Consider the following 70,818-nt stretch of genomic DNA (forward strand, 5'->3'; position numbering starts at 1 on the left):
TGTGGTGAGTGAGGTGTGTGTGAGATGTGTGAGGTGAGTGAGGTGTGTGTGTGGTGAGTGAGGGGTGAGTGAGGTGTGTGGTGAGTGAGGTGTGTGTGAGGTGAGTGAGGTGTGTGTGTGGTGAGGTGAGTTAGGTGTTTGAGGGGTGTGTGGTGAGTGAGGTGTGTGTGGTGTGTGTGGTGAGTGAGGTGTGTGAGGTGTGTGTGGTGTGTGAGGTGTGTGTGTGTGGTGAGTGAGGTGTGTATGAGGTGTGAGTGTGGTGAGTGAGGTGTGTGTGTGTGGTGAGGTCAGTGGTGAGTGAGATGTTGCTGTGTTGAGGCAGGGTGTGGTAGTGAAGTCTGGGATGGGGCAATGCATGGGGGGGTGGGGTGGGCTAGAGGCTGTGTGGGGGGGGGGGTCCGGTGGGATTGAATTGGCGGGAAACCCAGTCGCGTTGCCATGACGCCCGACCGAGGCGGCGGTCGCGAGACGAAGGGGGTGGGGGTTGGAAAGGGCGGGAAAGGAGCGGCGCGAGACGAAGGGGGGGGGGATGGGCGGCGCGAGACGAAAGGGCGGGGGGGGGATGGCGGCGCGCTGTTTTATGGCGGGAAACCGACGCCATGAGGGGATGGAGAAGAGGGAATGGTGATGAGGTGGTTAACGGATGATAACATATTATAAATAAAATATGTAGTTAATGATGATAATAATGTAATGAGGAACTTTTAATCACTATTATTGACAATAGGTTTAGTTATATTCTTGTTTCTTTCGGTAAAGTCACGCAGAAGGGAAGTGATAAAATAATAAAAATATAAAATAAAAATTATCACGACGTTTCGACTGCAACACAAGCAATCGTCATCAGGTGTGAAATCTGCAACAAGAAAATTTGAAAAAGCTTTAAATCAAAATGTAATAATTTTAGTTGTTAACAATTTACTTACCAAGTAAATAGGACGATTGTGAGGTAAAATAATTAAGTTTTTAGTAAAATTACCTGAGGTGATTTCGTGCGATAGGTACGTGGTGATAATGCAATCACAACAAAGGTCGCCTGTACGTAAATAACAATTGTATGTAGAAAGAAAGGAGCACCTGCGTTACTTTAAGCGGGGATTTTTACTTTATAATTACATTGTTTGGCGATGGCGATGAGGCAACGTCTACGGTGGCCCCCGGTCGCCTCCCACCCCCACTTCGTTCCCTACACTTCCTGGAATTTGGGAGCGTTCCTCTTTCATCTCCCTCCCTCTCCCCTCCCCTCCCTCTCTCTCTTTGTCTAAAGCACATTCTACTTTGTCTGATCAGAGCCGTTCCCGCGCGTTATGGTGCACACATCATCATCACCACCACCGGGTTTAACGCAAAGGGGCCGTCCATTAATGACGTCACGCACCTGGAGGGGGGGGTGTCAGACATTGTGACGAGGGGGGGGGGGTGAGAAATGTGACGTCATAATCAAAATGCACAACTTTAATACGTAAATATATTTTTCGATTTAAAGCTTTCGTGACTGCAGGGATTCATATTATTGGTTCTTTCGGTAAAGTCACGTAGAAGGGAAATAATAAAATAATAAAAATATAAACCAATAATAATAAAACAATTAAAAACACGTTCTACTCAATTAAATAGACTTTTTAATATATGTTTTCTCTTACAACATCAGAGTGCAGCGCCACATTAAATACGCACTACAATGATAATAGTTTAAAGAAATTTGAAGCATGTTTTATTTTTGGGGGCGGGGGGGCAGTGACGTTATATTTGAGGGGGGGGGGTCTGACTTTTTGTGACGCCGTGTGACGAGGGGGGGGTCAGAAATCGTCCAAAATCGCGTGACGTCATTTATGGACGGCCCCATAGTAGTAAAGCTTTCGCGAACAATATCCACAATACAGTTTTTTTTGAAGAGGGGGGGGGAATTAGATCGTGTAAATATAAATGTGTCCATACTCTTTGGTTCTTTCGGTAAAGTCACGTTGGTATACAATAAAAGAAAGTAAAAAAATATTTAATTAAAATAAATTACATTTTTATTTATACCTACGTGACTTTTCCGAAAGAACCAAAGAGTATATGGATTCCTGCAGTCACGAAAGCTTCAAATAAAGATATAAATGTGTCGTTAAAGCCGCCGCGGTCACCACCCGACACAGCCAATTAGTAAGGTTTGTCACGTAAACCAAAAGTGCCAATTAATTACGACTTTAGCATACTGCTGTGTTGGAAAGTACACCCAACCAGCTTCATCAGGCGATATCCAGAATTGTGAAGAAGTCATCCTTGTTTTGATCTGATATTGTTACACACCACGCCAAGTGCTCATTTAAGGCTGAGTTGACCTATAGGCACAGCACACCGGCGCGTTCGGAGAGTAAATCCGCAAACATTTACAAATCTGGCTGTCGCCTGATTTTGCTAGTTGTAATTACTGGCGAAACGTCGTACTCAACCTTACTAATTGGCTGTGTCGGGTGGTGGCGGGTTTAACGACACATTTATATTTCCGCGATCTAAGCTAAAAAAAACTATATTATGAACACATTTATATTTACGCGATATAATCCAAAAACCTCTAATTATCACCATCGATATCAATAGGAATCATCACTATCGTAACCATTGAACGTTACCATCACCGTGATAATTCTTATCATCTCCATTACCATAATTATCATTATACTGGTAGGAAACCACTGGTTCCACCAGCCCACAGGGGATTATTGTGTCCGTCCGTCGTGCAGGGAGGTGCTGGGTGGGGAGGGAGGGGCTGGGTGGGGAGGGTGAGGCTGGGTGGGGAGGGGAGGGTGGGGAGGGGCTGGGTGGGGAAGGTGGGGAGAGTGGGGAGGGGCTGGGTGGGGAGGGTGGGGCTGGGTGAGGAGGGTGGGGCTGGGTGGGAGGGGTGGGGCTGGGTGGGGAGGGGCTGGTCACCCCGTGGTGCCCTTATAAAACTCAACGTTTAACCTACTCACGCCGGCTTGTGCCCACCCTCACAGTCGGGCATATTTGCAGAATACACCACGCCGCCGTTGACCCTGGCCATTGACCGAGCAACCCAACGTTCCTACCAGCTCCCTCCGTAGGAATGTGTTCGCCACCACATTATTACTCATTGTCGCATAGGCTCAGGAGTCATAGACCAAACATAATTATAATTTTATTATCCCTAATTATTTTTCACTGGCTTTATGTAGATTAAAATTCACAGACATTACCGCATTAGTCAACTTATACGAATACCCTATACAATAATATGACTTATTATCTGCGTCATGGACACGTTAATTGTATAAACACATAGAGCATTTTGCGGCACTGAGTTAGGTCATTTATTAAAATAGACATTACTTTTTTAAAATAAACTACAGTACTTAAGATGTTGCCAGATCTATACAAATTCACAGTAAATTGAATGCGGAGGTAACATTTTAACGAGGTAAAAAAGATATCTGTGGAATCTAAAGTCTTTTAATTTGAATAAAACATCACAAGTTGTGTCTCACAATAATGGATTTAATAATCAACTGACACAAACTTAAACAAATTGCAACATCAACCAGGGTGCTGCATACTGATGGGGGTGTAGTGGTAATTATATATTATTCCGTGTGTTTACCCAGGAAAAGCCTCACTGAGCCTCATGACTAATTGTCAAGAGAGTCATGTCGAGTGTTTGCAGTAGGGGGCTATGTTACCGCTGTGTGTGATCCCAGATGAATAATTATTTGCAGGGATTTGTTTGAGAAAATTTGCACCATGACACCGGCACACAATGGCCTACTGTTGCGAATGTCCGTCGCAATATCCTTAAAGTTGGTTGCGTGAAGCATATTTTTTATGATTAGTACAGCCTACGGAATTTGTTAGGGCGTCCTGTCGGATTAAAACCGCGTGAACTTCTGCAACAAGCGGGGAACGCAATATCACTGGACATGTGTCAAAAGGAGCTTCATAGCTCATAGGATTCCTCCAATATAAATAAATATTGTGATTTACTGGGCCGCATCACCGCACTATCTGATGTGGGGAAGTGATGGGGTGGTGGTGTGGGAAAGTGATGGGGGTGCGTGTGGTGCTGTGGGAAGTGTGATGGGGGGGGGGGTGATGGTGGAGGGGGGTGATGAGATTGGTGATGGGGGTGGTGATGGATGCTAATTCGTGGCCATGACAGGTGCGGCGATGTTAACAACTCGTGATGGAAGAACGCAAGATTATGCAAATAAATGTCTGACGTGGCTGGCTGTGATGGATGTTGCGATAATATATGGTGACGGGTGACAGGAAGGGTAAAGCTATGGGGGACTGCGATGGGAGGATGTTTTCTGGTGATGGTAATCAACTCTCCGCCCCACAACCCCACGCCTGTCTCCCATCGTCTCCCACGTCGCTCTTTTCTTACAAAATCGCACGAATCCCCATCTCAGCCTTGATTTTAATTCAGGAGTGGGGGGGGGTCCTCTCTGCTGATTTGACAGCTGCCGTGAGGGGCGGCGCGCGAGGGATTCCTGGAAAGGAGTCAAGGGGAGGGGGGTGGGAAGAGAGAGGGGGGCTGCTTCAATCTCCCGCAGCTTCGAAAGCCTCTCCCGCTCCCTACTTTACTCCATCCCTTCCATCCTCCTCCTCTCTCCCTCCCATCATCCTCCTCTCTCCCTCCCATCATCTTCTCTCCCTCCCACCCTCCTCTCTACCTCCCATCCTCTCTACCTCCCATCCTCATCTCTCCCTCCCATCCATTCTCTTTTTTTTACGATCAGTGGAAACAAGAAGATGCTCGGTGTATTCGGCACTTTGCTTCGTTCATCATTTCGTATTTTTTTTACTTTGCTTTATGTAAACCCCCACCTCTCGCTCACTCTCTCGCTGTCCCTCGTTCTGCACGCAGCCCGCCCATTCTTCCCTTCCTCTCTCCCTCCCTCCCCGTGTCTCCTTTTGTAGAAGGACACGGGGGGGGGGCGGGGGTGTTGGACCCCCATGACCCCCACCGCCTCCTCTCCCCCCTCTCCTCCTCCCCTCTGGACTCGATTGTTAAGTGAATAATCAAGGATTTCGCAGCGGTTAATGATAATGATGATGTTGGTGATATTGAGGATGGTTATGATGAAGATAATAATGTTGGTGATGGTGATGAAGATAATGGTGATTATAATGAAGATGTCGACGATGATGTGTGTGTGTTATTAGTGTCACGATTAGCAGCTGCCGTAATGAGACGGGGAGTCGGGAGGGCAAGGGGGTGAGGGGTGGATTGGGGGTGAGGGATGTGTGTTGGGGGGGGGGTATTGGTAGGGAGGAGGGGTGGGTGGGGGGACGTGGGGGGGGGGGTATCAATCGGAAGCCGCGTTGCGTTAATTATCGAGGCAGAAGCCAATTTGAGAATTAAGACGAGGAGGAGATGGCTGGTTTGGCGTGGACCCTCATCCCACCGTCGCATCGTTGTCATCAGCAGCAGTAGCGGCGTCAGAAGCATCAGCAGCATCAGACGAAGCATCATCATCATCAACAGCAGCAGCAGACAGCCTTTCCCACGCGTGGCGTGCATAATGACGGGGCAATTAGCGCGCGAGAGCCAAACAATTCGAGCCCCCCCCCAGCCCCTTCTCGCCTCCCCCCCTGTGCTAATGACTAATTAACGACTCCATATGACGGCATCAGATTGGCCTTATTGAGTGGTGGTTATGATGGTGGTGGTGATGGTGGTGGTGATGGTGGTGATGATGATGGTGGTGGTGATGGTGGTGGTGGTGATGGTGGTGGTGGTGATGGTGGTGATGGTGGTGGTGATGATGGTGTTGGTGATGATGATGGTGGTGGTGATGGTGGTGGTGATGATTGTGATTATGGTGATGATAGGCATGAAGGTGGTGATGGTGCGGATGATGGTGATGACGATGGTGGGATTATTGTGGTGCTGGTGGTGATGATGGTAGTGCATGAAGGTGGTGATGGTGGGCATGATGGTGATGGTTGTGATATTATGGTCGTGATGGTAGCGATTTATCGAATGTTGCTCATTGTGAGTATAATCGTGTATGTTGCTCCTGCTAACCATGACGATGATTGTGACGGTCAAATAACTGCACCAACCGCCCTTATCCAGCAGTGGATTTGTCGGCAATGAGGGTCGAGGATGGACACCTGCTTGTCACATCTTTGGCGGAGCATCCGGTTTCTACCTCCCTCGCTGCACCTCACAGCATTCAGAGTGAAGCAGCAGTAGTCCAGGTGACTGATGATCCTGCACTTACGGACTCCATTCGCCTCCCTGGCAACTCTTCTATCGCTACTGCCGTGGTTCGTGTTCACGCGAACTTCTCATCGGCTAATTCCTCCACCCGTGTTGAGGACTCGGGCTCACAGACACGCTGCGTCGTCTCAACCACCACCACCACCATCACCACCACCATAACCACTATCACCACCACCATCACCACCATCACCACCATCATCACCATCACCACCATCACCATCACCACCATCACAACCACCATCATCATCACCACCATCACCACAACAACAACAACAAAGACAAAGATGCCCCGTATAGCCTGTAACAGACTGTTGGGGCAAGTGCTGTTAGCGAGCACCTATGAAGGTCGGCACAACACAGAAGGGTTTGGTTGGTCATCACCACGCCCGGCCGCCTTTGTCTCCCTCGAGCCGATGTTTACACATCGCACCAGGTACTCATTTGAGGCTGAGTCGACCTAGGGGAAGCCCAAGACCGGTTCAGATATTCGTCACTGGTGTTGACCGTGAGCGGGAATCGAATTCTGTTTGGCCAGGTTCGTAGCGCAGCGCGTTAACCGCTACGCTACCGCTCCCCTACCACCACCACAACACCACACTCACACACACACTCAGTCACACACTCATTGACCAACTCATTTACTCTCACATCTACTCAACCACACTGCAGGTTACAACACCATCAAGGCAAAGGTAAAAATCCCCCGTCTAGCCTTAACAGACTTTCGGGGCAAGAGCTGTTAGCGAGCATCGATTCCACCCCCCACCCCCGCGCAAGTTATCACAACAATAGCGTCTTCTTGGTTCTTTCGGTAAAGTCACGTAGAATGGAAATAATAAAATAATAAAAATTAAACATAAAATAATTCTCACGACGTTTCGGCCACAACCACAACAACAGACTCTGTCTACTCGACAGACCTGCTCTCCCCCTGAGGACGGCTGCTTGCGTTGTGGCCGAAACGTCGTGAGAATTATTTTATTATGTTTTATTTTTATTACTTTATTATTTCCATTCTACGTGACTTTACCGAAAGAACCACGAAGATGAATCCCTGCAGTCACGAAAGCTTTAAATCGAAACAATAGCGTCGTTCAATTCACGACGCGTGTCAGCAACTCTCATCGATCGCAATCGATATAGTGCTGATTGTTTCTGGCTGAGCAAACTGCGGCGTTAAAATCGCCCACCAACACTGGGTGCCACGCGAGTAGAGGTCAATGCGCATCCACGTGACGTCACGCCGTTGTGCCTCGTGGCCATTAGAGCATGAATATATTTATACGATTCAAGTATATATTATTTATATAAAATAAACACGAATCTATTTTCTCTCCCTGGAACTCGACGGGAGAGGAAGGGGTGGGGTTTTCGTGGTGGTGGTGGGGAGGGAAGGAGATTGGGGGGGCTTTCTAGGAAACGCTGTCTGCAAAAAATCCGTGGAAGTTGCCTACCCCCCCCCTCCTTGCCGTACGAACGCACGGTGCGATTTGACTGCTGACTTCCTCGAATTGGTTCAACGTTTTTTTATTGTTGTTGTTGATCATAATCTTTTATTAAAATATATATATTTTTTAAAAAAACATCGTTTTTGTTTTTAAATTAATGCAACCTTTTAACGGATAAGCGCTGTTATTGGCGAGACGCATCGGTGAAAGGCCTGCACGGCACACGAAAAGGCCGTGGGTTGACCAACACGCTTTCGCCCAGTCGCCTTTGTCTCTCCTCAGTGCTGACGGTCTACGCATCGCATCAGGTTACTCATTTGAGGACTGAGTCGGCCTATGGGAGGCCAGAGGTGCGGTTCAGAATTCGGTATTCGAAAATCCGCTCACCTGCTCCAAAGACAAAGCTCCCTCGTGTAGCCTTACCAGACTGTTGGGGCAAGAGCTGTTAGCGAGCACCTATGAAGGCCGGCACAGTGGCGCACGTGGGGTGTGTGGCCAGCACCACGCCTTAGAGGGGATGTTTATACCTTACAACAGGTACGTACAGTACTCATTTGAGGCTGAGTCGACCTAGGGGAGGCACAGGACCGGTTCAGATACTCGTCGCTGGTGGTGGCCGTGAGCGATAATCGAACTCAGGTCGCCGGGCTCTAAGCGGTGCGCGTTTACCGCTGCACTACCGCAACCCCCGAACAAAGACAAAGATCCCCCATAGAGGCTTGACAGGCTGTTGGGGCAAGTGCTGTTAGCGAGGAGCACCTATGAAGGCCGGCACGGAACACGAGGTGGTGGGTGACCACTGCGCCACCGCTCCCCACTCACTCATCTCACAGGCAGAACAAAATAACAACAGTTAGGATGATTGTTGCTACGTCGTTCAGGACTATTGTTGGTGATATATTGTGCCGGGCACGTGGCTTCCGCAAGATCAGTGGTCGACAATCGGCGGCTCCAAAGCCGCATGTTTACAGGCTGCTTCGTGGCGTTATGTATATGTGGTTACGTATTCACATGCGTGGGGAGGGGGGGGGTCCTTGAAATGTTGGTGTTTTGTACTGAATTCGAAAAAAAATGTCTCGTCTTGTTATCTTGGTTGCAGAGCCATGTGCTGGCTGGTCAAACGGTCCGTGTTGTCGTTGCTGCTGCTGCTGCTATGATTACCATCTGAAAACAATGATTCATAATTTAATTTTACGATTTCAAAAATCCCGCGTAATGGAGGTAGTGTTTATGTATTTATTTAAACCGCGTTGAGGACTCTTAGAGAGACCGGGAGAGTGACCTGGGTTGACCTACACTCGCATGCATTCATATGAACTACATACAATGCACACACAATGCAAAAAGATCCTCCGTGTATCTGGGAAAGCCTCTGAAAGGCCAACGAGCACCTCTTAAAGGTCAACACGGCGCACGAGTGTGTGGGTGGTGTGGCCATCGCGAATCCCGGCCGCCTTTGTCTCCCTAGTGGCGATGTTTCCACACCCGCACCAGATACTCCTTTAAGACTGATTCGACCTTGGGGAAGCCCAGGACCGGTTCAGATAAACGGTGTACTGGTGTTGGCCATGAATGGGAATCGAACTCGGGACGCCGGGATAGGAACAAGCCCGCTTCCCACACGTATGCACGCACGCACACAGTAAGTACACTCAGTCACATATTCACTTTAAGATGGAACAGTGCACGAAGGGTTGTTTTTGTGTTAAATCGCGCAAATGTGTCGTTAAACCCGCCACCACCCGACACAGCCAATTCGTAAGGTTGTCGCGTAAACAAAACACGCCAATTAGTTACTAGTTCAGCACGCCGGTGTGTTGGAGAGTAAACCAACCCACGACTATTACAATTCGAGAACGACGCTGCGCTGGTAATTAGAACCAGCCTCAACAGGCGACAGACATAATTGTGGAGCAATGTTCCTGTTTTGAGTCTTAATTAAATAATTAAAAAACAACAACAACCCTCTATTATGGATCCAATGCAGTGTTGGGTGATAAGTTATCGAGTAAATATCACCGACAGAGTGAAACGGAAGGAAGCCCACGATCGCAGACGTCCTTGAGAAAGGGCATGGCCCAGAGCTCTCTCTCTGTCGAGGCGACAGACAGATAGGAGGTTAGGCAGCCACAGGTGGAACGGGCTTGCGATGGTGGATTGGGGCGGGGGGTCTCTCCATTGGGTGGGGGATGTCTTAGCCTCGAGCGCCACCTTGTGGCCACGAGCAGGGAGCGGTCCTGCTGAGAGCTTTGGATTGGCGGGTGTCAACACACTTTTCTGGCACAAGGTATTCCAACGGTTTTAAGGTAATTTTGGGGTGCTGATTCCAAATCTGGAGATATCAAATATTGAATTTCAATAAAAACTGCAGAATAAAAATATTAAATAAATGTGGATATCTACATAAAATGATATTATAAAACACACTATCCTAAAAATACAGCACCATATTTTAACACTAAAGTAGTCACTGACTCGCAACAACTTGCAATCATAAGTGACAAAGTACATTTCGGGTAAAATCAATGAAAATGGGGTATGCCGATAGCATAAAAATGAGATGTGATAGAGCAAATATGAGATCATATTTGAAATCAGCACCCTGAAATTAGTCTAAAACAGCTGAAAAAGTCCAGGCCAGAAATGTGTTTTTTTACCAGTGTAATTTGCTTTGTTGATCTGCACGGCTGGATGTTGTAGCGCTGAGTGTTTCGAGTTGTTATTGGTGGTGGCTGGCATCGGGCGAGGTAATAATGATCGCGTCAACTTGAAATGCCCCGCAAAGCGCCGCTCGCTGTCGAAGATGGGACGACGCAAAGCCGCGTGGAGGAACCACAGACGAGCGGTCGGGGCAGCAGCAGTAGCAGCTGCCCGACCCGCTCGTCCAAGCTCTGCAATCCTCTCTCTATATATAATAAAATGTCATCGACCAATTCATTAATGTGGGAAGAAATCGCAGCGCACAAAACAAAAACGTACGAGGGGAAAACGCCCAACCGTACAGAAGGAACAGGCGGAGTCCACATTTGTGCTGCATCACCTTCTCCTGGCAAGTCGGGGTAGACAGCTCCACCCTCGACGCTCATTGGACGACAGTTTCACAAACGCGCGTGCGATCCACCAACCATCGCTGCTGCTGCCTCCACAGCAGACGTCGCAACCGGGTACCCGATACCCGTACCCTACCCGATACCCGGCTACCCGTACCCGGCCGGGTACGGGTATCCGTTTGCGAGCCTAGTGCGGCCGGGTACGGGTACGGGTAGACCGTGAGTCCCTGGTGGGTAGACCGTGAGTCACTGGTGAGTAACTGTTTGTCACTCATTTCCCAACGTCTTGTCTCTTCTCACAATTCAAGTTCCTAGAATCAACCCACCCGCGCCTGCAACATGGCTTCATCCCAGAGGTCGCAATCAGGTACCCGATACCCGTACCCTACCCTACGGGTACCCGTTTGCGACCCTGGTGCGGCCGAGTACGGGTAAGGAATCAAAACCCTTTTGCGACCTCTGCTCCACAGCGCCTGACTGAAGACGAAAGCTTGTGTTGCCTCCGAAACGTCGTGATTTTTATTTTATTTTTACTTTACTTTTATTATTATTGCCTCCGAAACGTCGTGATTTTTATTTTATTTTTATTTTACTTTTATTAATTTAAATTTTTTACCTACGTGACTTTACCGAAAAAACCTAAGAATATGACTCCAGCAGCCACGTGCGGCGTCGCCGTCAACTCGTGATGAGGACGAGCGGCAGCTCCGTGGTGGAGTAGGGAGGAGGGGGGGGGAGGTGCCCGTTGGAGGGGAGAGGTGGGCGCGAGAATTCCGCAATGATCTCCAGAACACGAGAACAAAACCCAAGGGCCGGGTCACGTCCCGAGCGTGCGGAATACCCCCCCACCTCCGACCCCCCGAGTAATCCGGATTATTTTGGCGGATAGTGGAGACCCCCCCCCCCCCCCCCCCATGTCCGGAATGCTATCCCAGGTCTGGAGCCCGGGATTGGGAAAAGGGTCGCACTCGATGTCTCTTCCAAGCTAATAGCAATTTCCGTAAGTTATCCTCCAATCCACGCGTTCCTCTTTCTGACTGTGTAAATGTTCTATTCATGCCCCCCCCCAGCACTCCATTCTGCTTCATTAAGAACCCCCCGTTATGAAAAGTAACCCCCCCCTCTCCCACGTGCCTGAGGGGGGGGGACATTTTTCAATTTTCATTCCACGATAAATACGAATTAAAACCACGGGAAATCTATATCCAATTTTTTTAGCGTTCAAAATGCCGAATAAAAAAAAACTTTCAAAAGTAAAACCGGCTCATTTAAATATTCAACTACAGTACAAAGAGTCCAAGTCAGAGCTTAGAAGATCGGATGACACACAGAAGTGAGCGCCCCCTACTGGCGGGAGACGAATGCCCCGCCCGAGGCGACTTGTTGCTGCCGCACAGGGACATCTGCCACCTGGTGGAGACCCTCTGCAAATGTTTGATATGCGATTTGATCAAACGAATATAATAATCGGTCTAACGCTATTGGAACCTCATTTGCCAGTAAAAATTGTCTTTGAGTTGTGCGCCTTTTGGCGTCATCTGGTCCGACCCATGTGAGACTAGGCTCTAAGGAAAGCCGTCTCGGGTGTGGACCAATCAACTTCAAGGACAGTGCATATATTATCAGAGTTATGTTTTTTGTTTGCATTATGGCTGCAGGTAATGTGGTCTATGCAAACAGGACTCCTTGTAAAAAAAGGTGTCGGTTTTGTTGCCAGATAGAAGGGTAAAAAAAACAATAATCAGGTCTAACGCTGTTTGAGACTAGGCTCTAAAAGAAAGCCGTCTCCAGTGTGGACCAAATCCGTTTCAAAGACAATGCATCATCTACGACCAGAGCATGTTTTTTTGTTTGCATGTTCACCACAAGTATCTGTGGTTAATGCAGTGACATGATTCCTTGCAAATGGTTTCAGTTTGGGGTTTTAACATCTTAACACCTGTTTTATTGTCAGAAAGGGGTAAAACCATATTCTTATATAGCGATATACAGTTGCCGAGGCATTTAAGCGAAGCCATATGAATTCAAAGACGATTGTTGTTTGTCTGGGTGGCGAGTGTTGTTGGCGTAGGCTTCTGGTGTATGGAATTGTCCAATGTCCCACCTCTTGGTAGTCCAGCACCTGAACCCCTCAGACCCGTGTACAGCCTTAACAGACTGTCGGGGCAAATGCTGTTAAGCGAGCACCTATGAAGGCCAGCACGGCACACGCGAGGGTGGGTAGGCCAGCACCACGCCTGACCGCTTTGTCTCCCGAGTTTTGATATTCACACAATGCACACCAGGTACTTGAGGCCCATTCGACCTAGGGGAGGGCCAGGAACGGTTCAGATCATCACTGGCATAGGCTGCGATTGGGAATCGAACTCGGCTATCTTGGTTTGCAGCACAGCACCGTAAATGACACCTCATCAACCACACATGCAAAAGCAAACAAGAACAAATACAATCGCCTCCGGTTTTAATCGGTCAAAGCCAAAGATCCCCAATATAGCTCACAGGCTGTTTGAGGCAAGTGCTGCAAGCGAACGGCAGACAAGACAAACACGAACACAGCCCGACGTTCCCGATATATTTTCCCATTAGTACAGGCACACAGCAACAGTCTGATATTCATCAGTTCACAGACATTACACTTTATTACAGTCACAATGCAAGTCTATTTACCTAGGAAAGCCTCATCACCGAGTCTCAAGAATGTATTTCAAGAGGGTCTTGCATTGGAATATTTGGCCAATCCCATGAGTAATCAGGAGTCTGGCTTTGCTGCACAGAAGCAGGAACCCGGAGAGCACAGAAGCATTTCGATTTAAAGCTTTCGTGACTGCAGGGAATCATCTTCTTGGTTCTTTCGGTAAAGTCACGTAGAAGGGAAATAATAAAATAATGAAAACAAAATTTGTATTATGTTTTTTTTAATTAATTATTTAATAAATTCCCTTCAACGTGACTTTACCGAAAGAACCAAGAAGAAGCACAGAAGAAGTAAAAAAAAACAAATCGCCCCTGCACACGAGGGGGAAGACTCAGCAATGCAGTCTCCTGACCACACCCGATAGCCCCACACACACCTACAGCACCTGGCAAGCCTCGGTGGTGGTGGCTGGTCGTAGTCGCCCATACTCGGAGTAACGAGGCTCAACTCCCGCTTAGCTTCCGAGATGGGACTAGATGGTGCATCCAGGGTTTCTTTGGTCACTAGGCGCCGAGTCAGCAGCAGTATCAACATTAACCACTATCATCAATCATCACCACCATTTAAAACACCAATTATATTACTGCGTAGAATTCACTCCTGCTAATTGGCTTATTCCAACTATGGCCGATGAAGCAAATGTGACGTTTTTGTTGACGTCATATTTCTCTTATTCTTGGGTATTTCGGTAAAGTCACGTAGATAGGTTCAAAGAAAATAACAAAAAAATACGACGTTTCGATTGCAACACAAGCGTTCGTCATCAGGAAGAACGCTTGTGTTGCGATCGAAACGTAGTTTTTTGTTATTTCATTTGAACCTATCTCCGTGACTTTACCGAAAGTCCCAAGAATAAGAATTCCTGCAGTCACGAAAGCTTTATGTGGAAAAAATAAATAAATCCCTTCCTTTTCATCGTCACAGCATGGATGTCAAATATCTTGCGTTGTCCACGTACATCCGACACGCCGCAATTTGAGCATTTCTACTTGACAAAAAAATCGATCGAGATGTACCCATTATTTCCCGTCCGAATTACAGTCGTGACCGGTCAATGTACCAAAAACCACAACGGACGAAAAAAAGCCACATCACGATTGTACCAATGGTTACAAAACATCTATTTCAAGTGTCCAGAGAGCGTGCATCCGATGTTGTGGACCTGCCCAGCTCGGCGATGCGGCAGAGACGCATCGTTCCTTAGACTTAGGTTTCTCCTCAATCTTTGAGACTCGAGATATTTGTCAAATTCACTTCCACCCCCCGTCACCTTCCACCCCCCCAAAGTGTTCCTTCAGGTTGCCCCCTTACAAAACATCAGAGTTCGAGTCCCCAGTGCTCGTTGTCCACCACAGTCCAGGCTTGCGGTCGCATTTGACGATGACAAGGACGACGATGACTAACGGTGGCTCGACAAAACCCCCAGACACCAGTTCACCTGGCCACAACGGAACAGGCCAACTCCGCAAAAAATTCCCAGCAACGCAAGAACCAAAAATTTGGTGGCGAGGGCTTGCCCCGACCTCAACACAGCACTGCCAAAGTTCCCAAGTCTCCCCCGTTACACCCGGGCCCTCTCTCGATCTTTCTTCAGGAGTGGCGGTGATCAGGTGGCGCTGGCCAGGGCGAGGTAGCGCACGGGTTCACGCTGCAGGAGTGCCGTCGTTCCCTGCGCCGGGCCCGCGCTGCGGAAGCTGCGCCGCTGCCAGCCGTAAAGCACGCTGTTCAGTAGGCCCTGGAGCGGCAGCGTACAGGCCTGCGCGCACAGCACGTCCGCCGGCAAAATCGATGGCGGGGATTTGCGAACGGTTACGAGGGTTTGGCGAAGATACAAAATAATAATTGGCACAATTTCAAGTGTCATGACATGGACGGGTTGTGCGGGGACCTACCTGCACCACCTGCAGGTAGATCATGGATTTGTGGGGCACATCGGAGTTGAACGAAACCATGCAGATCACCAGCGCTGGAACAGACGATGGTGATTTTTAGGGGTCAGAACAAAAATAAGCGTCAACAATTGGGACGCATGACGAGAGGGGGGCAAGCACCTTGCGCGCTCAGATACGCCCACTTGTGCATGACCACGCCCACCCAGTGGCTAGCCCCTCCCATTGTTGTCCCCACCACCCACGTAGCCCCACCCACTGCCCACATCATGCGAGTCGAGCAGGAGGTTACAATTGAACAAAAAAATGCAAAAGTGCACCAAAGATCATGGGGAGATGCACGCGTGGAGTTACACCGAGAGGCAGCAAGAGGAACACACCGCTCCGAGAACGTGTGCAAGGTTCGCGGCAATCAAAAACGTTAGGATAACACTGGTCACACTTTCTGGCATAAGGTATTCCAACGGTTTTAATGTAATTTGTGGTGCTGATTCTAAATCTGGCATCAGTTTTTGTCTATCACATCAGGTTTTTGAGATATCAAATATTGCATTTTCAATAAAAACTGCAGAAGAAAAATATCAAATAAATGTGGATATCTACATAAAATTATATTATAAACACACTATCCTAAAAATACAGCACCATATTTTAACACTAAAGCAGTCACTGACTCGCAACAACTTGCAATCATAAGTGACAGAGTTAATTTCGGGTAAAATCAATGAAAATGGGGTATGCCGATAGCATAAAAATGAGATGTGATAGAGCAAATCTGAGATCAGATTTGGAATCAGCACCCTGAAATTAGTCTAAAACAGCTGAAAAAGTCCAGGCCAGAATTTTTTTTTTTGTTGACCAGTGAAATAAGTGGGGCTCAGGCAGGGCCCCGCCATTGGCTTGAAGGGGATGACGGCCACAAATAGCGGTCGAGTGGCAGCCACGGAACGGAACGCGTGCGAAAGCACAGCCGCCGAGGAGACGGAGCAGCCGGGATCGGCGCTCGCGCGTGCAGGCGCCGCGTGGACGAGCCGCATCGCTAGAGCAGTGCGAGCAACGGCGGGCCCCACTCGTAGACCCCTGCATGCCATTAGTGGATTGAGCATTGCTGTCGATGGGTAAAAGTGTGGGTCGAGACCAACCTGGCACCCAGCACAGGAAGAGGGACGCCTGGAAGAGCGTGGTGCTCTTGACCACCGTGCGGTAGTAGCGTCCCGTGGGACACGCGCCCATAGCGGCGGCCGCGGTGCTGCTCTGGGGTTCGAACACGTCGCGGTAGCCTCGCCGCACCAGGTAGTACAGCATCTGGGAGGGGGAGGAAAGGTCCGACCATCAGATTTTCACGCGACTAAAAAAATAAAAATAAATTTTAAGTGACATTTTTTATTTTTAATAATCGGCTCGTGAGCTGATGCTGGGTGAACTGTTAAATTGAAGGATCGCACGAGACGATAGCTTGGGGAAGTGTTCATCCAGCAGTGGATTGACCAAGGGTGTCTACTGCTAATGAGAATTTAGAAGGGTAGAAGGGGGGCGGGGCTTAGCAGCCCCTCCCCCGATGTGGCACTGTTGGGTAGGCTTGTAATTGATAAAGGGACATTCACTTTGACCCAGCGTTGTGGAGGCCACGGGAGTTGCTGGAAGGCCTCACGAATGTGGCAAAACTCGAGGAGTAGCCGTAGCCAGTGTGTGGACTCCGCCATTCCCTTGTGTGGGATGGAGCGTTTCCGCCCTCGCCACGCGTGGGTTTTCTGCGGGTGCTTCAATTTCCTCCCACCACTCATGAATTGGTCGATGACATTTTAATATAATGGGAGGACCGCATAGAGCTTGGGCAATTGTTGGTAGCGCCGACTCGGCTACCTTAACACTCGTCCGTGGTTCCTCCGATTTGTCCTCACCCTCTCCCTCTACGAGAGCGAGCGGATACTGCGCGGCGGTGCAACACCGTCATTTACGATCGATCAACGGGTCCCTTGTCACTTACCCCACACGTCATCACGACCACAGACAGGTAAGCCAGGAAGATCAACTTCTCCCTGTTCGCCAGGTCGCTCGTCTCCAGAGGCTAGAGCAAATAAACGAAATAACAGGCGCAGCAACACCGTCAGCGGAGCGTCGTGGAAAGCCGCGAGCCACGTGCCACCTGGGGTGGGTGGGGGAGACAGAATTCGTCCAAACCGTGGAGCCGAGCTCGTTGCTGACGGAATGTACAGAGCTTTCGAATCACCCACGTACTCACCCCCTGGCACTCGCCCGGTTGGTGGATGAGCGGGAGACACCTGGAGGGGGGCAGGGGGTCGGGAAGAGACACAAATCGAAACGTGAGTACACCTGGATATTTGTGCCAGTCACGGAACGGCCGGATTAAGGTTACGAGGGGCTTAAGGCTAAATCGGAGAGAAAGGCCTAATTATGCATTTACATTTGACAAATATTTTTTATTAGGTGGTCAAACATTTACTTACATTCTATTCGACTCGAGGGGAATTCAGACATTTTAAAAAAAACTCGCTTGGCTCATTTCTTCAAAAATATAAACATGTTTTTCCTAGCTTTTAGCTGCTGTGGTAAAGTCATGAATGGTGTCGTCGTAATTTAAAGCCAAAAATGTTCCAATGGCCGTGCGACCGTCACTCAGCTGTTACTTCAAAGTGGAACGGAGGGCCTACAAAATAAGAGGGTCTAAAGCCTTATTAAGCCTAAGGGTTAACACGGCCCTGGACACAGAGGGAGCTGTTGTCTAATGCGCCAGGCTTGGCAGACACGTGTAGACAGCCACAGGTTAGCAGTTGTGGGCCGTGTCACTTTGTGGCTTTGTCCCAATCACTACTACAAATATCTGCTACTGAACGCCAAGCGCTGCGAGGAGATAGTCAAAGGACTACGATGGAGGATGATGATGATAGATATGGTGGTGATGACAAAAGTTGACGGAGACAACGAAGATTTACAAAAAAAAAAAATTTGGGGGGGGGGGGATTAGAGCGTCAAATAGGTGCAATGCAAATGTTTTACGATAACCCTCCACCACCCGACAGAGCCAACCAAATCCAGTTGTCACGTGACGGGCGAATGTGGAAAACTGGACTTTTCTTCAGCAAAACCCAGAGGAAGAGGAGGAGGAACGTTGAAAAACAGATTTTTTTTTTATGATGATGAATGCGACGACGATGACAATGCCGCAATCCACCTCGTGCAGTACTGCGACGAGTCATTGCTGTGACGGTCGTTCTCCCACACGGGCGCGATGAGGGTCTGGTTCTGGTGCCGCTCTACGACGCCCACGTAGATGGAGAAGAGAGACGGTGGCAGCAGCCTGGAGGGGGCAACGGAGAAAGACAAAGATCCCCCGTGTAGCCTCAACAGACTTATTGGGGCAAGTGCCATTAGAGCGCATCATCTACGAGGGCCGGCACGGCACACGACGGGGGATGTGGCCAGCACCACGCCGCCTTTGGTCGTCGTAGTGGCGCCGTTGACACATCGCGCCGGGTACTCATGAGGCCGAGTCGACCTAAAGGAGGTCCAAGAACGGTTCAAATAGTCGGCGAGTGGGAAGGAAACTTAAGTTGTTGGGTTTGCAGGGCAGCGCGCTAACCACCCCATTCCAATGATCTACCATGTGAATGTTATAGAACCATTACGATTTCGCGTTTTGAGAGACGCCGCCCTCATTGACGCCAGTGGCGTCGTCTCGGAGACAAGCTTTACACACGACAAGAAACTTGGTCTAACTTTGGGTTTTTTCGGTAAAGTCACGTAGGTTAAAAAATGTAAACAAATAAATTAAATCACGACGTTTCGGAGGCAACACAAGTTTCCGTCTTCAGGTGAAACCGTCGCAGCAAAATTGCTGTATCTCGATGCAGCAAAATTGCTGTATCTTGATACAGCAAAAAAATTGCTGTATCTTCATACAGCAATTTGTATCTTGATAAAGCAACTTTGCTGTGACGGTTTCACCTGAAGACGGAAGCTTGTCGTGATTTAATTCATTTGTTTTATTTTTTAACCTACGTGACTTTACCGAAAAAACCAAAGAGTATGAATCCTTGCAGTCACGAAAGCTTCAAATCTAAACTTGGTCACGTCTCAGTTTCCCGGAGGGCACCTCGAAAAGACAATTGTCCCCCCGTCCGCGTGTAGCAGAAGGTGACTCAGCACATGGTCTTCGAGCAGGCGGTAGTCTGCCAATAGGCCGTGGGGAGGGGCGGCTGCTGTGCGCGATGATCAATTTCAGGCAAATTTTGACTGTGACACTGGCACACTCAATCGCGGACTGCTCATTTCGAATGACGCGCGGGGGATGTTTGACGTGCACTGTGAAGTGGGCGGTGCGCGTGGTATTTCTACGGCGATCGCGCCTGCGCAGCGACAGCTTCGCGTGCCGTGCCGTGCGGTGGTGCTGGGGCTCACCAGCAGAAGATGTACAGGGGCCACGTGCCGCAGAGAGCCAAGCCTCGGCACATCGCCTGCGCAGACATCGAGAGAGGAGGAGGAGAGGGCGCGCACGACCGTTAAAATCGGCAAGGTCACAGGGCTCGTGAGGTCACTGGGTTACGAACCAACCAAATGGCCTGTCGCAAGCCTGGCGTGTAAAATGTCACGACGCGGGTCAGATGACGCTCCACCCGCGTGTTTCCCCCGTCTCCTGCACGGCTCCCAGATCAGCGCCGCCACTGCCGCAGGCGCTCCCCTTCCACGCTTCTCTTTGAATTCTCGTTACATTTCTTCCGTTCGCGTCCCAGACCAACAATGTCACAGCGGACCTCGCTCGTGCACATTGATCGTGCTTAACCCGGTGAGAGAGCTCAAGTCGACAGACAAGACTAGGAGTCGCATTTGCAATAGCGAGCGACTTACCTAGGGGGAGGTCACAAAAATATGCAAAATAAAATAAATATATCCAGCAATTATGACGCGAATAGAAATTGGCGCACAAAGCAACGGTCACGTACCGGCCACCTTCTGCAACTGACGCCGCTGAAGGTCAGCATGCTGCCATAAACCTCGAGCGCGTACACCAGCACCAGCGCAAGGGAGCAGCTGTAGAAACACTGGGGGGCGGGTGGGGGGGCGGGCGGCGACAGGAGACACACGGGAAAAAATTCACACCCCTTTTCGCTCAAAGTAAAAATACATTAAAACAATTGTAATATCCTAATTCAGTTCGTTGTGCAGGCACTCGGCGAATGAATACATCGCAGGCTCGTGAGATTTTTTATGGTTTTATAGTCAAGATAATTCACCGGAACATTACGCAGAGGAAACACGGGTTCAATCCACTGCTGGATGAATGCCTCCCCCCACACCGTGTCGGTAGTGGGGATTGTTTGACCATGCTTCTCACCCCCGCTGGTTGGTGTGGGTTGGTGGCCTGGGACCGGGTCCGGCTCAGGCGTCATTTCGCCATCGATGTTATAGCCGTGGCCGGGAATTAAATTTGGTCGCCGGCTTTCGTAGCTCGCCGTGCTACGTACGACGTACGGATAGCGAAAAAAAAAATCAGGGTAAAACTAGGGTGGAAGAAGAAAAAAAGAATCCATGCATATCCATGGATTCTGCGACACTTTCCAAAAACGGGTTAAGGCACAAGCAGCGGTTGGGCGAGAATGGTGACGAGCGGCTCCCAGGCCACGCGGCGTCATCGCCGTGACCGCCAACGGCCACCCTCCCGGCACCGCTCGTTATGGGAAACTTTTCGATGGATGCGGCCAGGTTTCTGCTCGGGGCGCATTCCTAACGGCAACAACTTGACGCTTAAAAATGTCGTGTGTATTGTGCATCATTATTTACGGGTACTTGCCACCAACCTTGGAAGTGTTTCACGTTCACAACAACGCTTTACAAGCCGCGCGATGACGTAAACAACAATCCATTTAGCGCTTTTTTTTTAACAAGTGCCCATAACGTGGTGGGCGGGGGGGGGGGGCTGGGGGCGATAGTCACGGACTCACGAGGGCGCCGACTACGGAGTACTTGCAGTACTCGTAGACCCACACGTAGAGCTCCTCGGGCAGCAGCGGCACGGTCGCCGAGTAGAGCAGCAGCGCCGACGCCACCAGGTCGGCAAACATCAGCTGTAGCAGCACCCGCACCTGGGGTCGGCCAGCACACAGAGGCGGGCGGGGGTGGGGGGGGGAAATGTGGACCAGTGTGGGGGTTGACGAACACATGGGGTGGATGATGAACAACGCAAGTTCGGATGCGTGGGTCGGAAGGGCGGATGTCGACGTGGGTGGGATAACCCAATTAAGGATGCAGGTGGGAATGCCGAACAAAAGGTGGAGGGATATGGGGACTGCTTATTAACCCTTTTCTGTTCCGAGACGACTGCAAGTTGCAGGGTGGGACTCTCGTTCACCGCTGAATTTTGGAACGCGCAAGCGGTTCAGCATTTTTTTAGGAGGCATAGCTCCATTGTTGAAAAAAAAAAAGATTGTACAAACTCACCGCAGAGAACTGTAGCGACACGACCGCACTATGATATCTGGCGCCAAACTGTGGCACATGCCGTTCCGATAACGTACATGCACGTCATCGGAATAGAATAGGAAATAAAAAATTGACGTACATGTACGTCATCGGAACGGGAATGGGTTAATGACGTTGGGTGGATGAACGCACGTGGCGGGTGAACAAAGTGAGGATCTCAGAGGAACGAAGGGAGGGTGGGGTCATAGAGGAGCTCACCTCTTTGTCCGCGACGATGCCGCGGTAGACGGAGAAGATGATGACGGACAGGCAGCCAATCACACTGATGAGCGCGGGGGAGAGCGGAGACACAAGAGACACAAGAAGCGCGTCACCACAAAGTCGTGGCCATCGTAACAACCATGGTGGCGATGTAGCCCTGTGATCTGACACCTTGGACCTTGAGGTCAGGTTGCTACGGCAGAGGCAGACTGCAGCAGTGAGTACTGGTGGCTAGACTTCACTGATGAGCCCTAACAAGGACAAACCAGTCTACAGTTGTTCGTCTCGGTCTCCGCTGCTGCTCTTGTTCACGTTCGCTTAAAATGTATTTTGAAGTTGAGCATGGACAAGAGGACCACATTTCGATTTAAAGCTTTCGTGACTGCAGGGATTCATCTTCTTGGTTCTTTCGGTAAAGTCACGTAGAAGGGAAGTAATAAAATAATAAAAATAAAACATAATAAAATAATCCTCACGACGTTTCGGCCACAACGCAAGCAGCCATCCTCAGGTGAAAACCAGGTCTGTCGAGGCGACAGCATCTGAATGACGCTGTGGCCTCGACAGACCTGGTTTTCACCTGAGGATGGCTGCTTGCGTTGTGGCCGAAACGTCGTGAGGATTATTTTATTATTTTATTACTTCCCTTCTACGTGACTTTACCGAAAGAACCAAGAAGAAGAGGACCACATTTGAGTTATTTAGGAACTGCCGATGGCTTGTGCATTATGCGCAAAGCCCGAGTGCTGTCGACACGTCCGTGCGTTGCCGTTAAAAACGCACGGTTTTCTGGCCTGCACTACTATTTTGTTACGATGGTGGCTTATTTTCGTCAGATTTAGGGATTTAATTTGGAGGATTGTTAAACTGGTAACCACTGGGAACCATCTTCTTGGTTCTTTCGGTAAAGTCACGTAGAAGGGAAATAATAACATAATAAAAATAAAACATTATAAAATACAATTCTCACAACGTTTCGGCCACAACGCAAGCAGCCGTCCTCAGGTGAAGAACAGGGCTGTCGGAAAGACAGCGTCTGACGCTGAAGATGAATCCCTGCAGTCACGAAAGCTTTAAATCGAAAAATTCACTGGGAACCGGTTAACGGTTCTGAAAGTCAGGAACCAGGAACAAATTCCAGTGGCACTTTAGGAATGAATGCACCGATTGAAACTAACCCCATTGTTGTTCTGACCGCCACGCCGGGAGATAGAATCAAACTGACGACGTACGGGTGACAACTCCAGTCACGTGTTACTGCTGCTGACCAATTCACCACCGCGACAAATCCCTTCGTTATTCTCAGCTTTTTCAAGGTGAACGTGTCGCCTCTATTGCTCTGTACTTGCCGATATGGTGCGGCATACCGGTATTCTCTTCATAATATAGGTTTTTGGGTCAAATCGCGTCATTTATAAATGTGTCGTAACCCTCCACCACCCGACACAGCCAAATAGTAAAAAATGTGTCACGTTTTTCAAAGGACAAAATAATTCACTTCTTTAGCCCACCGGTGTGTTGAAGAGAGAATCAACAGCATTTTAAATTTTGAGTAGTACGACGTTTCGCTCGTAATTACAATCAGCCTCATCGGGCAAGAATGGTGAAGCTCTCCTGTTGCTTCCGGTCTTAAATAGAGCAACATCAGGGTGACGTCATCATTTAATTCAATCTGGTGCAGTGATTCGAGGCAAAGAGGTGGGGGGGGGGGTATTGTAATTGTATAGATTGGTAATCATTCAATTGTTATTCATTGGTATTTGTTTCCCTTATAAGGAATTGTAATTGTATTTAATCTCTTGTGGTTACACCGCTCACCGCAACAGAAATAATTAGCAACCCACGTGTTTTGGACACCAGATCGGATAAGAGCACCATCCTCTATTCAGAAATTAATAACGCTCATGGTCATCATCATCATCATCGTTATCAGTAGTGCTCAATCCACTGTTGGATGAAGGTTTTCCCCCCCAAGCCGCCGCCTCTCATGATCCGGTGACGGTAATATTCCACCGATAGCACCTAGAAGCGTGTGGGTTTGTTTTCGTGGCCTCATCTGCATGGTGGATGGAATTTCTTCCCCAAAATCCAGGCCGGAGTGCCATGCCGTGTGCACGCGTGCGTGTGCCCGTGGCTCACCTGAGCGAGCTGCCCAGGATGTAGAGGACGAAGAGGAAGAGCATCTGGGGAATAAAACAACAAACGTGGGGACGGTCAACTCGACAGCGAGGATGGGGTCACGTGGGCCTGCCGGGGTTTTGTGAAGTAGTGCTCATCAGCATTATCATTACCACCACCATGATCATGATCACCAACGGCATTTTTACAATCACCAGTATTGTTACACCATCACTCGCCTGCATCGTTACCATCTTAGTTGTAATAATCAGCATCAAAAACAAATATCCCTGATAAAGCCTTTGAGACCATGTCCCGTAGTCCAGTGGGTCTATGTTTGGGCACAGCAAAAGGCAGTGCAGTAAAATCCATTGTTGGACTCGACAGTACTTGTACGCTCCCACGTCTATACATTCCCGCCAACATGACGTGGGGGAAGAAGCCCTTGGGAATTCGATTCCCAGTCACGGGTCACGTCAAGTGACATACAAGAATCGGAACTGGTCTAGAGCCTCCACCCCCCCCAAGAACTTCCCCATCAACCCGTAGCGACCATCGCAGTGAAGTATGGTCAATCTTAATTTAGGAGCTTTCGTGACTGCAGGAATTATTCTTTGGTTCTTTTCGGTTAAGTCACGTCTAAAAATAAAATAATAAATTAAAATAACATATTATGGTCAGATAACCCCACCCGGCACGACGTCCGGCCTGGCGTGGGGGAGGCCGTCATCCAGCAGCGGATCGAGAGAAAAACAAAATTGGCCCCGTTACATGTTCACATTCTACGTACCTTGAAACACGTGTACTCGGACGAAGTGCAATGTCGCATGCTGGGTAAGGTCACGATGTCTGTGCCGCTCGTCACGTGATGGATGGCTCCACAAAGGAGTCTGGCTTACACCTCACGACTTCTTTTTTTCGATCGGGTGGCGATTGGTGGTGGTGGGTGAGAAAGAATGTGCGAGGTGGTTGATAAGTATTGTTTGTGCGTACACGGTGTGGCCGTCGTGCAAGTCCGGGCGAGCGAGTCCCGTGGACACGACTTCAGCAGTAGCCCACCGAACTAAAATCTCTCAAATTGTACCGGTAGTGGAGAATGACTGGAGGAGGTTTAAACAAGAGTGAAAACATTTACGGTGATGGTGTGGCTGTGGGGATTGTTCCTAAATTCCGTGGGAATTCACCAAAACTAAAAACAGAAGTTGAGTAAACTAAAAGATCTCTAAATGATTAACTGTTTAGCACCACACCCGTGGTGGAGATGGCAGCTGGAAACCCCCCTTGCTTAGCGAGGTCTAACTGCACAATAAACAAATTTAACATCACCATCACCACTATCAGCCATGGTCTATCCACTGCTAGCCAGGGGTTTGTTGAATTGGTGACCCATGGGCTAAGATGCACACACACTTGTCAAACAGATGTTTTATATTTACTTTAAAAAACTGATTTTTTTCACGAATGTTCAAAGCCGAGCATTTATGTAACCGATAACGTGATCGATGCTGGTAGCAGAGGTTCGCGGTTTGAATCCCAGTGGCCACCCTGGTTATCACTGCGGTGTGTGTATTAACAAGTAACACCATTACCACGCGGTCTGCTTCAAATCGGTGGACGTTAAAGATCCCGTGACATCATTTCGCAAGAGTAGGCCCGTTGTGTACTCACGTCACTGTTAATAATTTTCCAAATTACACCGCAAGTTACTCAATTAGGATTATACACGCAGCAGCACCCGCCCCCCACCCAGACACCCCTCTACCTGGGAAAACTTAGCAGGGCCCTCTTTTACAAAGTGTCATAAGACACGATTAGGCCATGGCCAATCCACTGATGGATAAAAGTCTCTCCCCCCCCACCCAAGCCATAGCCATCTCGTACAATCCCGCGTGATGCAACGATTGGCACGCAAGGAGATTTATAAATCGCTCCATCTCCTCGGTAGGTATACTCCCTTGGTTGCCACTCGGAGGTTTTTTTTGTCCGACAAATCAATAAAATATTTGTCTGTATTTTAACGGGGAACGTGGAGGATTAACATAAAAGCTCTTAAAAAAAAGTTTTGCGGGGAAATCGCAATTGTAGCATTATCCATGAAACACGTGTATTCTTTTCAAATTGACACAGGGAATTAATCTGTTTTAGATTGATAAACAGCTTCGAGAAGCAGTGGTCAGAGCCATCATTGGGATACGGCAAATCGGGGCGATTGCCTCAGGCCCCGCGCTTATAAGGGGTCAGGGGCCCACATGTTGAGATTTTGCCGAGGCCCTTGCCCCACTATGGACGGCCCTCACTCACCTCGAAGGTTTCCAGCGGAGTGACATCGCCAACGACCGACATGGCTGGCCACGCGACACGCAGGAGAAAAAAAAGAAAGAAACAAAAAAACCCCAATTAGTACACAGCACAGGTTGATTTCAGCGGCCGTCCCTTGGTCGTTGTGGAGACCCCAACAACTCGATCCGGTAAAACCGCAAGTCTTCGCCAAAACGTTTTCGCGGACGGTACCGTAACACCGCCGCCTAAATTGGTCCTAAACCCCCATCCGCAAGCTCAACAACTTGCGGCAGAATTCCAACCACTACAGCACAAGGCAAAAAAGGTACGTAACGAAGTAATTGTAATCGACACGCACTCGAAACAACGTGCACAAACGACCACGGCACGGTTAGCCGTGCGGAGGTTCCAAGATAAGAGGTGATGCAGGTGCGTTGTGGTGGGCAGGTGACACCTCACACGCCTGTGCTGGGGGAGGGGGGGTCCCTTCACATGACCAGATCCGTCTGTTAATGTTCACCCCTTTTACAAGGGGGAAGGGGGGGATAGGTGACCTCATCCCTGCTCAGATCATCTGAGCAGAGACACCTTGGGCAAATAGATCACCATCAGCCAAGGCCGTAATTATTTTTATTATAATCTCCATATATATAAAAAGGCAAAGTTGTGAATATGTGTGTCTGTTCAAAATGTTTAGCGTACTTCCCGACATGCCAAAAAACTTTAAATTTGCCATGTGGGTACTTTCCAGACTGTACACCATGCAAAAATTATGAAAATACACTTTGGGGTTTTTTTTGGGGGGGGGGGGGGTGGGGGAGCTCAATAATGCAGAGATTTTTTGCACAGCAAGCGAGCTGTGACGTCAAATCTGTCACGCGACTCGCGCACGTGGAAGCGTAACGCATTGTGTAGTGGTTAGCGCGCTGCGCTCGGAACCCGGCGACCCGAGTTCAATTCCCGCTCACGGCCACCACCGGTGACGATTATTTCAACCGGTCCTGGGCCTCCCCTAGGTCGACTCAGCCTCAAACTAGGAACTGGTGTGGTGTGTGAACATCGCCATTGGGGGGGACAAAGGCGGCCGGGCGTGGTGAATCCAACGCCCGGGCGAAGCCGGGTAGTAAAGCTAGTTATAATGTGTCCCCCCCCCCCCAATATTCAAATATGGTCAAAATTACCCACCCATATATTGCTAAAAAAAATAATTGCTATGCTATGTAAAAAAAAAAATTTGATAAACCTTGGCCAGAATATCTGGACTTGTCTTCATATAAATCGATGTATAGATTTATGTTTATACGATTGTGGTTATGGTTGTACTTTATTCATCCCTAATCTCTGCCATTACATACAATGAAACAATGAATGGTAAAAAAGTAAAAAGAGAGCAATGAATACAATACTGTTCGACATTGTAAAAAAAAGTCCATCCCATGTGTTAGTACATTTTTTTAATATTTTAGGCAGGAAATGAGTTTTCAAATTTAGATATTTTTCTGGGTTGGGACCCCCAAACACCCTGGAAGATTTGCCCCCCCCCCCCCCCCAATGTTGACTACATGGCTACAGCCTTGCCATCAGCGCATCTCAGTCATCAACAACTCTTCCGGTCGTCAGTTCCGTTTCTCTCGACCGATGGGGATAACCGCCACGCCGGGAGATAGACGCGAACCTACGCCCTCTGAGATTGCAGGTCCCGTGTGTTGCTGACCATTATGCCGCAGTCACTTCCACCGCATGTGCCGCTGGATGGGAGGTGATAGGTGGGGGAGGGGGGAATCGACTACGGCGACGGCACGCCGAGCATGTCAACAAGGGGGTTTCCAGCTTTCGGGGACAGGAAATGACAACAGAAGTTGATTACAATTTTTGTTCACGAAATGACTTCAGTCAGTTTTGTATAACACTGGTCAACAAAAAAACCATTTTTTTCTGGCCTGGATTTTGCAGCTGTTTTAGACTAATTTCAGGGCGCTGATTCCAAATCTGATCTCAGATTTGCTCTATCACATCTCATGTTTATGCTATTGGCATACCCCATTTCCATTGTTTACCAGAAATTAACTCTGTCACTTATGATTGCAAGTTGTTGCGAGTCAGTGACTGCTTTAGTGTTAAAATATGGTGCTGTATTTTTAGGATAGTGTGTTTATAATGTCATTTTATGTAGATATCCACATTTATTTAATATTTTTCTTCTGCAGTTTTTATTGAAAATGCAATATTTGATATCTCAAAAACCTGATGTGAGACAAAAACTGATGCCAGATTTGAAATCAGCAACCCAAAATTACCTTAAAACCGTTGGAATACCTTATGCCAGAAAAGTGTTGACCAGTGTATTCATCAACTGGACTCATTGCTCGACACCACCATCATCATCATCAGCTATAGTCAATTCACTGCTGTAAGAAACCTTCCTCCCCTTGTCGCCACTGCCTCTCACGATCCTACAATGTCAGTCCACCCCATGCTAAACAGATCTCATCAATCGCTTCATCGCCTCAGCGGACGTCTGCCTCGGACGTGTTCCATTCCTTGGCTGCTGCGTCTTCGTCCATCATCCATCCCTCCGAGCACCTTCATAATTACTCCATAGTAGAGGTTTTTTGGGTTAGATCGCGTAAATATGTGTGGTTAAAAGCCGCCACCACCCGACACAGCCAACTAGTAAGGGTTGTCACGTAAACAGAACATGGCAATTCGTCACTAGTACAGCACTAACAGGTGTGCTTTTTTATTTACACGATCCAACGCAACAAACCTCTATTATGGATGATATTGATCGCGAAAGCCAACGTGTGTTGTCATTCCTATGGCGTCTGCTGGGACGATTGTGGCCGTGCAATACGAACTATGGACCGCATTGTAAACCATTGTATTACGTAACGCGCCTTTAAAACGGAAGAGGACGAACAGAAAAACTCCACAAACGCTCTCTCTCTCCTGGAGGAGCCCCTCAAATGTGGCCAGCAGACCCTAGACATTGTCATCTAGCTCCGGGAACATTGCTGCCACCATAGGCACGAATAGAAGACTCGTCCAATTCCAGTAAACCCTTACCAACTGGCTTTCACTCGAAAACGCAATGTCACCATCTCAGCAAATCATTGGCGTGTGTTACTGTTGTTGTGTTTACAGTATTGCTGCTCAACCACTGTGATAAACATGACGAATTACAAAAACTAGCATCCCTGTGTGTTCATTCACTTCGAGGTGAGGTACAAGTGTTAAATATTAACCCAAGCAAAAATGTCATAACTTTTTGCCCCATTATCAATCCACTGCCAGAAGAGGGCCTCCTTCCCAAGCGTCACTGGGGGCCGTTTGACCATACTTGACCTCCGCTGGTCACGCAATTCCATCCATCCCACCCTTGGTTTCCCCCCTCAAAATTTATTCAGTGAACAGTGTTGTATTCAGCCCTACGTTGGGATGGAGCTAATATTGAAATTCCAACATTAAACAAAATCACAAACATCATCAATCGGCCATGATCAATCTACCGCTGGATGAAGGTCAAATTCCCAAACGGTCGTCAAACTCTCATGGCCCATGGGATTACAATAGATCTGCCTAGCGTCTCTTTACACACGAGTGTGTTTCACCGATCCGTCTCCACAGTGGACGAGCTGCATTTAGATTATTTGGCTGTTAGAAATTTCCACGTAAGCCACTTGGAGATTTTTAAAAGTAGTTTTTACTAAAAGTGCCAGGAATATTCTGAAAAAGAAGCTAATAGCTCAGTTGCATCCACTTTATTACGTCCATCCGCTCACCGACCTCACACCGCCACTACCAAAACCAAACCGCATCGCTAGAACCTCACGAGACCAATGCTCGACATCTCATCCACCACGAGTGGAAGATTAACAGATTGTGGCCAAGCAACCCAAACTGAGACCGCGTCAAGCCATAGGGTTTAAACCGTATTCTTGTACCAGGGAAATAAGAGTTTCCAGGTCCATGCCACGTACAGCCGTTTCAGTACGGGCAAAAACATGTTTTTGTCTATTTGTTTGTGTTTCTCCCTTGGGATGGGACTTTGCTGGTTTATCCAGGATGTTTTTGTTGCGCGTCGCCGCTTTAAGATGTTCTGTGTTCATATTTTGTTTGTTGCGGTTGCACCAGACTCAAAAGCCGCATGGCTCACAGGGCTACACCCAATAAATGAAACTTGAACTTGTAGGATGAACGTTGAAATTTAATTGAAAAGGGGCACCTGGGGTGACCAATAAGGTCTGAATTCGTCTGTACCAACGTAGGCCACACTGATAAGGGGTTGGCAGGTATGTGACCGATGCTCTCCCATAACATACGGAGAGGCCTTCCCCACCTAAAACAACAACTCACCATTCGTCAATAACCTTGTGGCCTTAAAATAACTAAAAAAAACGACATTTTGGGCAATGACTCTTGCCAGTCCCCCTATGTAACATGGCCGCCAATTCACATGCCTCCCTGATGACGTCACGCCCCTCCTACGACCCCTCCCCCCACCCCCCAATCCTCCACCCCCCACTCCTCCCCCCCACCCCTCCCCCGACGCCCCCCCCCCATCCCGCATAGACCCCCGAAGCTCCACGTCGCACGTTCCCGCGTCCGCCCTCCTCCCATTGGCTCACGCGGGAGGCACGTGACGGCGCCGTAGCCAATCGCGATGGCGAATCCGTTCACCACACCTCCACCCGCCACCCCTCCATCCCAGCGCCCCGTCCCCCCGCCCCTCGCCGCCACTCGAGTGAAGATTTGCGTCAAATCGCGACACTTTTTGATATAAAAATTTGTTTTTTTTTACGATTAAGACAAAACCCCAAACTAAAAACACAACTCGCGACCACCCCGTTAATAAGAAGGCGCGCGCTGACAGGTGACGCCATGGGGCTGACGATCTCCTCGCTCTTCACGAGGCTGCTCGGCAAGAAGCAGATGCGGATCCTGATGGGTGAGTGGCGGCGGCGGCGGCGAGCCCCGGGGGCCTCACTCGCACACAGCTCACAACACCTCAACCATAGCGCACTCACACACAGCTCCTACACACAGCTCACACGCACACACACACACCTCACTCACACACAGCTCACCCGTAGCTCACACACACACACACCTCGCCTATAGCTCGCACACCTCACACAGCTCACTCACATACAGCTCGCACACACCTCACCCACCCCACCCACACCACACACCTCACCTAGCTCACCCACAGCTCACCCACACACCTCACCGACATACTCGAACTCCCAGGCTGTAATTGTACTCATGGGCCTTTCATAGACCTCAGCCTATCATGAACAGAGCATCCTCGCACGCTCAAAGTTCCCCGTACACCTCGCCTCGGCGAGACCTCTCACAGCAGCCCCTCATCCTGTCAGTCGTCTCATAGCTGACGGTCCCGTAGAAGCCTCATTCTACCAAACTACATCAAAGCAACCTCAGCCTCCTCGACTCGTATCCTCTCAAAGCAGACACATGGCATCTAATGGTAGACCTCACCTCGACATATCCATAGCACTCGCATGCCGGACTTTGCATTCATAGTCGGGGAGATAGCACTGAACTTTTCAATCTCCACGCAGAATCGTAGCAGACGCGTGGTACACAGTCTCGCATAACACACTCTTGATATACACAACCTCCCATAGCAGCTTACAGCATCTCATACCACACTCTTGATGTAGACAACCTACTTACAGCCTCTCATACCATTCTTTACACACAGCCTCCCATAGCATCTTACAGCCTCTCATAATACTTTTCATAATTACAACCTCCCATAGTATCTTACAGCAGACCCACAGCCTCTCATAGCAAACTCTTCATACACACAACCTCCCATAGCATCTTCCAGCAGATCCACAGCCTCATAACACACTCTTGATACACACAACCTCTCATAGCATCTTCCAGCAGACCCACAGCCTCCTATAACAAACTCTTCATACACACAACCTCCCACAGTATCTTCCAGCATTCACATCCTCTCATAACAGCCCCCCATAGCATCTTCCAGCAGATCCACAGCCTCATAACACACTCTTGATACACACAACCTCCCATAGCATCTTCCAACAGACCCACAGCCTCATAACACACTCTTCATACACACAACCTCCCATAGCATCTTCCAGCAGATCCACAGCCTCACAACACACAACCTCCCATAGCATCTTACAGGAGATCCACAGCCTCATAACACACTCTTCATACACACAACCTCCCATAGCATCTTCCAGCAGATCCACAGCCTCTCACCGTGACTCCAAGAGGCGGGCGAGGTCTCGAGTGGAACTTGAATTACCACCGCCTCCAAAAGTCCTGGTGGACCCCCTCCTCTGGAGTCCCGGCACCCGAACGAGATGCCGGTCCCCACAGTTAACACGATGCCGTCACTTAATTAAGCAGATGCTAATTGACAGCAGCAGCAGCAAGCGGTGGCAGCCACCACGTTTCCCCGCCCTAATCGATTTCGAACGTAAACGACCACGTGCGTCTTCATCGTTATTCGTCAAGCAATCTATTGGTATCGATCTGTGCGCGTCGTATTTAATTGGTATGCAGCCGCTCGAGGCCGCTACAATTCACGACGAATGTTTCATATGAACTATTGATTAATCGCGTTGGAAGGAGATTCCTAACAGACTGTAGGGGCAAGCGATGTTAGGGAGCACCTATTAAGGCCGGAACGGAAGCACGTCATCACCACGCCCGGCCGCCTTTGTCTCCCCAGTGGCGGTGTTTACACACCGCACCAGGTACTCATTTCAGGCTGAGTCGACCTAGGGGAGGCCCAGGTCCGGTTCAAATAATCGTCACCGGCGTTGGCCGTGAGCGGGAATCGAACTCGGTTCGCCGGGTTCGTAGCGCAGCGTAGCGCTAACCACTACACCACCGCTCCCTAACCATGTGGTTGGGAAAAGGGAGAGTTTGTGATCAATTGGTTCGATTGAACCCGACCTGGCTTGATTGGTGGGCCACTTGCCTTTCCAATTAGAGATATATTAAATTACAACCCCCACACGTAAATGAGATCTCTCATTCGGACCAATTGTACGAAATGCTAAAACAGGATGTTGTAATTATCATCTGGCGAGCAAGTGGAATGACGTTTGAAGCTACGGTACTGGCATTTAAAACATAATCCGAATTGCAGATGTGCGTTTGCTTATTACAGATTTGTTTAACTCAACGTTTACTTAAGCAACATATATAATTAAACCGAACACACCTACTTGCTGCCCTGTTATTAGTTGAGATACTTTAACAATATGCTGAGAACTCTTTAGTAATTTCTCTCTATCGTGAACAATTGTGACTCGATTAAACAGAGTTTATTCGGAGAATAGAACAAAAATACTGTACAGTACATTCGTAATGAACACATAGCAATGTGCCCTTGTCTTTGCATAGGTGAGATAGAATGCTACACTAAAGATATTCTTCTTGTTTGGTCCAATCGACTGTATAAACATTCACTCGATTAAACAAGACCTGATCTCCCGTGTTAACCCACCCACAACAACACTCACTCACCTACTCACTCAGCCACACAATCACCCACCCACTCACCACACAATCGCCTACCCACTCACCACACTGCAGGTCACAACAACACTCACTCACCTACTCACTCAGCCACACAATCACCCACTCACCATTCACTCACCCACCCACTCACCACTCACTCACCCACTCACCACTCACTCACCTACTCACCACTCACTCGCCTACTCACTCAGCCACACAATCACCTACCCACTCACCACACTGCAGGTCACAACAACACTCACCTGCCTACCCACCTACCCACTCACTACACAGTCACCTACCCACTCACCACACTGCAGGTCACAACAACACTCACCTGCCCACACCATCACCCACCCACTCACCACACAATCACCTACCCACTCACCACACTGCAGGTCACAACAACACTCACCTGCCTACCCACCGACCCACTCACTACACAATCACCCACCCACTTGCCATACTGCAGGTCACTTCACTTCGCTCTGCTTCTTCCATCGCACCGCTCCGATCTGGAATTCTTTCCTCCCATCATCATCATTGTAATCGTCTCTTTTCTCCCCATTCTCACACAACCATGCTCAATTTAAGAAACGCATATAACGCTTATCTATCACACTTTCATTGCTGCTGTTTTTTGCTGGCCGCTTGGCGTTTTCGGGGCTCTATACGGACCGTACTCAGAAATCGTGGTTTAATAAAAAGAAACAAACCCAAAATCAACAGCAAAATAGCAAACGCAGTCATCAATCAGCTGCGCAGATTTCCCCCTCCCCCCAATAAAATTACGCACGCTCTTCAACCTACACTGCCCCAGCGTGATAGTTAATTCGGTTTAAACACCCCCCCCCCGCCTCACCAATCTCCTACAGCGGTGGGGAGGGGAATGCCTTCATCCAGTGGTGGACCGTAAATGATTTTGTTGATTAGAAACCTTTTCTAAACTTGCGCAACAGTAAATATTATTATTTACCCCACACTGAAAATCCCACCCACGTGATGAAATTACCAGGCAGTCCCACCTCGGGAGGGCAGCAGCAGGAGGCGGCAGCAGTAGACAGTTGTCGACAGCAGTAAAACACAGCAGTGGGCAGCAGTAGTTAATGGCTTTGCACCCTTCCCAGTTGTATCTTAAAGCCCTTCCGTTCAGGGTCGACAACTACCGAGCCACTCACGAGGGGTGTGGTCGCGTCTTTGTGTGTGTGGTGCCCTCTTGGACCCCCACGCGATGCAGGGAGTGGAGACCACCACCACCTTCTTTTAACCCCCCCCCATCCTACACCATCCCCCTGCCGACAGGAAGTGTGAAACTCTACTTAGAGTAAATTCTTCGACTGTCCCGTTGACGGCGTCTTCTTGCCTTAACTAAACAATTTTTTTTTTACCAGGTAGGGCCCACCAGAGCTATACAGCTCTTTTTCAGAAGCGACCTGGCCACAAATGATAGCTCAACGAAGTGGCCCATCACGTGGAAATGTGGACATTTCTAGCAGCTAAATACTTTAAAACGCACGTTTCTAAATGTGGAGGGAAAAAACGAAGGATCTGGATAAAAAGCTACGCGACCACAGGGAGAATATGCAAACTACAAATATACAGCAGCAGGCATCAGGGTCCGGATCGAACCCATGACCTCCTGTATACCAGGCGAGGTAGTTAACATCTCGCCACCAAGATGCTCGTCCATATCCTTCTTGGCCTTGTCTCTCCGTCTCATCTTGGGTTCATCCCTCGGTCTCCTGCCCTGCACGTCCCGTCTGCAGAACTTTCCGTCGCACATCCTCAGAATCCTGTCATCCTCATCAGGATGTGCCCCCCACCACCTCGCTCACACCTCTTCTCATCTCGTCGTCCGATCGCTGCCAACTTCATAATTTTCCCCAATCTTCGCGTTTATAATTCTCTCTGCGTCTGTTTTTTTCCCCAAGGACCACATCCAAATTCTCATTCCGGCTCCGTGCAACATCTCTCTTCCTCCTCTCTCCTTCGCAGTGCCCAGCATTCGCACCCATGCGTCGTGCTCAGAGGAAATTCAGTCTCTGCTATCTATGTAAGCACGGGCTTAGATAGCAGACTCTCATAACAGACTAACAGTCTCACAGAGCAGACTCACAGAATTGCAGCAGAGTTTCACATAATTCCATAGAAGCCTCGTAACCTTACACAACACTCATAGCCTCGCATAACACACAAAACATAAAATCTCGCATCACTCAATGTGTTACACATAGCATGTCGGAGTCTTGCAGCAGACCGTTGCTTAGACTTATAGCTTCTCACAGCGGACTCATAACCTCTCTTAGAATTATATAGCAACCTCATAGCGTAGCATCCCCTCATAACAGACCGTCTTACATAGCACTTGTAGCTTTGTATAGCAGACTTTCATAACCTCTCGGCATCTTGCAGGAAACTAATTACCTTACCATAGACTCATAGAAGTGTATCACAGCCTGTCAGGGTTAGAGGTTGGAGCTCGGGTCGCGGTGTGGAATCTGTCACACTTCTGCCTGTCAGAGTCTCCCCGGGGTTATGTCAATAACCGTAGCAAATTACTTTACAGCACTGCACTTTGTTCAGACGCAATTACAGCTGCCTTCGGCTTCATGGGCACCACAACTGTCACTGCGGTTTAATATTTCATACCACAGAGCAGGATACACGTGGCATGGACTCGTTTACCTGTGATTAAAAATTTGTATCTTTTGAAGAGTCAGACCATGGTCCAATAAGTGTGTATAATGGCAATTTATTCACAACAAAAACACGCTGATTATAGCTCGTCCACCAGGGAGATGGAGCGATTGAATCGATTTGTACACGGGTGCTAGGTGGATTGTGGCATCGCAGGATCATGGGAGATGGCGGTGGATTGGGGAAGTCTTCACCGAGCAGTGGATTGACCGCGGCTGATGATTGTTTTAAACCCAAAATCCGTGTATACACAAACACACGCAGCGAGTGTGAACACGTGATATTCATCCCAATTGGAAAACGTCAGCTGGCAGATTTCAAACAGTGTCCATTGCTCCAGGGCTCAGTTTAGCCGTGGCTTGGCAGGGTAGCCAGGTAACACAGGGTAACTGGCTTATACTGGGTACGTGGGGCCAGAGGCTTACCCAGGGTCACATAATAATATTATCAACATGTAACAGAGCGCCGCACAGTACAAGCTCGCTCGCACAGAGAGAGAACGACTCAGAGGTGCGAGGAGGAACCGCTAAACAAGCGGAAAAGCAGCAACAGCCAGGCAGTGTGAGCCGGTGCCAATCTCCCCACTCTCCAAGCTCTGCGGTGCTTTATATATTAAGTTGTTATCAACCGATGAATGAGTGTTTATGCATGTGACCGGAGTGTTGTAGGCCCCGGTGTTATTTGCGATACTGTATTTAATCGCCTCATTCTCTCTTGAGGGTCGTTGCCCGATTGGGCGTGAACTCTGCCGCTAATCTGAGGCAAGTTACCGACCAATATGTCACATCTGATGATTCGCCAGCGAACAGGGCAATATCGCAAACTTTGTCCGATTGCCCGCCCCTCGAGCGATGTCAGGAAACGCGCGACACGAGGTGACGGATGAAGCCGCCGTCAAATGCAATTCTCCTTCTGCGTGGCCGAGCCCGGCTCCTCCGCGTTGCTCCGTGCGCATCGCTCTAACGAGGTCGCGGCGGCGCCCGCGGTTCCACCAGGCTCCTCCGTAAGCGCGAAACAATTAGTCGATTTAAATCAACATCTTGGTCTTTTTTTACTTTTTGTTGTTGTTGCAACGTCTTGGGGCTCTCTGGCAGGATCCTCTGACTATGTACAAAGCATGGATGAGTTTTGGATTTTCAAGGACAATGTCGGACCTTATTGGATTTTCACATAAGTTTATTTATGCACTAAACGTGTGGTAGTGTTGTATGCTCCACGGTTTTGGAGATAAATCTGAAACCAAAAAAAACTGCAGATACTCCAAAATAAATTCTCGGCATGAGATTTTCAAAAAATTTTTTTTAACGAATCTAAAAATCAGGAGGCTATCCTCAGTAGGAAGGTGCAGTTCCCTTTTGTTGATTGGTTCTCACTTGAGCTCTTTACCCAGTTGTGTATTTGCTATCCATCAGCAGAGTGCATGAAGAGGAGTATAGTGAGATGAGAGGAGAAAGGTAGGAGAGTGCATGGAGAAGACTAGAGTGAGATGAGAGGAGAAAGTGAGAAGAGTGTGTGTGGAGGGGAGTAGAGTGAGGTGAGACGGGAGAGCTAGGCAGGGGCGAGTCAATGGAGGATCTAGAAGGCGGTGAGTGTGTGATCTTGAAGTTGTTCCAATACTGGATTGTGAGCCAGCGGAGGGATTGAAGCATTGTGGTGATGATTGGAGATGCTACAGCAGTTCACAACTTAATGAACATAAATCCTTTTCGCCACTTGTAGTTCATGAGCACGACATACCCTGGCAGCAAAGGCTACAGACAGGGTTAAGGTTGGAGGTAATCGTCAGGGCTACCACCGATTTCGCTGCGGTGCTATTGTTCAAACGCGGCGATGGCAGCGGCGGTGGCGATTTGACACCGGCGTCCCCACCCGTAAAGGTCGCTCCGGTGATACGCAGGGAATTGCCGACCGGCGCGGCTAAACCAACGGGCCACCGCGAGACACGTCACTGGCGCGAGGCACCGATGCGGTCGTGGTGGTCTTTATAATAAAATATAAAAAACATGAAGATAAAAGATTTACTCAATTCCATGGAGGATGCGTGGGTGACGGGCGCGCGGGTGACGGGTGCTGTGTGATGCGAGATCGCCCCGGGGATCTTTACAGCCACCACCGCCGCTGCCACTGCGGCCGTGGTTGTTGTTCAGATGGCGGTGTGGCTTTTCTGCCACTGTTTTTAACGCTTTTACAACTATTGCCCTCTTCCGTACTGCCAAATAAAGAAGCAACTGTTCGAGATTCAGTTGGAAGTGATATCGCCACTCGGTCGCTTTTGTCTGAGATTCGGGAATAAATTGTGGAGTGCTTTGATGTTGTCTTGCCGGCCGAGTTGCCCTTGAAAAAGAGCTTCTTAGCTCAGTGGGCTTTCCTCGGAAAATAAACTTATGATTTTGAATTGCTGACCTGTCCCGTCCCCGGTTTGGTGATTGTAGCCACGGTCGTCCACCAGAGGAGAGAGTCTTTTATTCTCCACTTGCACATTAGGTGTCCGCATCTGCCATGCTTTGTGCGGATCCAAAGAAGGTTCACAGAGTTAATGAGTTACAGACAGACAGACGGTAAACTCTGCGTTGCAGCCAAATCAGGCGAGAGTGCAAACATTCTCATAAATATGATCCAATATAAACTACATTTTAGTATAAACGATGCGTTGCTATTATTTTTTGCTCAATAGGAAAATGGCCAAACTGATCGGAGGGTTGCCCAAAACTTTGCGATTGAACTCGCGCGAAAAGGACCGGTCTGAAAAGGGTGTTATGCGTGACATCGTCCCACGACATTATCTCGCTCGTGACCTCGTCTCCCCTTTCCCGTGCATTCATACGTCATCATCGCGTTGCGCGTCGGCACGTTGGGAGGGCCGTTGTGAAGTCCGTGCGTGTCCCGTGTGTCGTTTCTCACAGTTGGCCTTGACGCTGCCGGAAAGACGACGATCCTGTACAAGCTGAAGCTGGGAGAGATCGTGACCACCATCCCCACCATCGGTACGCACGCAACACCCCGCTCCCCCACCCCCCACTCCGCAGCCTCTTCGCTTCTCCTAGGTTTGACCATACTTCACCACGCTGGCAAGCCAGTGCGGCTTGGTGACGGCAGGCAGAGTGTGTGGACATGCCAGTGGCATAGAAGTACGGCCACTGCTCTGCCTTTCCAAGGAGGGTATTTGACCATACTTCACCGCGTTGGGCAAGATGGCTTTGTGAAGGCAGGTAGCATAGACGCGGGATTTTTGCAGCATCGCCATCTGTTGACAAGGCAGCACCACGAACAACAAAGCGCTACCGAGTCCTCAAGACTTGTTACAGGAGGGTCCTGCGTTGAGATGTTTGTCCAGTTCCTTTCAGCGCAGCGCGCTCCGGCGTGATGTCGGGTTGGAGCGCGTGTCGTGAGGCACGGCGTCTGACGTTTCGCTCCCAAGTGCTGGGAGCTTCAGCACCGGAATCCAGGTGCCGATTACTTCCGTAATCGGGGTTTGGCAATCAAACCCAGATTCCCAGCGATGCCATCTCAGTGACAAACCCTGTCCATCAGCCACTTCATCTCAGAGACACTCATCGCCAGTGCTCAAACCTGGGAGGTGCCACCTCACTGCATTTACAGCTGCATGGTGCTGATTTTATCCGGAACTGAATTAGGCTCCCAGCCCGGCGGTGGTGGCTACGCATGTGGCCTGTAATCCAGCACTGTGGAGGCGGCAAGGGTTGGTGGATTGCACAGATGTTGCGGTGCTGCCTTCCTCGTGAGCGTCGTGTTGTGTGTATGGGATAGAGTGTTTCCCGCTCGCTCATACACGTGGGCTTTCTCGGGGTGCTCCAGTTTTCCTCTCACATGTGAACGCTCATTAATCGGCCGATAACACCTTAATATATAGAGGACCGCAGAACTTGGGCAATTGTCGGCGCCAGCTCACCGCGTGGCATCGGCGTCTCCCGCTGGTCTGCGGTTCCTCCTCACACCTCTCGATTCGCCCTCTCTCTGCGAGAGCGAGCGGCGTCTCCCATGCGGCGACGGTGCAGCAGAGCCGTGAGAACCTCCCATCTACGTGGTCCTTCTTGCCGCGTGTGGCGCCTGGGAACCGTTCGACTTGGAATAGTGACGAGCGAAGGGTCCCATGTGCGGCCCACATGTTGTGGTTTACTTGGCCCGACGGCAACCTGCCTCCCAACCGCAAAGTGGTTCAGGGTCACGTGATCAGTTGTGGACCTCGTAGCAGCTCACAAACGACAATGATATATATATTCTAGATTTGAAGCTTTCGTGACTGCAAGGATTCATATTCTTAGGTTTTTTTCGGTAAAGTCACGTAGGTAAAACATTTAAAATCGAAACGTCGTGATTTGTATTTTTATTTTACTTTTATTAATTTCAATTAAAAAAATTTTACCTACGTGACTTTATCGAAAAAACCTAAGGATATATATATTTTTACAGAATTAAAATAAATAACCTTACTGAATCTTAATTCTCATTTAGGAGGGTCCTCGGTACATTGGGACGTTTTGGCAAATTCCTTAATGGCAACTGGAGCACTGCTGGGAAGAATGTACATTCGTGTGAGTGCGAGAACGGGTGGAACAGGTTGTGAGTCGGCTACCTGCTTGCTGTGCTGCCTTGTGCTGGCCCCCTCGTCGTGGGGAGATATCCGCGTAGGCGTCCCCGACCGCCGCGTGATCGACGTTTAGTCAAGCACGTAAAAAACACAATTCCTCACCCGGCGCGTGAACGCACGTCACCGCCATCGCCACCGCGTATCGGCTGCACCGTGAAGATTCTTAACTGAGAGCCAGAAGGCGGCGGTACTTCCTGAACGGTCGAGTTTCTTGCATCTTGACGCGTAGGCGTAGGGCGGCACGGCGGTGGCGATGCAGTGGTGACGCTCGCGTCTCACAGCAAGAGGGGCCTGGGTTCGATTTCCTACTCAAGGCGTTTGTGCGTTCTACCCCCTCTACTACAGAGGTTTCATCCAGGTTCTCCAGTCTCTTCCCATAGCTGGTATTGATTGGCTGAACATCCCAATGCTGAAAAGTCACGTGCCAATTACTCATTTGGGATCACATGCAGCAGCAGGAACATCGCCCCCCCAACGACTGTGAAAATTTGGCAGGACCCTCCTGCAAAGTTTTTAAACACGAATAATGAAATTATAATAAAGAACTGCTCCACCACGCTCAGCTGCGAAGAGCGGTTGAGGCGATGAAAGTGTTGGGAGTAGGGGAGTCGTGCACAGGATTCCTAGAGTTTCCTGCGTAACCAGAGCCCCGATCTCACACTCGTCGGTACCACCTGAGGTGGCAATTTCACCTTTGCGGTTCCGATGCGCTAACCCACTTGAATGAGTGGGGTTATGAAACAATTCACGCTGAACTGGCGGTGTAACTAAATCGGGACGGCTAGAGCAGTGGTTCTTAACCTGGGGTGCGAGATGCCCTTTCTCAGAACCAAATGGGGTGCAGGCTGCAGTCAAGGTTAAGAACCACTGGGCGAGAGATTTGCTACATTAGTTGGGACCGATTTCTGCCCTGGTCCGTGGACTATTAGGTACGAGGAGCATTTCTTACGTCGACCTTTTTCCTCCGCGCACTTCTCTTGGGGCATCTGCGTGAGCTGCGGTGAGGGAAATCTCACCTGGTCTGGTCTCTCTCATCAACAAGTCAAAACGACTTCCTGTTCCAATTAGCACCAAGGCGTCGGCGCTCATCTCCTGTGTTGTACAGTCCTGCAGAGCCAGTGGTGGAAATTCCCCATTCCTATGGCGGGGCCAGGTATATCCATTGAAGAACTGCTGTTGACTTCCCCCCGCAAAGTGGCTACTCAATTCATCGACCCCGGAGGGAGGGATGATGGGATGGGCTGAGCCAACCAGGATTTGAACTGCCAGCTCTTGGTAACAAGAAAATCAGAGTCGTTAGAACTATTTCAGTCCGTCTTGAAAGCTCACTTCTTTAAACTGGCCTTAACACCCCCCTAGTTCTGACCGTTTGACTTGCAGGTTCTGTTAATTTCCTGCTTTCCATACACGGTAGGCGCATTGGGATCTATGGATGAAATGAGCCAATTTACAAACGTAAATCGTAATTATTGTTAACATCTGGTTAACATCTCGGCGCGTTCAGTACAGGTGGCAAGATTAATGGAACCTCCGTACCAGGTGGAGTGGTGAGATGTTTACTATCTCGCCTAGTATACAGGTCGTGGGTTTCATCTCGAACCAGACGCCTGTATATTTGGAGTTTGCGTGTCGTGTGGATTTTTCTCCGGATCCTCTGGTTTTTCTCTCCACATTTAGAATCCACGTGCGTTTTAGCGTATTTGGCTGCTACTACATTTCCACGTGATAAGCCACTTCGGTGAGCTATCATTTGTGGCCAGGCTGCTTCTGAAAAAGAGTTTCTAGCTCAGTGTGCCTTACCTGGTTAAAAGAAAAACAAAAAAATATATAATTATAAGCAGACGCCGCCACCGCCTGTAAAATCATCCGAGTCGGTCCCCTGCCCTCCTGCCCTCACCACGCGAACGCCGTGTCCCCCGGCGGCGCAGGCTTCAACGTGGAGACGGTGGAGTACAAGAACATCTGCTTCACTGTGTGGGACGTCGGAGGGCAGGACAAGATCCGGCCCCTGTGGAGGCACTACTTCCAGAACACGCAGGTCAGCAGGCACGGCGACCCGAGTCCGATTCCTGCTCATGGCCAACACCAGTGACGATTATCTGAACCAGTTCTGGGCCTCCTCTGGGTCGACTCAGCTTCAAATAAGTACCTGGTGCGGTGTGTGAATATCGTCACTGGAGAGACAAAGGCGGCCAGGCGTGGTGCTGGCCACCCACCCCCTCGAGTGCTGTGCTCGCCTTCATAGGTGCTCGCTAAGAGCAGTTGCCCCAAAAAGTATGTTAAGGCTATAAGGGGGATCTTTATCTTTGTAAATGTGTGTGAAGGTAGTATGCTCTCCCCCCTGTTCTGCAGTCTGAGTGTGTGAGTGAGTGGAGTTTGTATGTTCTCCGTCTGTTCTGCAGTGAGAGAGTGCAGTTTGTATGTTCTCTCCCTGTTCTGCATGGGTTTCCTCCAGATTCTCCAGATTCCTCGCACAGCTCAAGCATCGCACAATGTAACCGATATTAGCCAAACCGCATTCAAATGCTGCAAAAAAAATCCATTCCTCAGTTGGCTGACTTCAATTATCACCACAGTGTGGTGTTATAATAATGTAATAAATAATTTGGCGGTTGTATCACGCGCAAGATTGCGTTCACTGTTAAGAGAGAGAGCGAGAGGGGTGATTCAGAGGTGGCGGGAAATCACCGACCAGCGCAAATGTCGGCACCGGCTGCCAAAATTTACTCAAACTCTGTGGGCCTACATTGGGTTGTTTTCCTTCGGTAACGAGTGGTCTATACGCGTGGTAGTACCCCGGAGAAAATCCACGCATGCCAGAGGGGGAAATGCTCCATCCCTGTATGGATGAAGTACAGATGGAGATAAAATCCATTAGCTGTACTCGGGTTAATCTATAAATCGGGAGCAGCGGTGGCGGCAGAGACGGACCGCGGTTCATTTTAGCGCCGAGTTATTTTGGAGTTTGCGCTCGGATATCGCCGCCTTCCCGGCGGTGTGGCTCGTTTGCCGGGAATCGAACACGGCACGCTAACCTCTGCGCGTGTTGCGTGTGCGCGCCTGCACAGGGCTTGATATTCGTTGTTGACAGCAACGATCGCGAGAGGACGCAGGAGGCCGCCGAGGAGCTGCAGAAAATGGTGAGGGCCCCCGTTATTCCCTTCCGCTGACAAAACCTGGAATCCGGCAGGGAAGAACGGCCGCACGCACGCCTTCCATTGTCGCGCGTGATGACATCGTGTCGTCGAGCCGATTGGAACGCCACACGTTAACGTCGCCCATCAAACAAGCGCACGTCAGAATTCGTTGTGGAATCTGTGCATGACGCGTGGCTTTTCTTCCCCAGGTGACGTCGCGTGCGTGACGTCATCTCGTGGTTACGTCACGGCCTTGGCCGACGAGACTTATCATTGAAGCGTGGGCGCAATGGAGTACGGGGGACCTTGTTTGCGTTGTGTTCTAAGCTGCCCAGGCTAAACCGAATCCAATCGCACGGTCGACTGGCGGTGGTGGCGGTGGCCGCGGTGACGCGGCTGTTGATTTACTGCCATTGTTGTGCCGTCTCTGCTACCGCCACCGCCGCCTCGGCTAGCCCGATGTTGTGACCGCAGTTGCCGTTGGCGCTGGTTGGCACGGGGCCGGCAACGGATCGATGTTGAGAGGCAGCCAGAGGCGGGGGGGCGGCTTCTCGAACAGCCTCCCATCCCAAAGATCACGCAGGCTGAATCCTGGTCAGCCTCCGAGGCTTGAGCGGGCCGTTTGTAGGTGGGCGCGGCTGGTCGATACTAAACTCAACTTTCTATTTGAGCCATATAGCTCTGTTTCAGAAGTGACCTGGCCACATAAGATGGCTCTAAGTGGCTTATCATGTGGACATTTCTAGCAGCCATATACTCCGAAGGAAAAATCCATGCCACCACGGGGAGAACATGCAAACTCCAAATATACAGGTGAATCCACGACCTTCTGCATACCAGGAGAGGTGGTTAACATCTCACTACCGCGACATGCAAACTCCAAATATACAGGCGAATCTACTACCTGCATACCAGGAGAGGTAGTTAACATATCACTACCGCGACATGCAAACTCCAAATATACAGGCGAATCTACGACCTCCTGCATACCACGAGAGGTAGTTAACATCTCGCTACCGCGGCGAGATGTTAACGATAGGCGGGGGTCGCCCGCGTGCATAGAAGCTGACGCCGTATTTCCAGACTCGCCGCCCGCGCATCGGCTGCCATCCGCTTTGTGCTCCCACAATGGGAGGCTCTGCGCTCTTCACTGTCAACTCTGGCACCCGGTGGCGCTATTTATTTGACTTAGAAGCCGGGATTTGTGTTCACACGGTGCCTCGAGTCAGGGAGAGGAAGGATAAAGCAATCGCTGCTGCTGTTGCCGCACAGCTGCCAGGAGTAGATTATCGGGAGTTGAATAGTGAATTGCGCGATTGTAATGTTGAATTTGCATCACTGGCTCTGCAGGGCCGTAAACGGGTGGATGGGCACCAATACCCCGATGCTCATTTGAGCGAGAAGTCTTCCTGGCTTACGAGTGACCCTAGCGCCCTGTCCTTGTCACACAAAACAAGAGTGACAACGCTACGCGCCGAGTCTGTCCTGCGTTTAGCACGATCACCGTTTTGTGAATGGACTCATCTTCATCATAATCATCAGCTGGATGAAGGCTTCTACCCCAAGCCCATCACCATGTCTTCCGGAATAATAATAAATGTCATTGTTATGAAGTAGGAGATCGGCTGCTCGCATGGCGAGCAGGTGCTTTGGATGGATGATAACATCACGGGGTCGTGAGAGGCGGTGACGGCTTGGGGCCTGGCCTTCATCCAGCAGTGGATTGTTCTTGACAGTGGATCGAGTCCGGTTGACGGGAGCAGAGCGATGAAGGATGAGGGATCGTTAGTTGAATGTAAGAGAGACGAGATGTCGTGTTTGACTCGGGAGAGCGGATGCGCACATCCGTGCTGAACTGGTGTTTCGACAGCGTCAACGCAAACTCGGTTACACGCATGGAGTCCCATGGGGGAAAAATTCCCCCCTCCCCACCCCCGCCAAGTCGAGACATTCACACGCAGACTGACGTCCGGGTGACGATGCAACGTTGAGAAAACCCCAGCAAATCTAAATAACGACGAGTGTGCGCTGCACGATACGCGTAGAGTTGCGGGGTGCGGTATACAGTGTGCGGGATACGGTGTGGTGTGCGGTATACGGTGTGGTGTGCGGGGTACGGTGTGGTGTGCGGGGTACGGTGTGGTGTGCGGTATACGGTGTGGTGTGCGGTATACGGTGTGGTGTGCGGGATACGGTGTGGTGTGTGGGGTATGCCTTGGACGCAGAGTCCGGCTTGCTTAAGTGAATGCTGGTCAATGTGCCTGACGTTCTAGGCAGAATGAGATTCTCTGTTATTTTAACACAGTGGTGAATGGTAGCGCTTGCATTGGCCGCAGAAGTCACTTGAGAACCCCTCTCGCGTCTCCCCTTGTTCTCCATCTCATTTCTCCTCCACGCACCCACAGCTGCAAGAGGATGAGCTGAGGAGTGCGGTGCTGCTGGTGTTTGCGAACAAGCAGGATCTCCCCAATGCCATGACCATCAGCGACCTCACCGAGAAGCTGGGCCTGCAGGGACTGCGCAACCGCACTGTGAGGAACCATCGTCGTCACCATCAACATCACCATCATCACCATCTTCATCGTCACCACCATCGCCACCGCCGTTGCCACCGTCTTTGTCACCACCATCATCATTACCGCCGTAGCCACCATCACCGTCATCACCACCTTCATCGTCGCCATCACCGTCATCACCACCTTCATCGTCGCTGTCGTCACCATCGCTCATCACCAAGTGCCATCGTTCTTGTTATCGCCGTCATGTGGCTCTGTTCACGAGCGCCACTCCCCCCCCCCCCCAACTCCCCACCTTGTTCCTACCAGTGGTACGTGCAGGCGACGTGCGCCACGCAGGGCAGCGGCCTCTACGAAGGACTCGACTGGCTCTCCAACGAGCTCTCCAAGCATTAGCACCGCCACTGCCGCACGGCACGACAAGCCAGCACGTCTCACGGCGCATCCCCTCGACTTGCTTGCTCTCTCTCTTTCTCTCATCTTAATTTAAGAGGCAAATAAATGTACGTACTCCCCACCCCCCCCCCCGAGACCGCCCCGCAATCGGGACGCGGTCACCGTCGGATTTAGTTGCGCGAGATTTTTCCTGTCGTGGTCGTTGGGCGGGCAGGCGTGTTAGTGGGAGCAGGGGGGGGGGGGGCGGCCCGCTGAGCGATGGGTGGCGCTTGCGTTGGCGTCGAGTGCGAGCGCAGGGCGTGTGCTCTCTGCGCTGTTGCACTGGACGTAAGTACAGGCGGCGATGGACATTTTCCTTTCGTAACTAATTATATATATCGTTCTTTACTTCCCCTATTGTGCTATCGGTGGGTGTAACGTGCTCACAGAATCTAAGAGCAGCGCAACCCCCCCCGTGTGAACGGAGCGGATACCCTCGAGCTCCAGCAGGAGAGATGTGGTCCACAGTAGAGGACAGCAACGTGAGCACGTGCACTGCGCGTGCGCTATAACCAACACGTGCAGTCCTCCAACGTTCACAACAGAATCTACGCACAGGGTGGGCGCATTCGAGGTTCTGCCGATTGAACGGACTGCGATGGAAAACTCCGGGTCGCGGCTCGAAGGGGGGCGGGGGGGGAACGTGTGACGCCACTCCTCGAGCGCTGCTCCCTCGGAAATTTCTCGAGCCCCGACTTGGCGGGGCGGCCGACGAACCGTCGCACGATCCTCTGAGGTGCCACTTCGCCATTGTCAGAAAACACAGGAAAACTACAAAAACCTTGCATTGCTTTCGCCCGGAGAGGACCGTTACCGTATTTATACAATGTGTCGCGCCCACCAGCCCGTCCTTTGCGGCAGTTCTGAACATCGTCGGGGGGAAGGCGGTGCCGGATTTGTGGTCTATAAACCGCTGCCTTCGGATCGGTAGCGACCAATGTTTGGCGCCGTCGCTGTGCCCGCCGTGGGTGGCGTGTCGCAGCCGGAGGTGAACGTGGTGGGGTCTGCTCGTTCCGTTGTCTGTGAATTACGGCATTCGCTGGATTATGAGGGCACGCTCATTTTCGCTGTTTTAAAGCAAGAGCTGGGGTGGTGGTGCTGCTGCGTTGTATTATCTGGGTCTGTGTGTTACTTCCCAGAGCGTCTTGTAATAGAGAATACGGTAGCATTGCCACCACCCCCCACCCCCGGCTTCCCACATGCAGAATAGATAGCTCGTTGCCCTGGAGGAAGCGAGGTAGCCACACGGACCGCCGACCCCCCTGCTGCTGGGTGACGAGGGCCTCTTCCACGGGGGTCGTTTGACCAATCTTCACCGCGCTGGTCGGTGTGAGCTGGTGTAGAGGCACCGATATTGGTTACCCCCCCCCCCCCCTTACAAGCATTTGTATTCTTCCTCCCCGCCCCCCCCCCCTTCTCAACGTCCTTTTCGGTTCTTTGTGATGAAGTAATCTCTCTTTGCATGTAAGTTTAACCTCCATGCAGTTTCAAATAAAACATTAATTTCAAGACGACTTTCCACGACGACTCGTGAAACTGCGGGCTCTACTTGCTTGCCGGCTGAGGCTGGCACTTGTCCGCCTGGTATCCTAATCTTGGACCTGACTGACGAACCTCGGTTTGGCAACTCCAGGCCCCACCTAACCCGGTCAGCGGCGGGAGGACGGGGGGGCGGTGTAGTTTTACCAGGGAGAAAACAAACATTTGTTTTGGTTTGCTGGGAGAACCAAGTAAACAAAGGGTTGTCGCCACCCGATATCTCTTTTGGGTTCGTCTCAATATCGGGAGGAATCGTTATAAGGCTTGGCTGGGAGTTGGTGGCGCGTGACGAATTGTGGTTGCTGCCTTTGCGAGAGCAATACTGGATGTGGTGTACCGGGTCCAGAAAAACCTCCGGGGCTGAAAATAAGCCCCGGGGGGGGGGGGAGGGGAACCAAATGAACATTTCATTTTACGGAAATCACCACGTGGTCGTTGAGTCCAACAAGATCTCCCCCTGCCCCACCAAGTGCCACCACCAGAGCGTCGGCTCCAGGAAATCAACCGAATCGACACGGAAACCTTCGCCGGTTTGGCAACCATGCTGACCGCCAGCTCCGCTCTCAGTTTCCTGATTTCTCCCCCCCACAGTCCCCCCACCCCCCCCCCCCCCCCACTTAATCTGCAGAATTGTGATTTCATTGCCACTGAAGCAGTCGTCGTCTTCATATCCCCGTGGCCTCCCCCTGCCGTCGATTTGTTCGGTTGTCTATTTTATAAAATAAAAACTCGCACAACGTGCTGCCGTACACTCCCGAGTAGGCAACTCCCTTGTTCCAGGAGTCATAATAATAATAATAGAGCAGTCGTGGTCAACAAGCCATTGATGGTGCCACTACTACTTCGAACGATCCTGTGCACCTCGCCAGGCCCTCCCTGCACAGGCCGTGGGCCCGCGCCGTCGAGCGCGTTGGCCCCCCTCTTGTCGATCCACTGCTGGACCGAGAGCCTCTCCGTGCGGTTTGGTCGCAGGGGCTGTGCAGCACCTCCGGACGAGTTCTCGTGTTGGACGGTAACGTCGTTCGGCGCGGTGCCAGACGTTCCGCTCTGCAGTTCTTGAAGAGTGCTGTACAGCACAAGCCGTGAAAAGTCTACCGCAGTAGTACAGCGGTTGTGTGACCATACTTCACCACGCTGGCCAGTGCCGTCTTTGGTATAAGGAGAAAGCCCCTCGCATCGGTTGAGATATCACTCGCCACTGATGTCAATCGTAGCCAGAAATCGAATCGCAGGTCGCCGGGTTCAGAACAGTGCTCTAACCACTGCACCGCCGCTCCGCGTGGATGAAAACTAAGCGAGTGAAACTCCGAATGAAGAGACGGACACGCACACAACAAAGCCCAAGATCACCCGCATAGCCTGAACCAGAATGTTGGGGCAAGGGCTGTTAGCGAACACCTATGAAGGCCGGCACAGCACACGAGGGGGTGGGTGGGCAGCACCATGCCTGGGCCACCTTTGCCTCCTCAGTGGCGATGTTTACACACCGCACCAGGCACTCGTTTAAGGCCCAGGGGAGGACCAGATCGTCGTCACTGGTGTTGGCCTTGAGCGGGAATCGAACTCGGGTCGCTGGGTAAGTAGCGCTGCGGGCAACCGCTGCACTTACGCTCCATGCAAACACACACGTGCACACATACGCGCACAGACGTCGCGTCTCCAGGCCATGTGACGGGATTTATTAGTCCTGCACATGCCGCCCTCCACGATCTGGCGAGGTGGCTCAACACGATTCTGAACAACGCGTTTCGCACGGTCCGCTAGGTTAGCTGTTAGAGACGTGCAAACACTACAGTGTTGTCTGGCGCCACCATTCCTGGCGCCAGCGACGGGGCCAACAAGAGCGTCAGCGATGGCCCAAGTGAAGGCACCAACGATGGCGTCACCGATGAAGACTGATGGGGATGTCATTGATAGTGACACCAAGGTTACCGAAAGCGCGAGTAATGGGAGTGATGCTAGCAAAAAGGTCATTAATATCAACAGTAGTACGAGCGATAGCGTTATGGAGGTCAGTGACAATGCCACCGGTGCGAGTCATGATGGCAGGAAGGTTACTGAAAGGGTACCTGGTGTGAGCAATCGCGTGACCAAAGTCACAGTGGTGCGAGTGATGACGGCAAGAAGTTCACTGATAGTGCTAATGACTCGGGTTCTATTGACAACAAGGGGACCAATAACGCCGGTGGTGGAGATGACGATGGCAGGAAGGTCACTCACAGTGCGAGTGGGAATGCCACTGCGAGTGTGCCAGCATCTTGAGTCATAGGACGAGTCGCGGGAGAGATAGCACCGGCTGTGCCATTGTGAGCACCATTGACGCGAGTGATGGCAGCAGTGATACCAATGATAGCGCCGCCGTCTGCTCCATTGTCACTGCCACCAGTTCCACCACCAGCTCCATCCCCGGCTCTTCATGGTCGCTGTCACCAGGTTCAACACCAGCTCCACCAGTTCCATCACCGGCTCCACCGCCACTACCACCAGCTCCATCCCTGCCTCCATTGTCGCCACCACAAGTTCCACCACCAGCTCCTTTGTCGCCACCACCGGCTCCACCACCACCAGCTTCACCACCACCGCCAGCTTCACCGCCAGCCTCACCGCCGCTGCCACCGCCAGCTTCACCACCGCCGCTGCCACTGCCGCTGCCACCGCCGGCTTCACCACCGCCGCTGCGACTGCCGGCTACACCACCACCCATGCCACCGCAACTGCTGCCACCGCTGGCTTCAACTGCTGCCACCGCTGGCTTCACCACCGCCGGCTCCATCCACTTCCGTCGCCGAAACCACCGCAGCCAACACCAGTGCCATGGCTGGAGACACCACTAACAGTCACAAAAGCGCTATCAATCGGAGCCGGCATCACCAAAGCCTCAATCGCAGAAGCGCAGGTCGCATACGAGCGCGAGGTGGTCGGACGGGTGCGCCACGCTGGGCAGCGCCGTGTGCGTCTGCACCTCGTCCAGGCCCGGCAGCGGCACCACCGCCTCCGTCGCGAGCGCCGCGCGCGACGCCAGTACGTAGTCGATGCAGCCGCGGAACCCGGCCACGAAGTTGGTGAACTCCGGCTCGCCGGACGCGCTGTACAGCGCCAGCTCGTGCCGGAGATCCAGGGCGACCGGCGCCCGCCCGCAAATCCCGCCGTCGTCGCCGCCGTCGCTCTCGTTTGAAGAAGCAGCACCGGCTTCCGTCTCCTCCGCCCCGTCAACATCGTCGTCTTCGGCCGGCACCGTGCTGGCGCTCCAGTCCGGGTGGCTGGCGCCGACGTGGCCGGTGGTCAGCAGCTGGACAAGGCCCGACGATGGGAAGCTGTTGAAGTCTCCGCAGAAGAGGAGCGGCGGCGGTGCGGCGGGGGCGGGCAGCGCCAGCGAGGACACCAGCAGCTCCAGGTGGCGCAGGGCGACTGCGCCTTGGATGAGACGCACGTGGGAGCCTGCAACGCACACGCGCGCACACGCAGTGTAAGGGGCCTCACCTTTGGGGTGTTTCGATGGCACATGTGGTACGTACGAGGATCACCTGACCCCCTGCAGCCACTGCAGATGCTGCCTCTCGCTGTAAAAAAATGTCCTCGAGTGGGGATTGTTTATATTTTACACGAGGGAAGGAGGGCAATGGACGTTGTCAGCAATAACAATGTTATTAACAATAACATTCATAACCAGACGAATCAATTCACCAAAGCTCCCCAGGCTTCACCACGCACGCCGTGTGCGGTGTGCGTAAGGGGCCTCACCTTTGGGGTGCCAATAGAGGTGAGTGTTGGCCACTATCAACCTCCTGCGCTCGTCCTCCAGCGACTGCAGAACAGACACCTGCGGGGGACGTCCACAGATAAGCGCAGGCGCACACCTCGGTGCCTCCACACCGTGGTATCACCACACCCCGGTGTCTCCACACCACCACAACAACACAACATATACAACATCCACAAAAAAAATCACGTGACCAGACCCTCAACCCCCACATAACCAAATCCTCTCACCAAACCCATATCACCCCCCGCCACCCCACGGGCCCGTGGTGCTGGTACCTGTAGCTCGGTGGCGAGTCGCGTGAGCACGCGGAAGAGCCGTGGGTTCTTCTGGAGGGCTTCACGCAGCTCCTCGTGCGCAGGGTCGCCCTGCAGCGCGACGGCCAGCGTCACGTCGTGCCGCGACACAAGGCGGAAGCGGTCGCTTCGGAAGAAGGTGGCAAGCCCCTCCTTCTGACGCTCCTTCATGCGGTACATTCCTAGCGGTCAGTCAAAGTAGTAGCACCCGTCATCGTCTGATTTCCAGTTCGAAGAGTATTTTCTTTAACCAGGTGAGGGTGCCTCTCCCTCCACCGACCTGCACTGACCAGTGTGGTCCAGTATCAAAAACAGAATATTGACACTGGGGGAATCCGATGAGCTATAAAACTCTTTTTCACAGATTTCCAGGAGGGGCAGGTAAGAACGTTACGACAACAAACAATAAAAAATATGACAGTCGTCCACAGTACAAGGTAAACAAACCATCCCGATCCTACCAGGCAAAGCCCGCTGAGGTATTCACTTATTTTTCAGAAGTGTACGGAGGCCCTCATCCAACAGTAGATAAAGCTATGGCTGTGTAGTAGTATTAGTAGTGATGGTAGGAGTCATGTAGATTTGTATTAAATGCAGCAGCTATTGACTTGATGAGACATTCATCCAGCAGTGGATTGACAAAAGGCTATAGAATACTATTGTTATTTAGGATAAAAAACAAAGTGATTTTTTTCTCAAATGAGCATTGAGGTGGTGCTTATCTCCTATTTACAGCCCCGGGTCAGTGGTGGAAATTCCACATTTTTATGACGAGAGGGTGGGTCTCTTCATAGGACAACCACCGTTGACTCTCCCACAAAGTGATTCTTATTTTATTCACCCCGGAGGCATGATGGGACGAGTCAACTCCACAACCAGGATTTGAACTCGTGACCGTCCAACTGCGAGCCCCTCACTCGCCGGCTGAGCCAACCGGCCGGACGTCAGGGGTTAGGGACTAGGATTAGGGTGGACGTCAGAGTCGGGATCATCATAGATTAAGATGTACGTGTGTATGTTGAACTTCTTCCGCGCCGCACGAAACAGCCGCGTTAATCGGAGGTGCAGATGAGTCAAGGGTCAGGGGTCACAGAATTATAATCAGGTAACTACACCAACTGCATTACCTGACATCTCCAGCTCCCCCCCCCCTAAATTGTGAATTATAATAATAAATAATAAATATTATTTATTTGGTGCTTAAATGCCTCACGAACACAAAGCGCCTCACACCCCTCAGTGGCAGCTGTCCCCGTATGGCACAACGTGATTTCGGCACCGAGGCCTGCGAGTGGGAATTAGTCTGCTGCCAATAGCGAGCGATGTCTGCTCCTGCGTGCGCGATCCCGACGGAGTCCGGGAAATCGCGGGTATTTTTCTACAATTCTGATGGATGAGGCCAACGGGATCTTTTAACGTCCACGGCGAAACGGGCGGCGTGTGGGAAGTTACGACCACCACCACCGCACCGCGGCATTAACCCGGGGGGGTGGCACGCCAGATTCGAACCGCGAACCTCAGCGACAACCGGCGAACGCGTCACCACCCCCCCGCGTCCCGGTGTCGGGGGCCATCCGCAGCGCCACTGCGACGTCCACGCGGCCAACCCACCCTCCATGCCGAGCGCCTCCATGACGGGCCTAAGCCCTTCCGCGAACACGTTCTTGTCCACCTCCTGGAGGCAGACGACGTCGGCGTTGTAGGCGGCCAGCTCCTTGCGCAGGAGGTTCTGGCGGTAGTCGAGGCCGAGCGCGTACGCGGGGCAGTAGGGGAAGAGCGCCGTGCGCGCCACCTCCGTCTGCGCGTACACGTCGGCGAGCACGTTGTAGGAGACGGCGCGCAGGCGGCCGCGGCCTGCGCGGAGCCTCGTGTAGGCGTGACGCGCGTCGCAGAGGCACGGGCCCGGCCCGGCCCCGACGAGGTTCGGCGAGGTCACCTCCACGGGGTCCCCGCACCTGAGCAGATGACCAGGAGGGGGAGGGGGTATCGATTGGGATCTTGTGAAGAGCCGCGGCTGGTCAGCTATCGTCATCAGAAATGGCCAAACGTCGGCCACGATCGATCCACTGCAAGGCCTCCCCAATACTTGTTTGTCACGGCAGTCATTGAGAGGGTGGGAGGGAGGCAGTGAATGATGGGAGAGCGGTGCGCACCAACTCCTACTCTATCCCATACCGTAACCCCTGACCCCTAATCTCGAACCACGAGCCCACATCCTAATCCTCAACCCACACCGCTCACCCCAAGTTATTTATTAATATCCAACCATAACCCCAACCCTGACCGCTAAATCAGCCCCCACCGAAACCTTAACACTCATTCCCAGAGGGGGGCCACTTTCGCCGATGAGACATCATCAGTGTGAGGGCCGCCACACCATTTGAAACCATTTGGGGTTTGACATCGCGATGATGATGATGGGGGGTGTTTTCACTTGTGTATTGTCAGGGGCCGCACTTAAGGCCACCGGGGGCCGCACTGAAGGCCACCAGGGGCCGCACTGAAGGCCACCAGGGGCCGCACTGAAGGCCACCGGGGGCCACACTGAAGGCCACCAGGGGCCGCATTGAAGGCCACCAGGGGCCGCACTGAAGGCCACCGGGGGCCGCACTGAAGGCCACCATGGGCCGCACTGAAGGCCACCAGTGGCCGCACTTAAGGCCACCAGGGGCCACACTAAAGGCCACCAGGGGCCACACTGAAGGCCACCAGGGGTCACACTGAAGGCCACCAGGGGCCGCACTTAAGGCCACCAGGGGCCACACTAAAGGCCACCAGGGGCCGCGGGCTTTGCAATGAAGAACACACCGCTCTAAAGCGAACTTCAAGCCTACACACCACACTCACCCCCCCCCCTCTCGCCAACACTCAACCTCCTCACCTCTCTCCATCCTTGGGGACGCATCGCAGCCGCAGTCTCTTGCCCACGTGCCCCGCGTGAGGCGTGAACACCGCGTCCCGGCACACCACCTCCAGCCCTCCCTCCTCCGCCACCGCCGCCTCGCCTCCATCCTTCTCCCCCTCGCCGGCGTCCTCCAACGACCATCGCAGCTCGGCGGCGCGGGCGTTCCCGAACTCCACCTCGATCCTGGGGAAGACGGGGAATCCCGCCATGATGGCGGCGGACAGCGAGAGCGAGGTGACGGCGGGCACGTTCACGTCCACGGCGAAGCGGCGACCGCCGATCTCCAGCACGGCGCCGTCTCTCCACGCTGCCACGTTCGGGGTGGCCGGGTCCACGGGGTTGCCTTGGTAGAGGAGCCTCGCCTCGAGCTGCTGCTGCTGCCCCTGCTGTTGCCCCTCCTCTCCCGTCGTCTCATCGATCTTCTTGCCCTTCCGCTTCTTGGCCAAGGCCTGCGCCGCCTTCTTGTCCTTCTTGTCCCCGCCGGCTATCCGAGCCAGCGCCCCGCTCAGCGCCTCCGCTTGCGACCGCTGCAACTGGCGCTGGCGCCGGCCGCCTTTGTCTCCCTCGTCCCCCCAGGGAAAGGCGACGGTCATGGTGTCCTCGCCGTCCACGCGTCTCACGCGCACGCGGTCCATGGTGGCTGATGACGCCGCCGACGCTGCTGCTGCTGCTCTGCCGCCGCTGATGGAGCGAGGCGGGAGCGGGGGGCCGCCAGAGAGGAGACGGAGCGGAGAGCTCAGAATGCGGAGACGGGGCAGCATTGAGGCCTTACCCCGAGTGCTGATTCCTGAATCGGGTTTTCCGACGATGTGTGCCACGTACCGGTATACACGAAATGCAGTGAGAATCACAAACGCCCCGAGGGCGCTTAGCGGATGGAACGGTGTGGTGACGCGTGGAGGGTCAATGTTAGAGATGCCCCCGGGGCGTTTGTTATTTTAAGATTTAATATGAATCAGAGGTTGGAACGATTTTGTTTTTATTGTTTTGGTTAGAGTCGATTCCTATGACGAAGGTGATGAAATCGAGAAGAGAATTGCAATGATTCGATTCATCCATCGGAATACCGTATTGTATCGGGGAATCGGATCGGTCCCTATTTTATTACCTTCGACGCCGTCGATTCCTGAATCGGTTTTTCCGACGACGTAATTGCAAAGATCTGTCAGCGGTATTTCAGTGACGTAGTGTTTAGTGTACAGTACAGTGTAATGCATAGTAGTGCATAGTGTAGTGTATAGTAGTTGTATAGTGTAATGTTATAGTGTAGTGTATAGTAGTGTCATGTATAGTAGTGTAGTGTAGTATATTTAGTGTAGTGTTGTATAGTGTAATGTTATAGTGTGGGTGGGGATGGTGGGGCTGGGTGGGGAGGGGCTGGGTGGGGACGGTGGGGAGGGGCTGGGTGGGGGGGGGCTGGCTGCGGTGGGGCTGGGTGGGGAGGGGCTGGTCACCCCGTGGTGCCCTTATAAAACTCAACGTTTAACCTACTCACGCCGGCTTGTGCCCGCCCTCACAGTCGGGCATATTTGTGGAATACACCACGCCGCCGTTGACCCTGGCCATTGACCGAGCAACCCAACGTTCCTACCAGCTCCCTCCGCAGGACAATGTGTTTCTAATAAAAAAAAAAACTTTTCTGTAAATAGTTTTGTTGTGTTTACGTTTTGTTTTAATATATAATTATTATTTTTCTTTCAACGCGAATTGCCTAATGAAGATACCATTTTAAGCAATGGCGGAGCCAGGATTTTCAGGTAGGGGGGGCAACCCCTCCAATGAAGAATGATAGAGGAGTTGTTAGTAAGTAAGGCGTTGTTAGTGAGTAAGGAGTTGTTAGTGAGCAAGTAAGGAGTTGTTAGTAAGTAAGGACTTGTCCCTTGCTTTGTATTCGACGCGTGTGCGGCAATGGCGCAGCCATCGATCGAGGGTCGAATTCGAACCGCGTGGTGTGATCGGCATCGCGCTTGCTGAAGCTGTTGATGCCTTCAGGGAAGTCGTGTGCCGTATACGCAACTGCGCACAATTCTGAGTCACTTATAACCGCTTTGCCGTTACTTATTGCCAATTATGGACTCAGACTATTGTCCTATCATCTCATAGAGTCCCTGGCAGGTAATAATATGCTACACAGTGGCAGTGGTGGGTCGCAAAATGCCGAATTTATTACTAATAAACCCAAATGATCCGATCGAAATTAGAGATTTCGATCGGATCATTGGGGAGGCACGTGCCACCCCCCACCCCCACTGGCTCCGCCAGTGATTTTAAGTTGTTCGTATTAGAAACCGCCGCGACGCCACAGTCTGATTTGTGCCTCGGGGAGGTCTCGGGGCGGCTGTGAAGGCGTCCGAGTGAGAGATTTCCTCTTACACCATTGGAACCTCATTTGCCAGTAGAAAATATGATAATAGTTTTTTTGCCCTTTTATCTGGCAACAAAACTGACACCTTTTTTTACAAGGAGTCATGTTTGCATAGACCACAATACCTGCAGTGCGCCTTTTGGCGTCATCTGGTCCAACCCATGTGAGACTAAGCTCTAAGGAAAGCTGTCTCGGGTGTGGACCAATCAACTTCAAGGACAGTGCATACATTATCAGAGTTATGTTTTTTGTTTGCATTACGACTGCAGGTATTGTGGTCTATGCAAACATGACTCCTTGTAAAAAAGGTGTCAGTTTTGTTGCCAGATAAAAGGGTAAAAAACCAATGATCAGATTTCCTCTTCTTCGTTCATTGCGATGAGCAGCTTCAAGCGTTGTAGCCACGCCGTTTGAGACCCATTCAGGGCGGTGAAAAGGGCGCCCGCGGCTGCAATGACGACGTCACGACGCGAGGTGACACTGAAAATACAGCAATTCTAGATTTGAAGTTTTCGTGACTGCAAGGATCCAAAAAATACAGCAAGTCACGGTCTACACTCTACACGCCTCTCGGCTTTTGGCAGTGTTCAAGGGGTTGTGTAGTGTGGACTTGAGGGGTCATGGGGACAGCATTTGAGCATAATATGACTTTGAAACCCCCCGCCCATCTCCTACGCAGCTTAAATATACGCTCCAAGCTTGGTGGTGTTTCATTCTTCACCTGAGGACGGCTGCTTGCGTTGTGGCCGAAACGTCGTGAGAATTATTTTATTATTTTTATTTTTATTATTTTATTATTTCCCTTCTACGTGACTTTACCGAAAGAACCAAGAAGAAGCATTTGAGTGCTTTGTTGTTTCGTTTCGTATTGTTTACAAATGTCTCCCGTTGGTAGCTAAGATAGTTATATCACTTTCACGGGAAGGCCAATACGATGACGAGTGTTTGTTCTTAATTTGAACACCAGATTTACAGAGGTCACTCACAACAGCCGCACCTCGTCGATATGTCACGAGCTGCCACTGATGCAGAGTGAGCAGATTGGAGATTCATAATTGAGGTTTTTTTGGGTTAGATTTGTATTTAATTTTATTCAGGTTTAGAACCAGGCTACAGTCTACATTATAGACTGCCAGTACGCTCACTCAGTTTAATAACCATTTCTGAAGTTTACATCATAGACTGCCAATACGCTCACCAGCTTAATAACCAGGCTACAGTCTCCATTATAGACTGCCAGTACACTCACCCAACTTAATAACCAGGCTACAGTCTACATTATAGACTGCCAGTACACTCACCGAGGTTAAGAACCAGGCTACAGTCTACATAAGTGGGGTTTTTTTAATTCACTCTATTTTAATGATTATTTTTCTATCTACGAAAGAACCAAAGAATAAGACACATATTTACGCGATTTAACCCAAAAAACCTCGATTATGAATGATATCGGTCGCGAAAGCATACTACGTGTTTAACAGATTGGAGATTAGTCCCCAATTGCTGTAGCGGCTTCTCCTGGCGAGACAGGGTACGGTGCCTCCTCTACCCTAGCGGGAAGGGAGATTCGCAAGATTCGTGTTATGGGGATCTACCGGTGAAAGGTGTATTGAAAATATGTGATTGTGCTACTGATACTCCAGCCGTTATGGAGTGACTCATGTAGCCAGCTATGGCTGCAAAGTTTGGTCGTACATGTTATGTATATCGTGTATTGTTAAATTTGAATCACAGTTCCTATGATCACTGTTACATTGTTTTTCGAGCTTTATTTTGGTGATTTTGAAAACGTTTTGGTTTAGCCATGTTTGTTTTTTGCAGTACAGAGTTAGCCTGATAACTTTAATCTACATTGCCTTATGGTTGTTATTGTTTGACTTGCATCCCACTGGGATTTTTTTCACACAGCGTTGAAATACGGTGCTTTTTTCTGGAAGACTTTGCTGTTTTTTCCAGGATTTTTCTGTTGCGCGTAGTCACTTTAAGACGTTTCTTGTTCATGTTTTTGTTTTGTTGCGGTTGCACCCGAGTCAAGAGCCGCATGGCTCACAGGGTTATACCTAATACATGAAACTGAAGAACATGTAGAAACATGCATTGAGATTATTTGTATTACTTTTGCTGCTATAAATGCCCACATTATAAGCCGTGACCAAGGTCTCTTCTGAAAAATAAGTTTATACCTCTGGGCTTTACTTGTTAGGATCAACAAACGATTTAGTTTTATTTGTTTATCATTGAAGTGATGTGTTTACCCTTCCTATACTTTGCACTCCTCTCGTGTGTTTGTGTTGTTTGTTGTTGTAAACGTTCTTACCCGCCCCGACTGGACATCTGTGAACAGGAGCTTGATAGCTCATCGGATTCCTCCTGCAATATAAATAAATATGATTTTGAATTCCTTCCAAGGGACCTTTCTGGCTCACGTGGAAGCGGTGGGGGAGGGGTGGGGTGGTGTGGGAGGGTCCAGCAGATTCACACAACGCGTGGCATCTTAATCCCAGGCCGCGTGTAACGGAGAGGCCATTGGCAACTATAACACGGCCGTTTAATGTCCGGGGCAGGGCTGGCCAGAGCTCAGCTGGAGAAAGAAAAAAAACCCCGAACCTCGCCTCTACGACACTGCACACACACACACAGACAGCAGCCCTGGCCGGGTCTGGCAATGGGACGCGGATGCCGGGTGAGAGGGATGCCACCGAAACTCATGAAGCCGTGCCACCACACATTTTAAGCTAAAGTTGTATTTCATCATGGGACCTCCTTTGCCAGGACTAAAATATGATAATCGGTTGAGAATAGGTTTTCCCCTTTTTTCTGGCAACAAAACAGTTGTGTTAAGATGTTAAAACAACAAACTGAAACCTTTTACAAGGAATCATGTCTGCATTAACCACAAAACCAGTTGGTCAGAATGCAAACTAAAAACACTCTGATAATATATGCATTGTCTTTGAAACTGATTGGTCCACACCAGAGACAGCTTTCTTTTGAGCCTAGTCTCAAAACGGTGTTAGACCAGAGGACGCCAAAAGGCGTGATAATAGGGTTTTGCCCTTGTTGCCAGAAAAAAGGGGAGAAACCTATTATAAAAGTATATATTTTTATTTTACCAGGTGAGGCCCACCGAGCTAAGTAGCTCTTTTTCAGAAGCGAGCTGGCCACAAATGATCGCTCAACAAAGCGGCTTCGTTGAAATGTATAGCAATCAAATACCTAATCTAAACGCACGTTGATTCTAAATGTGGAAGGAAAAACCCGGGGAGAGAGAGACCCACGACCTCCTGTATACCAGGCGAGGTAGTTAACATCTCGCCAGCATTTTACATATCTCACTTTACGAACGTGATGAATACACATGGAGCGGTGGCGCAGCGATTGACACACTGCCGTATGAGCTCGACTACACTAGTTTGCTTTCAAGACGAGGTCAACATCGGTGGGGGAGGGCCTGGGGGGAGGGCCTGGGGGGGGGGGAACCGCTCCCACCCTCCCGGATCCATCACTGGGCTGCTCTCTCCACAAGCCCTTACCTTCTACCCCATCCCTTCACCTACCCACCCAGACCAGCGTGGTGAAACGTGGCCCAACAAATCCCCAGCGGTGTAGGGGAGGCCCTCATCCAACAGTAGACACGCTGTGGAGGAGTGGTGGTGATGGTGATGGTTAGTCGGAGGAATGTAGATTTAGAAGAACGCAGCGGCTATTGACTTATTCGTCGTTCGCCACGAGCGTTTGGCTGGCTCACAACGGTGTCTCGTTGCTTGCCCGCGCGCCGCTTGCCAACGTGCAACCTGAAATCCATGCGGCAAAAATGATTTATCGGCGGCATCCGGCACAAACATTTTGCGAAGAGCGGCGGTGTCGATTTCGCGTCGTCGCACTGCACGGGAGCGCGCACGTTTCGTGCCTCGGAGGGGGCCGCACGCACGGGAATGCGAGGCGGTGCTGCCAGATCTGGGGCCCTGCGGTGCATGGGGGGGGACTGACCACCCCACCAAAGGCCCTCTGATGGTGTCAGGTTCAATGCGCGCGTGCACGTGTGTTTGTGTGCTTGTGGTCTGGCATTCTCGGTGGGGACCGGTGGGGCGCAGGGTGGTTAGCGTGTTGCGCTGCGCTAGGAACCCCGTGGGGACCCGAGTTCGATTCCCGCTCACGGCCACCAACACCCAGTGACGATTATCTGAACCGGTCCTGGGCCTTTCCCTCTCGGTCGACTCGGCCTCAAAACGGGCACCTGGTGCAGTGCGTAAACATCGCCACTGGGGAGACAAAGGCGGTCGGGCGTGGTGTTGGCCACCCCACCCCCTCGTGTACCGTGCCGGCCTTCATAGGTGCTGCTCGCTAACAGCACTTGCCCCAACAGCCTCTGTGAGGCTACTCAGGGGATTTTTGTCTTTGTGGTCTAAAATGTCAGTGGGGAGCGGTGGCGCTGCACTATCCCATGAACCCCATGGACCCGAGTTCGATTCCTGCTGACGACCAACACCAGTGGCGAAATATTAGAACCAGTCCTCCGCTGGGGTGACTCAGCCTTGAATGAGTACTTTGTGCCCTGTGTAAACGTCAGCACTGGGGAGACAAAGGCGGTTGGGCGTGGTGTTAGCCACCAACCCCCTCGTGTGCCATGCTGGCCATAATAACACGTCTGTTAAAGGCTATACGGGGGGTCTTTGTAGCCTGGATGACTTCTAACATTTTATAAGGAAGCAAATTCATCTAAGACATTGTAAAATTGTCTTGGGCATCCATCCCACCTTCACCCAACCCACACTGACCAGCGTGGTGAAGTATGGTCAAACAACCCTCATTACCGACACGGCGTGGGAGGCCATCATCCAGCAGTGGATTGATGCCTTATGATGATGACGATGGTGGACATGACGGACGAAGTGGCAGCTCCCTCGAGACGATAAACTTCGCACTCGAGGGACGATCCAGAATAACTTCATCACTAAGGCGACGATTTTGACCCTGGAGGTGACGGAGGTCACGGCGATCGTGGATTTGATCGAAGTCCACGGTGACGCCGTGGAAGTGGCTGTTGAAACGGACGAGATTAGAAACTTCCAACATTTCCTTTTCAACAATGCCGAGCGTGACCTTTCTTCGAAGTCGTTTTTTTCTCTCTCCCAAATCTTCAAGATCAATCCGCCATCGTGGTCAACACCATTAACATCACGCAGATGGTGACGAGATGTTAACTACCTCGCCTGGTCTACAGGAGGTCGTGGTTTCGACCCCGACTCTGCCACCTGCTGTATATTTGGAGTTTGCGCGTCTCTCTTTCTCCCCTTGGTCGCATGGATTTTTCTCCGAATCCTCTGGGCTTTTCCTCCACATTTAGAAACACGCGTTTAGAGTATTTGGCTGCTATAGATTTCCACATGAACCACTTAATTGGGCTTATACCTTGTGGCCAGGTCGCTTCTGAAACAGAGCTATGTGGCTCAGTGGGCCTTACCTTGTAAAATAAAAAATATTGTTAAGTTTAGTTTGATGCCACCATCTCAAACACCACCAGCTCATCGCTGCCAACGCGTTGTACACTCCGCCAGGATCCTGCACCACCCCCATCTGGCCCTAGGTCTTCTCTAATGCCAGATGCGCTCCGATTGACGCCCGTCTCGGCCATCGGAAGCTCGCGCCGTGGCCGTTGAACTTGACCGTGCGCCAACATCGGAGCATTTGCTCCTTCGCCACCTTGTCGGACAAGATGACCTCCGCTGTAAACGAGAACGTTATTTGCACAAAGATAGCAACACGCGTACACGCACGCACACAGCTATCTGGATGGAACACAATTCTACTTTACAACCGATTTTTTTACAATAGCGCATTTAATGAATTTGCGTCAAACATTATTTACACGGTCAACAGGAGGGAGGCGAGGGGAGGGCAGGCAAGCACGTGGGGCACTGACATTCCGGGCGGAGATATTCGGAGGGAGCACCTGTAGTATCGGTGCAGGCGCAGCCCTGCGATCACTGCCTCTTGGGGAGGCCGTCAGCCAGCAGTGCACTGAACATGGCTGCTGCTGATCATGATGATGAGATGATTTACAATGTAATTTTTATTGAAAGATATTTTTTGTATTTTTGTTATTTTGTTCACAAACATTGACATTGCATGACCACTCACACGAGCCGGCAGACTTTACCAGACGCGGTAATAGAGCGTTGACTTAAGCAATAACAAACAAAACATTGCTAAAGTGTAATTTTACAATTCTTTTTTGTACTTATTCTTCTCCCGCGTCACGTTGCAGAAGGTGCACACCCGTGAACTTTGACCTCCCCCGCTCTTCACATAAAAACCACGAGCACCACGCGGTGATTCTCGCCATTCCCCCCAGCACGAGGCTGTCACAAAGGAAGGGGCGCTGCTTGTGTTTCACGGACGGGCACGATCAGCCTGCCAGCGGTTTTCACCGGAGGAAGGACGACGCGGCTTTGGTGTGGAGAGCCCCGACTCGATTCCAAGGGATCTTTAGCCTCTCCGCTGACTAGTGTAGCGGACAGCCGCACGACGGTACCTGTCGTTAATTCGTACGCCGCAGCGTTAACCAGGGCGGCCGCTCGGCTCGAACCGCGAACCTCCGCAACGAGCGTCCAACGCGCTGGCGCTCAGAAGCCGCGCCGCCCGTCGGAAACCGTCGGAAACCGTCGGAAACCGGAGCCTGGGGCATTTTGGCAACCTCCACTTCCGACCTGTGGCCCAATAATTTCTGACATGGTCCCCCCTCCGACTGGACGGGGTTGGAGGGAGGGGGCGGTGGGGAGCGGCTGTTGTGGCCGGACGTGTTAGCACGGGTGTCGGAACCATGTAGGGGTGCACGGGTCGTAAGGTGGATAGGACGGCGGGGGGCCAGGGGGGGGGGGGGGGGGGGGGTCGTGGGTGACAAAGCCACGACCGCCAAACTTGTCGGCATCAGATTCATCCCCGAGCACGAGTTAAAATTTGAGACCCTGGCCAAGTCCAAGCCCAGCCCCGTCCGGCCCGACCCGGCGACGTTCATCTTGACGGCGGCCTGCAGAGTCCGAGTCTGCGGACTTCATCAGAGTCGGTCTCTCGGCCGAGTGTTGACTCGAGCCGTCACGCGTCGAGCCCAACGCTCGCAGTCATCGCCGCGCACCCTCCGGATTACTAGTCCCACCCCGTATCTTCCAGCAAAAAAACTGGGGTGATGACTCTATCCATTGACTTCCCCACAAAGGGGCTGTATGGACCCACGTCCTCGTTATGCCCACCGTGCCAATCGGAGGTGCGGGGGAAAGAAAATCGTCACTGTGTCTCACATCACCTTCGATTTCTCTCCTCCAGATACAATATTCCACATCAAAGCGTCCCGTGGAATGCATGTAACGACGAGGTCTCCGTGGTAGTCCTTCCCGCGCGCAAAGCCACCACGGAGACCTTGCTGTCGCGCACACGTCCGTGGTCGAGAGGTAAAACGCTTCAAGGAAATAACTGGGAGCAATCGCCACCCTCGGCACCCGTGAAACATGATTTGGGGCCTATGGCTCAGGGCCTCATCTAGGAGAGGCCGTAAATTCAGTGCTCATTGCTTCACATGCTGCTTACATTGTTATTCTCGTTACTATTTTTCCTTTAAAATACTTGTACACTGTACAGTTGAAATGATATCGCTGTTTATTGCAATATACAGTAGGATGACTTCAAGTCTTAAATTAACAACGTTGTGTCAGGAGGTCACTACTGACTTGGGGGAGGGGTGGATGAAATCATTTGACAGTTAAACTTTATAAGTTCATGTTTAAATTACACATTATAACAAGGTACAGGCACAGCCCCGCAATGTCCCACCCATGCCCCTTGCTGTCGGAAGGGGCCTCCAGGAGAGGGAGCTCTAGAACGGCGGCGCAGCGGTTAGCGCGCTGCTCCGTCTTCTGGGCCTCCTCCTCCCCTCCTCGACACCGGTCGTAAGCGGTGAAGTATGGTCAAACAACCCCCGTGACTGACAGGAGAGAGGCCAACTGGCTGCACCGTACATACGAATAAATACTGTCAGGACACGCTGCAAGGAGGAGGGATTATTAGACGTGGATGCGTCGTCACTTTTGTGAGATCTCTTGTCGACCTCCGGCGAGAGAGGCTGGAGACGCAGAAGCAGTCAGAGGAGGGGGGATGCACTCGAGGGGATTTGGGCCCACCGCGGAGACGGAGCGACGATGGGAGTGGCGAAATCGGAACGATCGGAGGTGATCGGCCCGAGCGCAAGGAACCACGCGGAGTGATCCCTCGCCAGGTCGCCGGAGATGGCGGTCGCCTTGGGGGAGGCCAACTTCATCCAGTCCACCGGAGGATGAATCGTGGCCGATGATGGCGTCGATGACGACGAAGATGACGTGAACGCCCTCAATTTAATTCGTAGCAAATTCCGACGCTTTTCACGGGCCGAGCACGTGGCCGTCAAAACCAGCAGCGGACGGAGCATGGGCAGGCCACGGCGCGGCGGCGTCTACACGTCGATGGCGTCGCTGCTCATACTCAGGTGGTTGATCTGCTTGCAGATGTGGTTGAACTCCTGGTTGATGTTCACCGACGGTGCCCTGCGCCCGACGCTCGCGGCGTCATCGGCGTCGCCGTCGCGGACCGCATGCTTTGAGCCGAGGTCGAGAGCCCTCTCCCCCGCCACCGGGACCGGCGCCAAATCCCTGGGCCTGCACTTCGACCACCCCAAACCGAGGCTCATGAGCGACGCGAAGGACGCGTCCCTCCTGGACCACCCGCCGACGCCGGTGCTACCGAGTGGCGACTGCATCACCAGACTCGGGGCCCGGCTCACGCTGCTGCCGAAGCTGGACGACGCCATCGCCAGGCGGCTGGAGCTCTTGCGCAGGCTGAGCGCCGACCCGCGGAACAGCCGCTGCAGGCGGCCGGGCCTCTCGGGGCCGCCGACGGAGGCTCCGGCGGCCGTCCCCTCCGCGTCGCCCATCGTCGACAGGTTGCCGGCGCTGTGCGAGCGGCGAAAGAGGCTCTCGGTGATGACGGCGCGCTCCAGCAGTGCGTCATCGATGCTGCGCCACAGCTCGATGGGCGACGGCGGCCGCAGGTCCAGGTCGGACATCGTGAACGGGTGGAGCAGCAGCAGCGAAGAGCCCAGCGAGTGGCCGCTGCCGGAGCGCTTGCGGTTCCGGCGCCGGCGCCCGCCGGCGGCCTTCCCGCGCCCGCTGCCGTCGCACACCTCGTCGTCTTCGTCGTAGCTGCTATCGTCGCTGTCGTCCACTCCTGGGTCGCTGTCGCCCCTCCTCTTCGATCTTTTCCCGCCATCGGCGCCATTGTCGTCGTCACCAGCGTCGGTGGCGGTGCAAGATGACGCGAACGGCGCCGTGACGCCCGACTCGAGGCCATCTGGGGTCCCGCGGGGCCGGCCCACGTCCGTCCGTCCGGCGCCGGTTCCGGTCTGTGGCTCGCGTCGCCCGTCGCCGCTGCCGCCACTGGCGCCGGCGATGACGGTGGCAGCGTCGATGCTGTCGCCGGCGCCGAGACCACACAGGAGCCGCGATAGTTTCCCCCAGCAACCGCCGTCACCTTTGCCGGACTCCAGGGCCTCATCGCATCGAGCCAGCGGCACCACCAGCCCCGCCGGCACCGGCTGCCGCCGCCGCAGCTCCTCAACATCATCAGCACCAGCGTGAGGCTTGCGCCGGCGAAAGGGCACGGCGGCGGCGGCGGTGAGGCAGAGAGCGAGGCAAGCGGCGAGCTCCAGGACGCGGGCGCAGAAGTGGAATGACCACCACGCTGGCGCACGGCCCGCGGGAGACTCGACCTCGAAGTCGCCGACAAAGCCCAGAGCCACTCCGCTCGCCTGCGCCACGCCGCACGCCGCCACCAGAGCGCCGGCGGCCACGGCCGCCCGTGACCTTGCGGACGACGACGACGGCGAGGAGGTGGCGGCCGGCGTGGACGCGGGCGAGAAGACGAGGTGGCCCTTCTCGGCCAAGACGGCGGGGTCGGTGCCGCCGCACGTGCCGACGACGGCGAGCGCCAGCAGCGCCGCCCCGAACGCGCAGAAGTAGACGAGCGCCACCGAGGGGGCGGCCAGGGAGGCGGGCGAGCCAGGGCCCGCCAACCCCGCCGCCAGGCTCCCGCCAAGCGCCAGCAGGAAATGCAGCGCCACCGCGGCCGCCAGCGCCGCCAGCAGCCGGCGCTCGCGGGCGGCCGGCAGCCGCGGCTCGGCCGCCTTGGCCAGCGAGGCCAGGGCGGCGGCGTGGGCGGCGGTGAGGCACGGGAAGGGCACGTCGTAGAGCAGGCGGGCGGCGCCGGCGCCCAGCCCCCCGTCCGCGTTGTAGGCGCCGGCGAGCAGCAGCAGCAGGGCCCGCGCCGTCCCCGCGGCGCACAGCAGCCACCCTCCGGCGAGCGCCGAGGTCGGCGCCGCCGACTTGGACGCAAAGAGCGGCGAAGCGCAGTCCGGCGGCGGCTCCTCTCGGCCGCCGGTGGCGGCGACAGCGGCGGTGGCGGCGGTTTCGGCGGGCCGGCCCATGCCGGCCACCACGGCCACGGCGGCGGAGGCCAGCGCCAGCAGGAGGAAAAGAGCGCCGCAGCCGTACACGTGCACGGCCCAGGCGGCGCCCAGCAAGCCGTGCCGGCGGTGCGCCCGGCGCCGGGAACCCGGGTCGGCGCTGGCGGGAGGTTGCGCCACCGCGTCGTCGTCGTCGGTGTCGTCGGAGGGGCGCTCGTCCGGGATGAGCGGCCCCCGACGGCCGAGCGCCGTGCTCGGGGACTCCTCGTGGTGGAGGTGGGGTTCGGTGGAGGGGCGACCGGTGCCTGCTGCTCTGCCTGTGGCACCAGCAAGAATCGGGAGAGACGGGGAGAGAGAGACATCGGGAGGAAGCTTGAGTTGATCCTTGACCACGTTGGGACAAGAGGGGGGCGGGGGGGGGGTGGAGGGTATGTATACCGTGCAAGATAATTATTTTAAAATGCGGGTATTTATATACGTGGGAAGAAACCGGAGCACCCGGAGAAAACCCACGCCTTGCACGAGGGGGCAACACTCCATCCCCGTACAGATGTAAACAGATGGCGATTAGTCCCCTTTGCTGTAACCGCGGTGATCCACCAACCCTTTCCACGTGCAGCAGCAGCAGCATAGCCACAGACCAACACTGCCCAGCGTAAATAATCGGATTGCAAGCCAGTTCGGGCGATGCGTTGTGGCACGAGTGATGGGCGACGCTCGCGCATTGTCAGACAAACAGCCCTGGGGCGGTGTGATTGTGCGTGCGAGCATTCAATGCCCTCTGACAGTTTGGCGTCGTCGTCGTCGTCGTTGTTGTCAAACAACCGCAGATCACGATCCCAAGCCTCCACCCCGGCTCCAACCTCCAATCTACTCACATGTGGACCCCCGGTGCATCTTGGCCACGTGTACACGGTCACTTTTATATACGTACGTGCGTGTGTGTGTGTGTATATATATGCGGTTATGTGTGTCGTGTGGCGGTTAGCGCACTGCGCTGCAAACCCGGCGACCCGAGTTCGATTCCTGCTCAGGGCAAACACCGGTGACGATTATATCTGAACCGGTCCTAGGCCTCCCCTAGGTCGACTCAGCCTCAAATGAGTAGCTGGTGCAGTTTGTAAAATCGTCGCGACTGGGGAGACAAAGGCGGCCGGGCGTGGTGCTGGCCACCCACCCCCTCGTGTGCCATGCCGGTCTTCATAGGTGCTCGCTGAACAGCGCCGTCTCCTCGCTCGGCCATCTCCCCTGCCCAATCGATGTGATAATGAACCTCGCTGACCTTGCTGTGACCGCCTCCACCCCACCCCTCCTGCACCCCCCCACGCCCTCCCTGCTTCGTCAGCACCGACTTTCGCCAGCCGTGCAGCGAGACGTCCGATGGTGATTTAATTTGCCTTGTCGTTCGGAGAAAAAAGCGCAAGCGATTGACAATTTTTTTTGGACATTTTCGTGTTGTTGCCAAATTGTGTTAATTCCGTTCGTGCCATCGTCATCATGAGATCAAGTACACATTCAGATCCCCCACGTAGCCTCCACAGCTTGTTGGGGCAAGTGCCGTTATCGAGCAGCACCTGTGAAGGGCGGCACGGCACACGAGGTGGGTGATGGGTGGCCAGCACCACGCCCAGTGCCGCTGTCCACCACGTTCGGTACTCACTTAAGGCCGAGTCGACCTACGGGAGGCCCCAGAACGTTTGTCAGCGGCGGATGAGACCGGGTGTCATGACTCCCGCGAGGTCACTACGCTGCTCGCCGTGAACAGGGCCACAGCTGTGCCGACCAACGGCCTCCACGACCACCTCCACCACCTCCACCACCTCCACCTCCACCACCTCCACCACCTCCACCACCACGACCACCTCCACCACCTCCACCACCTCCACCACGATCACCTCCACCACCTCCACCACCTCCACCACCACGACCACCTCCACCACCTCCACCACGATCACCTCCACCACCTCCACCACGATCACCTCCACCACCTCCACCACCACGACCACCTCCACCACCTCCACCACGATCACCTCCACCACCTCCACCACGATCACCTCCACCACCTCCACCACGATCACCTCCACCACCTCCACCACGACCACCTCCACCACCTCCACCACCTCCACCACCAC

General features: G+C 52.0%; 4 protein-coding genes across 7 annotated transcripts in view; 1 reads left to right on the top strand and 3 right to left on the bottom strand.

The window, feature by feature from the left end:
• Positions 1–14,798: 14,798 nt before the first annotated feature.
• TMEM116 (transmembrane protein 116) lies at positions 14,799–24,960 on the bottom strand. The gene is made up of 12 exons (XM_078876343.1): positions 24,922–24,960; positions 24,153–24,196; positions 22,011–22,074; positions 21,275–21,415; positions 20,276–20,374; positions 19,734–19,789; positions 18,508–18,633; positions 17,557–17,596; positions 17,302–17,382; positions 16,457–16,619; positions 15,318–15,391; positions 14,799–15,181 (listed from the first exon to the last, which is right to left on the bottom strand). Exons 1-12 carry the CDS (start codon positions 24,958–24,960, stop codon positions 15,032–15,034), a joined length of 1,077 nt encoding a protein of 358 aa, XP_078732469.1. The 3' UTR covers positions 14,799–15,031.
• Positions 24,961–31,115: 6,155 nt separating this feature from the next.
• ARF4 (ARF GTPase 4) lies at positions 31,116–48,106 on the top strand. Its single transcript, XM_078876515.1, has 6 exons — positions 31,116–31,359; positions 39,542–39,622; positions 43,176–43,285; positions 44,316–44,387; positions 46,790–46,915; positions 47,210–48,106. The coding sequence occupies exons 1-6, from the start codon at positions 31,293–31,295 to the stop codon at positions 47,294–47,296; spliced, it is 543 nt and encodes a 180-aa protein (XP_078732641.1). The 5' UTR covers positions 31,116–31,292; the 3' UTR covers positions 47,297–48,106.
• A 2,422-nt stretch (positions 48,107–50,528) lies between these two features.
• Positions 50,529–56,729, bottom strand: PDE12 (phosphodiesterase 12). Its single transcript, XM_078876516.1, has 5 exons — positions 55,812–56,729; positions 54,542–54,885; positions 52,913–53,112; positions 52,616–52,694; positions 50,529–52,312 (listed from the first exon to the last, which is right to left on the bottom strand). The coding sequence occupies exons 1-5, from the start codon at positions 56,594–56,596 to the stop codon at positions 51,753–51,755; spliced, it is 1,968 nt and encodes a 655-aa protein (XP_078732642.1). The 5' UTR covers positions 56,597–56,729; the 3' UTR covers positions 50,529–51,752.
• Positions 56,730–64,042: 7,313 nt separating this feature from the next.
• LOC144947290 (uncharacterized) overlaps positions 64,043–70,818 on the bottom strand; it is an 18,577-nt gene continuing 11,801 nt past the window's right edge. For all 4 annotated transcript variants that reach the window (XM_078876518.1, XM_078876520.1, XM_078876519.1 and 1 more), the window contains exon 3: positions 64,043–69,003. In XM_078876518.1, coding sequence (XP_078732644.1) covers positions 66,683–69,003 — 2,321 coding nt within the window. In that variant the 3' untranslated portion in view covers positions 64,043–66,682. The remainder of the gene's footprint in view (positions 69,004–70,818) is intronic.

This window comes from Lampetra fluviatilis, chromosome 44 (genome assembly GCF_964198595.1).
Source record: "Lampetra fluviatilis chromosome 44, kcLamFluv1.1, whole genome shotgun sequence".
In the NCBI taxonomy this organism is placed as follows: Eukaryota; Metazoa; Chordata; class Hyperoartia; order Petromyzontiformes; family Petromyzontidae; genus Lampetra; species Lampetra fluviatilis.

What these genes read in the sequence shown, in the direction of transcription:
- ARF4 (XM_078876515.1), top strand. Translation starts at nt 31,293, where the DNA reads ATGGGGCTGACGATCTCCTCGCTCTTCACGAGGCTGCTCGGCAAGAAG. An exon ending in CCGAGGAGCTGCAGAAAATG is followed by an intron (nt 44,388 to 46,789) that starts GTGAGGGCCCCC and finishes ACGCACCCACAG; the next exon opens with CTGCAAGAGGATGAGCTGAG. An exon ending in AGGGACTGCGCAACCGCACT is followed by an intron (nt 46,916 to 47,209) that starts GTGAGGAACCAT and finishes TGTTCCTACCAG; the next exon opens with TGGTACGTGCAGGCGACGTG.
- TMEM116 (XM_078876343.1), bottom strand. Translation starts at nt 24,960, where the DNA reads ATGCGACATTGCACTTCGTCCGAGTACACGTGTTTCAAG. An exon ending in GCATCGTCGCGGACAAAGAG is followed by an intron (nt 21,416 to 22,010) that starts GTGAGCTCCTCT and finishes GGCCGACCCCAG; the next exon opens with GTGCGGGTGCTGCTACAGCT. An exon ending in CCCCTGTACATCTTCTGCTG is followed by an intron (nt 18,634 to 19,733) that starts GTGAGCCCCAGC and finishes TGCCCCCTCCAG; the next exon opens with GCTGCTGCCACCGTCTCTCT.
- PDE12 (XM_078876516.1), bottom strand. Translation starts at nt 56,596, where the DNA reads ATGCTGCCCCGTCTCCGCATTCTGAGCTCTCCGCTCCGTCTCCTCTCT. An exon ending in GGAGGCGCTCGGCATGGAGG is followed by an intron (nt 53,113 to 54,541) that starts GTGGGTTGGCCG and finishes ACTGACCGCTAG; the next exon opens with GAATGTACCGCATGAAGGAG. An exon ending in GACTCGCCACCGAGCTACAG is followed by an intron (nt 52,695 to 52,912) that starts GTACCAGCACCA and finishes CGTCCCCCGCAG; the next exon opens with GTGTCTGTTCTGCAGTCGCT.